Source organism: Cryptomeria japonica, chromosome 3 (genome assembly GCF_030272615.1).
Source record: "Cryptomeria japonica chromosome 3, Sugi_1.0, whole genome shotgun sequence".
Taxonomy (NCBI): Eukaryota; Viridiplantae; Streptophyta; class Pinopsida; order Cupressales; family Cupressaceae; genus Cryptomeria; species Cryptomeria japonica.
In genome coordinates, this window is record NC_081407.1 from 62,099,173 (window position 1) to 62,171,261 (window position 72,089).

Consider the following 72,089-nt stretch of genomic DNA (forward strand, 5'->3'; position numbering starts at 1 on the left):
CATGAGACAGCCTAGAGAGACATCAAGAATAAGCAAACCCTGAAGGAGTGAGCAACCTCTCTTCATCAATTTCTACTTTCAGTCATTTCAATTACATTATTTCAACTGCTTGGTTAATTCCAAAACCGGGGTTTGACCTGAAGGCAAACCCCTATTCCCAACACATTTTCCTTTCCTTATGTGTGTAGAAAGTAGGTGTGTAGCTATACTTCTAGATTTAAGCTTTGTTTGCAGAGACAGAAAAACCTTTTTCAACATGCGGGAAGTTCGGAGGACCGATAAGAGGGCGACATGGTCCAGACACACGGTCCCTATAACTTTTGGCAGATTTCACAGCTTTGAATCATCTCAAACTTCTCAGATCCAGGTGCACGATGAAATCCCAAATCTGTAGCTCACTGTTTTCTCATACTTCGTCCTCATTTCCAACACTTAGTCTTAATTAAACTAGTCAACTTACAAAAGAGGGTCAATTACATTCCAATCACAACCAATCTACTTAGTATTCAATCCTTGCACTATTTAGGATTGGATCTAGTGGATTCATCCCCCTCTTTTGAATGTAAAGTTTCCCCAAGTGAAAATTGAGCTTAGTGAATCCTCCCTTCGACATGGAGAATTTGTTAAGCTCCCAATTTTCCACTTTACAGTTACAAGGATCAAAAGAAGAGAGCATAAACTACAAAGATGCCATATGATGAGAAGCTCCTAGATCTCTAGAAGTTATCTTCCTGGTCCATGACTTGTAGAAGAACAAAGTTCTTGTCTTTTATTCTTACTTATCCCAAAAGTGTGACTCTTTTTCTTGTCAAATTCTATTTTTTTTAATTGGAAGAAGTTGAAGCAAACACTCTAGAAGGAAAACTATTCAATTTTTCTCAAAAAGATGTTTCAATTCATTGATATCCTTTTCATAACAATAATGTTCTTCATGCCATGTCTTATTGCAATATTCACAAGTAGGCTTCTCCTTTTTAGATGATTCCTCCTTGAGAAGAATTTTTATGTGATGTGGAATTAGATGTGAATTGTGTGTTTTTCTTAAACTTTTTCTTTTTCTTATATTTGCCACTAAAACAAATCTCGTCCTTAGGAATCAAGGCTTGGGATTTTGATGACTTCAAAACACCCATTTGAATAAGCTTACCTTGCTTCCTAGTAAGTTGGTATAGCAAAATCCTCAAAAGAAGGCATATCAAACTTACTCCCAAAAGCATCCATTGTAGCATATAAAGTAGATACAAACACCAATATTCATGTCTTAGCTTTGAAAGAACACTTAGCACCAATTATGTATCTAATTTTTCCATTTTACACTATTTCGATTGTGTTCTTAGTGACTTGAATTTGGTGATGAAATCTTTGTATATTGTCAAAATTGCATCGATTGAGACTTATTAATTCATTCTCCAACAAATGTTGAATTTCATCTATTTGCCCAACCAAATCTGACAATTTGTTCTACTTAGTCATAAGTGCATCCAAGCTCTCAATGTGAAACACTAACTTAGGAGAGATATACAAGCATAGATATCCAATTGCTTCTTCACAACTATTCAAACACTTATTCTTTTCAATTATGTCATGTTTTTATTCACCATCAAGCCCATGAACTATCCTACACAACCTTATAACTCTTAGTAATTTGTTTATTTCAAATTTCCATTTAAGACAGTTGTAAGGTGTTAGAAGTGGAATTGGAGATTGCTTCATGATGAAACAAGAACACAAATCAAACGGAATTCAACCACAACCACAAGAACACAACTCCAGTCCCCCTTCCCCCTTCCCCCTTCCCCCTTCCCCCTCTCCAAAAAAAATCACTCAATGAAAGATCGCCCCCAACAATATATTATCTTGGCACTTTATGATTTGTGCAATTATAAATGCTAGATGCCAAAAAAAGTAAACTTGAATTAATCTTAGTACATACAAATTGTCAAATTTGGCCACAAGCTCAAAATATGGTTTTTATGAGGAAGAAGACCAATTTGATCACACCACTACAAAGTAAAAAAAAATCATGCGCTTTCAAAAAAATAGCACCCAAAAATGTCGCCATAGGAGCAAGGACAAAGTTCTAAAAAAATCCCAAAAAGATAATGGTTTAGTAATGAAAATAAAATCTCTAGTTTCTAAAAATATCAATCACCAAAATCAAAATTTGATTGCACCACTACAAAGATGGCAAAATTTTACCCCAAATCAAAAAAAATTGCTTGAAGAAAAGAGCTTGGATGATTGAGGTATGTTTGTTTGAAGTTGAATTCCAAAATTTAAATTGTTGATGGAGCGGGGAACAAATTGAAACGACTTGTTCACCATCATTTGACTATCAAAATTAATAATGTCTTCTAACAATCATTTAGCCATCAAATTTAAAACATTGTCCCTCCAACGATCATTTGACCTTCAAATTTAAGATAATCACCTAAAAAATACTCTTAAAAATTTGTCACAAAATTATAAAATATTCTATATGAAAATAGAGGTTTTTGGGCCTTCTAAATTCAATGGAAGGGTCTATTTTGACCTAAAATGCTCAAAAAATGAACTTCCCATATAAAGCAACAAAGAAAAAACCCCAAATCTAGTATTTCTATCAAGTTTTTTTTATTCTCCAAGTTAGAATACGATGTAAGAGAAGAGTGTACTCAACATTTCAAGACCCACCAAAATTTGCACCCTAGCAATATCTCATGCTTGATAATTTATAGATTTGAAAAAGGGTTTGCAAATTTGAAGCTCTAATACGATGTTAGAGTTACTCAAGGACTCAAGCTCCTAAGATCACTTGCAAAAACCAAATAACCTTCTACAAGAGACAAAAACAAGAGCTTAAATTTGCAATAATGGATGCAAAATATATTAGATCAATATGATCAATAGTGTGCATATGCAATTGGAACGTACATATGAGACCTTGCTTGTATAGGCAAGGTTGAGAGATAGGAGTAGCTAGGATAATGACAAGTGTCTTAATCCTATGTCATGTGACAACTAGTGATAAGATAGGATTCTTTCACATTACACCTAAGACCTTCTAGAAAGATTTAGATATCACTAAGTAAACATGTTAACATGTGTAAGAAGATTCTAAGTAAGACCTAGTTAGATAATGTACCTTGTTCCCACTACAGAGGGGAAAATAGATAAAAAGCACCTCTATTCATACCAACCCTTCTAAGTTTAAATTACCATTGTAACAAGGAGTGTCCGATCTCAATTTCCTACTTATCTTTGGCATGGCACTTAAAATCATCATTCATTGCATCCTTTATTTCCCAATCTTATCTTCTACTTCCTCATCTTCACTAGCATCTAATCGAACTATTTTCCATTGTGCTACCTACATTGCATCCAACATCATTGTAATCCCTTTTAACAACTGTCATGTCAGCCACTCCTGGTGCTCTTTGTCTTCCTATGTGTGCCATGTCTCCTAATCTTTTTGCAATTGTAGGTCATTTTCCTCACTCACCCACAACAAATTGACCTAAAGATTTTGTTGATAGAACCCAACAACCTTGCTTCGTTACCACTTTATGCAAATCTAGGGTAGGGGGCCTAGTTTCAAACTGCCCAATTTAACATCTCTTAAAACAATTTGGAGGTTAAAAAAAAAATTGGAGGCAAAATTGAATTGATAACTTTTGTTCAAAGTTTTGTAGCTTCATCATATATTTAACAAAAAAACTTCAAGGAATACAAATTTGCCCCGATTGCAGCTTTTTCACATTTTCAATGCATTCAAAAAGATTAAAATTCAAGCAAATATATAACTTTCTTTTCTTATAATGATTCTCCAATTTCCTCTGGTAACTTCCCGCTTAAAGGTCGTCTTTCTCCTTATGAGAAGTCCCTGCAACCAACAGTCACGAACCACAAACATAAGGATAAGGGATCGAAATTGATAGAAGGAGAGGAGACTATCCACATCAAGGAAATTTAATTGGCCTTAGCTGGCTTGGAAACTAGAGTCTAAATTAAGGGAGCAGATAGAAGAGGCCAAATCCTGGTCTCAAGTTGTTAGCAGATCAGCAAACAAACAAAAGGGAATTATTGAGCAACAAATCAAAATACAAATAAAGGAAGAACAAGACAGGTGCAGCAAAGCAACAAACATCATTATCAAAGGGTTGAATGACTTTGGAGTAAAAGAGAGAACCGACATGCTAATAAGACACTTTCTTCATGATAAGTTGGAGTGGATAGGGGGTATTCAACAAGCTAATAGGATAGGAAAGGAGATAATTGGAGGACGAGATAGGCATATAAGAGTTACATTGAGAAGTATAGAGGATAAAAATATGATCCTTAAAAATAGAAGACTACTTAGAGGTTCACATTTCTATTTGGATGAGGATTTGACTTTTGCACAGCAAGATGAACAAAGAAAGGAGTGGGATAAAGTAAAGACAACGAGAAATGAGGGAAAGTGGGCATGGTTGCATAATGGGAGAACTCAAATTAGGGAGTGTTTCCCGAATAAGAAATAGGAAATAAGGGCCCCACAGTATTGCTTAAGTGTACTGAGTTGGAACTGCAGAGGCTATCCATGGAGAAGAGGTCCTGGGGTGGGGCACATAGCTGAGGGGAAAGATATTATCATTTTTGTCGAAACACATGAACGTGACAGCTGCAAGGTCCCAGATTTTGAAGGTTACAAGAAATTTTCAGTGTGGAACAAAGGGAACAGGACAGGTAAAGGACATGGCAGAGTCACAGTGCTTATATGGAATCGTAAAAGTTGAAAAAGAGGACCCAAACAAACAATACATTTGGCTGCCAATAACAGTGAATGAGAAAATTTTCAAGTTGGATGTGTGTTACTTCGCTCCTAAAAACTCCAAGTTTTACAAAAGGCAGAATTTAGACAATGAAGACCCATATACATCTCTAAAAAAAATCTCTCTTTATTCAACACCTTAGGAGACATAATGCTAATAGGAGACTTCAATGCAAAGAAAGCCAATAACCAATCTTTACATTTGAGCAACGGTGAGAAAGGAGAAAATAATCCTCCTTGGTTGGAAGAAGGGAGGCATAAATTTTGGGAAAGAGCTTCAAAGGATAATAATGGGGATGTCTCACACTTTGGGGCAAAATTATTGGGGATGTGCAGTTTGTTTGGTATGGTTATTTGCAACGGAATGAGAAGCTGGCCTACTTCAGGGGATATTACTTGCAAAACCTCTAATGGTTAGTGTGTTAGATTACGTTATTTGCTCTCAAAACCTTACATCTAGAGTGCTGGAGTTTGACATTGGAGAATGCCCCATAGAAATGAAATCCAATCATATGCCTCTTTTTTTTAAGTTAGACTTTGCACCAAGCAACCCACAAAATGAACATCTTCCTCACATGCAAAAGAAAATAGCTACTAAAGGCAAAATCCTCATAAATTAGGAAAACAAGGACATCTTTACTGTTGTTCTTAAGCAGCAATTTCGTGAAATAAATAATATTGTGACTAATGAAAGGGTCACTAAAGAGAGGGACCATGTCCATAGCAGTTTACTGATCCCTATAATCCACAAGGCTTTGAAAGCATGTAAAAGAACTTGCAATAAGAAGAGGGCCACAAATACTTTTCCAACAAATCCATGGTATGATGAAGAATGTAAAGCAGCCAAAGGATCTTTAAAGGGGCAAGATTTGAATAAAGAAAACAAGAAGAAGTATGCAAAATTGATTCAAGCAAAAAAAGAAGAATATGCAAACGTAAGGAGGAAAGAGTTAATCTATCTTGGTAAATACAATCCCAAAGATTTTTGGAAGGAGCTACAGCAAAAGAGAAAGCAAACTGAGAACAATATTACAGATGCACAATGGTTGGAATATGCTAAGCTTCTTTATGAGCGGTTACAAATTGTCAAATTGTGGATGTAGACAATTGGATACAAAAACACCTAATCATAAGCAATCTCAAAGTTAAAACGTCAGTTCCATATGAAATCCTTTTAACGGAAGCAAGTACTTTTCTGTTCGAAGCTTCAGCAATAACCAATTTAATAAGCTATCTAAAGAAGGTGGAAATCATGGATAACCAGCGGTGGCCCAAAATCACCATGGAAGAGGGACTTAACCGTAGGAAGAAAACTTGGATGAAACAAAACAAAAAGTGGTTGAACAAGTGGAGCATCAAGTTGCATGAATATCTGAATACTAGTGAGGAAATAAAAAAGTTGGTCATAGGAAAGTTTCAAATTGCCATGTGGAATAATTGTATTGGACGAAAAAAGACATACTCCATTAAAGAGTTTTGGGATCATGGAGAGAAAGCATACTTAGGGTCAGTTATTAAAGGAAAGGAAAGGCTATTAGTGGCTCAATTGAGGACAAGTTCACATCATCTCAAGTGTGAAACAGGTAGGTGGAAAAGGCCCAAAGAGACATGGGAAGAGAGAATTTGCTTGTTCTCAAGATGGGTGCAATTGATACCGAATGGCACTTTCTCATTGAGTGCACAGCTTATGATGATATTCATACTCAGTACCAGATCACCTTGAAGAGCAACAACATGCATCATTTATTTGGCGACGATAACATCAATCAGACTGCTAGTTTTCTGGTCAAGATTCATAGCAGGAGATCTGACGTGGAAAAGAATATGAAGTTATCTTAGGCTGTGATTTCCTGGTCCCATAGACTGATCGATCTCGTGGACGTTAGTAAAATCATTCACTTCTCTATTTTTCTCTTCAAGTTTTGCCCTCTACAATTAGCCTTCTCGTTCAATCCTACATTCATTCATTCTTTTCATTGTTGCCTCCTATTCATTTGTTCACTACTCTGCCTCCTCTCTCAAACTGTTTTTTCCTTCTCTCACTTTTCAACATACAACTATTCGCATACCATCTCCCCTTGTCATTTAAACCTCTAGGAATGTACCACGCCATTAGCAACAACCTAAAACCTTTTCTAGCTATGCCAAAACCAATCTTTTTCCAATGTGGCTACTAATTGATTTCAACGGCCAAAAAAATCAATAAATGACATCACCACCCAATGGTGTTGACCAAGAAACCGTTTTTCTGTTTATCAAGGTCAAAGAAAAAGCAATATGCATGCCACGAATGAAAAGAAAAACTGAAAAGTCGTGGTCAAGAAAAAGATAATTTGTTCAAAATAGAAAATCAGTATTTAGCAGGAAACAATTTAAGCAAACTGCAACCAGACAAGAAAACAAATTCATAGGTAGCGTTTCAATTGCCTTTAGAAATAGATAGTCGTGAGTTGGCCTGAATAGATTGGAAAACAAAAAATATGAGCTCCTTCAGAATTGAATTACAGTTGGCAAGATTTAAAGACTAAAAATCATATCCTTTTAACCTTCAAATTTTGTGATGTGATAACCCTATCATATTCCGGCCCAGCATATAGAAGATTGAAATGGCAAAAGGTATTACCTTCCCATCTCTGTTGATCAAAATGGAAGCTTTAGGCAGTGTTACAATTGACTAATATGTCAAAACAGTTCCTAAGTGCCTTCTGAAATATTTCAAATATGCATTTCTAAGCACAAGACATTAAGAGTCTTCCTGAAACACTTCACAAAAATGTTCCCAAGGCCACAAACAACCTACATCAAATTCATAAAACAGAACAAGAAAACTAAAAATAACTCATAAAATGTTTTTAGCTGTACAGGATTGCATTTGAGCCTGGATGGTCCTGCTTTATTTAACATGTGCTTTTGGATCCATTTACTGTTGTATTATAATAGAATATATTTCTCCAACATGGTGCTAAAAACCTATCGTCATGTTCCAAAGAAAACCAAAACTTACATAACCACTAGTCTGTAGTGTGCATCTTGCTGTTTATGGAAGACGCAAATCTCTGAAACTAATAAATGTACTCATAGTGCTGATTTCCAATAGAACTTTTTTCTACTTGTGCACAAGTAATTGTTGTGAATTATTCTAAAAAACAGTCAACAAACCTGAAAATCAAAAGATATTCAATCAGTTGTATATCATAAACTAATATATAATCTATAAGCAAAACTGTATACAATTTGATACATTGTAGCCACAGGTCTGGCAAAGATGATAAAAAAGGCAACATGATCCTCATTATGATTTCAGGTGTCGAATCATGAATGATATAATTGGACACTTGCAAATAATGTTTTTTATCATAACCAACAACATATAGTTTTTCCTTTTGGAGATAGACAACCGACACAGAAAGTCAAATCTCTGAAATGTATGTCAGTAAAGTCCATCTATCAATTGGATTTCTCACATAATCTTATTGCATGTACAATATGTAAAGGAAAAAATCATCCGGTCACTGCTGTTGATTTGTATTGCGTCTTTGAAGAACAAATGATCCAATGATGATTGCGATTCCTGTGATTGCCAATGTGAAAAGAAATTTGCGATTTGAGACATCTCGTGGTCTATCCCTAGGCACTCTTTGAGATAGATCTGATGAACTATGGCCATTTTCTCCATTCTGATCTCTGATACCACAATGAGTGCTCTCAATATTAGGAATCAAATAGTGCATCATTAAAGCTTGACATGCATTTTACAAACATTAATCAGATCACTTGCATCATTGAATTTCTAAACTGATACATGGAAAAGCTATTCCTGAATATTGTTTAATTTCAGTCAGATTGAAATCAATTAATTACGAATAATGCCACATTAATTTTGGTATTTTTCATATCATGTTGTTCTAAATAAACTCTTCAATCTAGTGAAAACTACTTTAATAAAATGTTGCCTGCAAACTAGAAATTTACTGTAAAAACACAACTAAATTTTCTTTTCTAAGGCATACGCAATGGAAATAATAGTTCAACTTCAAAAAGTGTTAGAATGTTTGTTGCGAGAACAGCATGAGACAAAATTTTAACAATACAACCTATGCAGGAAATCAGAATACAGAGGAAGCAACATAAAGTTCACCTGGATAACAAGATATTGGTGACTATGATCAATAATTTAAGTACCAAAAATACCACCAACCATTCATTTTTCTCTGATTTGACATACCACTCTTCTCAGGAAGGGTTCACCATATGAGATGGTTACACATTGAGAAATGTGTTAACACATCTGAAAAAACAGTTTCAATGTCATAATTTATAGCTATGAGCCAAAATATATGTCTGTGCTTTCATGTGTGCTTGATATGCAATTCAAATAGCTCTGTACATAAATAAATCCATAAAAAATTGTATAATATTTTAGCATCAAGATTATTTCTATGTTCGCTCAGGGCAAGAAGAAAGTAAAATGCTATATAGAATATATCACTACTCCAGAGATATCAAATCTAGGTTGTACATCAAGATTATAACATTTCATTTTTCCAGAGATGGATCTCTAAGATGTGACGACAGACTGTGACTTTGTATTAAGATTCATTTAAGATACGTAGTTTAAAAAACAATTAATCACCTTCCACAGTTGAGAAATCCAATGACATTCTAAGGACTTATACAGTAAACGTAAGTATGACTTTAACTAAATGAACAGGTTTCCATTTCTGTTTGGACAAGTATTTAATTTTAGTTCTAGCTATAAGAAAGCTATACTAGAAATGGGGCTGTTGGCATCCTTGTTTTAAGCAAAATTCTAAGCTGGCCCTTTCTGTACCATATTGCACTATCTAAATATAAAATTATACATTAGCTTTGGCGAGTGATGTAACACTCAATAGTTCTATATGAGCTTAAGACTTAGACGGGGGTACAATCTTTATAGCTACTATCTAAACATTGATCTGAATCATAGTAGCCGGAAACTCCTTTGTCCCTCCTTGGGCACGCATATCCCTGTATCCATTCCCATTTCCAAAACGGATACGTATCCAATACAGCCCGGATACACGTCGAATATTGTACCCACGCATGCCCAAAAACCCTTGATTTCCAACCATGCTAGATGCTATGTGATTTGAAATTTTTTTAAATTGACGTAAATCTTCCTAAATTTAATTTTAAAAAACTTCATTTGTTAATACATGATAGCCTCGGTAAGATAAATGATTGAATGAGAGATAAATGAAGTCTCTCATTCAATCATCTATCTCATCGATAGACTATGATAAGACTCCAGTTATCTTATATATACACATTAGATTATGATCATGATTCAGCTATTATATATTATGAACATGATACACGATCTAACTATAATCGTATCCTTCGATTCATATATATAATCTTGCATTAACAATCGGGTTCTTAACTAACACCGATTAACATCAGTTACTAAACATAGTGCACAGGACACCGATTGGTATCGGGTCTAACACACCGATTGGTATCATGCGTATTGTTAATGCTAAACACACTGATTGGTATCGGTCTTAATGTTAATGCTAAACACACCGATTGGTATCGGTCTTAATGTCAAATGCTCACACACCAATTGGTATCGGGTTTGACGGTAAATACTTACCCACCGATTAAGTATCGGGTTCAATGATTAAATCCATACACACCGATTATCAATTTGAAGAGGCACGATCAAGTAATATCTTGATCGGTCATGTCTAATAGACATGACCGGTCAAGGTATTGCTTGATCGCCTATGTTTGCATATATATATATATATCAATCGGTGAAATGAAGGAAGATCATCGAAATTGATAAATGTTCTTTCTCCATCTGCAACATACCAGACAATAATCAGATCCATTATATTAAGAAATAACACATATTTGAAAGAAAAGATAACCTTGAATATAACTTGCATCTTAAATTGAAAATTGAATAACATTTACATGGTATCAGAGCTATAGTTAAATCGAACTTGGGGTTATTCAATTTTGTGGAAAATTCAAGACAAGCATATATTCAACATCACATTTCTTCTAATGGCTAGCGCTATTAGATTCGAAGATAGACTCGGAGGAGGTGATGACTTCTCAGCATGGAAGTTCAGAATTCGGATGATTCTAAAAGAAAATAAAGTCGAATCATTTGTAAAAACTGAAACTGCAGAACCTGAGACTGAACCTGACAAAAGAACTTGGATAGAGGGAAATGAAAAGGCCATCAAAATCTTAATTGATGGGGTGAGAAATAATATTATGCCCATCGTAAGGAAACATGCAACGGCCTACAACATGTTCAAAGCACTTGAAGATGCATTTGAGATATCCAATGCTAGTAGAACCTTGGCTTTAAAGAGATAAATAAATCATATAGCTATGATCAAAGGGGAGTCAGTCAATGCCTACTTCATGCGGATATCAGCCCTAAGGGATGAACTAGCAACCCTTGGATATGAGATCCAAAGCAAAATATTAATACTCGTTGCTCTAGATGGGTTGCCTAGTATATGGGAAACATTCGTCCAAGGCATCAGTGCAAGGGATGAATTTCCTAAGTTTGATAGGCTAAAGGCAGATTGTCTCCAAGAAGAATCAAGGTTAAATAAGAAAGGGATCAAACAAAAGAATATAGATGAAGATCTTCAAGTCCGAAATACAAACTCCAACAAGAAAAGCAAGTAGAAACAATTTAGGAAGAGGAAAGGTCGTCATGGCAAGAACACCTTCAAGAAGGATCTTTCACAAATTCAATGTTATAGATGTGACAAATTCGGGCACTATGTTGCCAAATGTCCAGAAAGAGCCAAACAACAAGCACTTACAAACCAGGAAAAACTAAAAGGGAAGATGACTCCGAGAAGTATGTACTCTACTCAGCACTTACATACCAAGCATCAAACAAAGTTAACTCCTGGGTGATCAACAGTGACTCATCCAGACACATTACAGGGTTTAGAGAAGTGCTAGACTCCATGATAGAGGAGAATGATGAGGAAGTGACTATCAAAGATGATTCCACACATCCAGTCAAAGGAGTTGGAACATGCACCATCAAACTAAAGTCAGGCGTATCATTACAATTTAAAGGAGTACTATATGTCCCAGGCATCAAGAGAAACCTAGTCTCATATCAGCACTAGAGGATAATGGGTACAGAGTGACCTTCATGGACAACAAGGTGTTGGCTTGGCCAAAGAATTCATCTATCAAGAAAGCTAAAACCATTGGTCAAAGACAAGGCTACTTGTATGAGTTGTGCACAGAGCTCAACCTAGCCCTAATCCATGAAACTACAAATGCTAATGAAGTTTGGCATAGAAGACTAGGTCACTTGAACTTTAGAGCTTTATCATCAATGGGAAACCTTGTCACAGGCCTACCTAAGTTAAAGCAATATCATTCAAGAAATATCATTCAGGGGCATGCAAGGGATGTGCACTAGGTAAAAATGCTAAAGGTGCTTTTCAAAATAGCACTAGGAAAACGAGCAAAGTTCTAGAGTTGGTTCATTCTGATGTATGTGGACCTATGTCTGTACCTTCCTTAGGGGGATTTTTGTATCATGTAATATTTGTTGTCGACTACTCTAGGAAAACTTGGATCTACCTTCTGAAATGTAAAGAATCAGAAGAGATCCTTTAATAGGTTTAAGGAATTTAAATCACTAACAGAAAACTACTCAGGAAATTAAATCAAAACCTTTTGACAATGGGGGGGAATACACCTCAGATTTGTTTAAAGACTTTTGTAAAAATGTTGGGATTAAGAGGGAGCTTACTATACCCTATAACCCTCAACAAAATGGGGTAGCTAAGAGGAAAAATAGGACAATTGTAGAAGCTGCCAAAGCCATGATTTTTTATCAGAATCTAAATACCAATCTTTGGGCAGAAGCAACAAGCACTGCTGTATATATACAAAATAGATGTCCTCACTCCCATCTTGAAGCTAAAACCCTTGAGGAAGTCTTTACTAAAACAAAGCCAGATATCAGCCACCTTAGAATATTTGGGTGTCCTGTCTATATTCATGTACCTAAGGAGAAAAGAATAAAATTAGAGCCTTCTGGAAAAAAGGGGAATACTTGTAGGATATAGTAAAACCTCCAAGGCCTACAGAATCTATATACCTGGTCAGAGGAATATTGAACTAAGTAGGGATGTAATCTTTGAAGACGACTTAGCCTTCAAAAGAGCCCAAAGCTCAATAGAACCTGAAGTCTATATCCCCACCCCTAGAATAGAGGAAGACTCTGCTCCTAAGCTTCAGAGGGAGAGTCTTGAGGAAAATGTAGGTGAAACTCAAAACCCACCTAGAGAGAACCTCAAGAAAAGACCACTATGGGCCACCAAAACTGTAGAAGAAGTTCAGAAGTATGCTGCTCCTTCAAGAACCTTCATAGAAAGTAAAAGGCCTAACAAACTCGCCAACTACGTCGCTCTCATGAATGATCTCTCAAAAGAAGAACCTACTAATGTATCAGATGCACTTAAACATCAAGTATGGAAGAATGCCATGTCTGAGGAATACCAATCCATTATGAAAAATGATGTTTGGGAGATTGTCCCCAGGCCAGCCGGGAAATCTGTTGTCACCTCCAAATGGCTCTTCAAAATCAAACACGCTGCAGATGGCAGCATTGAGAAACACAAGGCTAGATTTGAAGGCAGAGAGTTCTCTCAAAAGGAAGGAATTGATTATGAGGAAACATTTGCACCTGTAGCCAGATACACCTCAGTAAGAGCGGTCTTAGCCATTGCAGCATCAAAGGGATGGAAAGTTCATCAGATGGATGTTAAGACAGCATTCCTTAATGGTGAGATCTCAGAATAAGTATACCTAGAGCAACCTGAAGGGTTTGAGATTCATGATACAGGGTTTCATGTGTGTAAACTCAAGAAATCTCTCTATGGGCTTAAACAGGCTCCCAGGGCTTGGTATGAAAGAATTGATACTTATCTCTCAAAACTAGGCTTCTCCAAGAATGATGCAGATCCTAACCTCTACTATAAGCAAAACAAAGGTGATATGCTAATATTGATTTTATATGTTGATGATTTGTTAATCATAGGAAAAGACCACCTCATAGATCAGTGTAAGAAAGACCTTGCTAAAGAATTTGATATGAAGGACTTGGGACTCCTTCATTACTTCCTAGGTTTGGAAGTATGGCAGAATTTTGATGGCATTATACTAAACCAAGGTAAATATACCTTGGACATTTTGAAGAGATTTGGAATGCTAAACTGCATACCCATGACCTCTCCAATGGAAACAAACCTTCATAAACTTAAGGAAGCAGCAGCAGAATCACAACCCTCAGATCCTACTCTATATAGGCAAATGATTGGATCCCTGATGTATCTTGTAAATACTAGACCAGATATTTGTTATGCAGTTAATGCCTTGAGTCAGTTTATGTGTGAACCAAAGGAAATACACCTGGTAGCAGTAAAACATATCATGAGATATCTACAAGGTACCCTAAAACTTGGTCTCAAATATGAGAGAGTTGAACTAGACCTACACGGACTCACAAATTCAGATTGGGCTGGAAGTGTGACTGACAGGAAAAGCACCTCAGGGTATTGTTTCAGTTTAGGTTCAGCCATGATATCCTAGATCAACAGAAAACAGTCATCAGTAGCACAGAGTTCCACTGAGGCCGAATACATTGCAGCCTCCATGGCTGCTCGAGAGGCAGTATGGCTTAGGAAGTTGCTTGTGGGGTTATTCGGTGAACCAATGAAGCCTACAGTTATTCATTGCGACAACCAAAGTTGTATAAAACTTTCAGTGAATCCAATGTTTCATGACAGATCCAAACATATTGAGATTCCATATCATTATGTAAGAGACATGGTAGATAGGAATGTGATCCAGTTGGAATACATTTGTACAGGAGATCAGACAGCGGATATTCTTACCAAACCACTTTCAAGGGTGAAAGTTGAGCACTTCAGAAAAGGTCTTGGTATGATTGAAATGTAATTTGCTTTGTACTCCTATGCTTATTAAGATGTTTTATGTGTAAACTTCTTTGTCATGTTAGGACTTTTATGGGTTTAAACCCCATGTGTTCATGTCTAAGAGGTGACGATCTCTCAGATAATGAACACTTGTATGTAGACATTATAAGGTGACCATCTTATGATGTTCAAACCAGTTATCATGTTGGATATCTGGTATGCCATGGATGTGCCATGATTGTGTTGTGGTAAAACATTTTAAATAAAATGTTAGTGCACATACTGCAACTTGAATAAGTAGAGAATTTAACTATTTTCTTATACTCTTTCTAAAAGTATTGCGTGTTTAGGCAATACTGATATCACGTGCTTAGGTGATATCTTGTCATCACAAGTTGATGTGATGAACGTTTGTATCACATGTTTAGGTGATACTTCATGTCATGTGCTTAGGTGATGTGATTTCCTATATCAGATGATTAATGATACTTCATGTCACATGTTCAAGTGATATGATCTTCTAGAGAGTCAGATTACGTAAGGAATATTGATCATCATTAGAAATGTGATATTAGATATGTTGTCTTCCATTTATCTTCCCTAGCTAAGAGGGAGTGTTAATACATGATAGCCTCGGTAAGATAAATGATTGAATGAGAGATAAATGAAGTCTCTCATTCAATCATCTATCTCATCGATAGACTATGATAAGAATCCAGTTATCTTATATATACACATTAGATTATGATCATGATTCAGCTATTATATATTATGAACATGATACACGATCTAACTATAATCGTATCCTTCGATTCATATATATAATCTTGCATTAACAATCGGGTTCTTAACTAACACCGATTAACATCAGTTACTAAACATAGTGCACAGGACACCGATTGGTATCTGGTCTAACACACCGATTGGTATCGTGTGTATTGTTAATGCTAAACACACCGATTGGTTTCGGTCTTAATGTTAATGCTAAACACACCGATTGGTATCGGTCTTAATGTCAAATGCTCACACACCGATTGGTATCGGGTTTGACAGTAAATACTTACCCACCGATTAAGTATCGGGTTCAATGATTAAATGCATACACATCGATTATCAGTTTGAAGAGGCACGATCAAGTAATATCTTGATTGGTCATGTCTAATAGACATGACCGGTCAAGGTATTGCTTGATCGCCTATGTTTGCATATATATATATATATATATATATATATATATATATATATATATATATATATATATATATATATATATATATATATATATATATATATATATATCGGTGAAATGAAGGAAGATCATCGAAATTGATAAATGTTCTTTCTCCATCTGCAACATACCAGACAATAATCAGATTCATTATATTAAGAAATAACACATATTTGAAAGAAAAGATAACCTTGAATATAACTTGCATCTTAAATTGAAAATTGAATAACATTTACGTCATTCATGCATTTTTTTTTTAAATGGTATTAACAAAACCAACACCAAATAAGAAAGACAAATTAAATGTTTTTCTATTTCAGTGACCCATTTTTTGGGTTATCTTCCAAAGCAACTCTACTATTTTTGCATATTGTAAAATGTTATATCAACTTATCATTATTTATGTAGCAATTATGTCTCTATATTGCTTTTGAAGTAATGAAAATCTCCTCGAATAACTTAGAAAATTGTGTTAAATATATGTGTATGTGTTTTTTATGAATGACGTATCCAGCCGTATCCATATTGGGGGTCTTAAAAAATGGCCGTATCCGTGTCCATGCAACTTTCATCTAAATATATGAGTGCACACGTTTTATATTGGAGCACAATTAGTCCTGGACATGTGAAAGATATATCCCATGCCACTGTCATTTGCAATGCCAACGTGGTCTTCATATGTGATTTCCCTTGCTAGTTGACATCTCTCAATTGGGTAGATTAGCCTATCACTAACCCTCATAGGCTGATGAGATTGGTTAGAGGGTCTTCTGTGTTAGATTTTAGTAATCAGATTTGCAATTACTTAACATATAGGTGCAGAAGTAGATAATGTACAGTAACAGAAATAAAGCACATAAATAGAAATGCACACAACATAAGACTACCCTGGGAAAACCTCCCCCTTGGAGGAAAAACCCAGCAACAACAGATCTTCAAATCTGATTATAATAGACAGAAATTATAGTTACAAGTCTGACCCAGCTAAGGCACAATAGCAGCAGATGACACTAGATAGAAACCAACTTATCTCAGTCCTTCGGATGCAAGGAAATCACAAGACAATGAATTCGCTTTCCTTCGATGATGGTTCACTATGCTTCTATGATGATATGCTGCGCTGCCCATCAATGATGTTCACTGTCTTCATACAATAGATGCACAGCAGATGGATTTCACCCAGAAGATGTAATTCGCACCATACAATGACAATTCGCTGTCCTCCTAACTGAGTTTGCAGACCTTCAAGGATAATTTGCACAGCTAGAGATTTCGCACCTAGAGCAGATCTGAATCGCACTTTTGGAGCATAGGTATTTTGTGAACTTGCTTGAATTGTTTCCTTCCAAAATGAATCTGTATTTATACAAGGTAGAGGGAATGCATATAGGGTCGGCCCAATACATTTTGGGACCTAAACTCACTTTAATTCATACGCCACATAATGAGGATGGGTCCACACGTTAGCCCACACGTGTGGTAAATAGGTCCATGCGTTTTGAACATTATATGTTAGGAATATAAGGGAAGTAGGGCCTAGCCCTATAATGATCCGAACAACATTGGAATAGGGCCCAGTGCTATTTGTTTTACATATTAGATTGAGATAGGGCCCAACCCTATTTAATCCTAATGGATTCGAATGTTGCCTTTGGCAATTCGAATCCATTATAAATATTTTCCAAACTAGTTACAAAACAACATTTTGGAGATTAATTCTTCATCTTCAGAGTGAGCATTACAGGACTGGCTTTCATTTGAGGTCTCCAGGACTCCGTTTGAGATACTTTCTATTTTTAGCAGTCTTGCTATTTTTAGCTAGTTGGGTTGGGCAGTGGCAGAGTATGGTTTGGTAGTCTCCAGTTCTGACGGCAGGCAATTCTGATGGATACTTAGCGAGATATCAATATTTAATTACTTTAATTAAATATTAAGTGGCAAACTTTAATGTTTTAATATTATTAAGTCACTTTAAGTTATAACTTAAGTGAGGGTCTATTTCTCATCGGATGGGGCCACTTTTTATATTAGACTGGAGATGATTTATTTTTGACGCCTCAATAGTCAAAAAGAAATATTAAAATTTTAAACATCTTTTAAATGATAAAATCGTGCAACTTGGGAAGCTGCGCCAATTAGGGCTGCAGCCCTAATTCATCTTTTGGAAAGTTTATAAGGTTGCCTTGGGTTTTGAAAAGGAGAGGATTGAAGATATTCTGATTTTTGCTTTGAGAAGAGACTTGGCCAAGGGTTTTCAGCAGAAGATTATTCTACAGGTGATCGGAGGTATCGATGCAAGGAAACGTTGGATTCTTGTGCAACAACATTAGAGTCTATGAAATATCAGATGATTTTGTTACTGTTGGTTTCATTCAGAGACCAAGTTTGAGCAAATTGGATAAAGAGGCATTGTTCTTTGAAGAGGGTTTGATAACTACAGCTAGAGAAGAAATAAAGAAATTCTGAAGTGATTGGTTGCTGATTTGACCTACTTTGGAAGTCGTACCCTAGGTAGCTGGAGGACTACGATTTTGGCAAGGGGGCTTTTAAAAATCATGGAATAATTACTAAAGGTGGCACCTAGTCTGTTAGGATTGATGATAGTCCCAAAGATACTGAGAGGGGGGGGGGTGAATCAGTATCTAACCGGTTTACAAAATATTTGACCTTATTAAGTATTTTGCATTCCAAAACAGTGTACCGGTAAACAAGAATTAATGCAATAAATATGAACAGTAAAGACAACATAGAAAGCACACCATAACACAAGATGTTTAATGAGGAAACCCGGTGTGGGAAAAACCTCGATGGGATTTGTGACCCACAATATTCACTCACTAGCCAATGAATGGATATTACTTACACGAGGGGCTTGCACATGCAGGAAGGCCAACTACCTAGAGCTCACTGCTCAAATACAAAAGGAAGTCTCACTGACTTACAAAATGGATTATGAATATCCAATATAGTGTACTGCTACAAAAAGCATCTGCTATGCCAGGTTCAGTATCGGTTTAAGCTCATACAATAACCATAAACCCTTCTACAAAATCTACCTTAATATTTGCTTATCACTTCTACCATCATGCTACCTTATTCCTCATCTATATCAAAATGATTTACAAGAACTCATACATATATGAGTCTAGTACAATATGCCATGTCGGCTTACAAAAGATATTACGATTAAATACAATAAACAAAACTTTATTCCTGTCAGCTGGGATGTCCGTGAACATTGTTGTCGCTGCCGGTGAAGTGTCTGTCGGTGCCTATAGATATCCACAAGGTTGCCGGTAAGTTGCCATCAATGACAACACCTTCAATCACCTTCAATTCTCATTGGAGTGTGCAATGCCAACAATCTCCCCCTTTGGCATTGATGGCAACACTCATGAGAAAAATCCAAAAACTGTATCCAAAGATGAAGTCCAAAATTTTACCAAAAATGTGTGCTCCAAAATGTGTGCTCCCCCTAAGCAGATGATCTCCTCTGATAATCATTTTTCTCTGTCCACTACTCCCCCTTTGACATCAATGACAAAGGTTGTCAAAATTGTCAAATGAGTGCAGTCTTCAATTTGAACCTTGTAACCGGTTGGTTACAATCTGGAATAAGTCTGCTAAAACCAAATTCAAGCTCTGAGCAAACCTGTTACTGTCCTTCAAAGTTGCCTCTATTCTCTGAATTGTACCGGTGAGATGATGCATTTGCTCTTCCGATGTCTTATGTCCTTGAATTAGTGCCTCAGAGATCTTTCCTTAGAGAGATGAGGTTATCTAACTTTGGACTGAGTCTACATTTTAGCTCTTTAGCTTTTCCCTTTAACCTTTCCTTCTCTTTCTCTAACTTCTTCAGTTTTTCCTCAAATCCAGCAATTTTCTATTCAATAACTGATATAGGTTCAAATGAACCAATGATATTATCAGCTATGTCATTAATCTCCTTTTGAACTTTGCTGATTTCCTTGTCAATATCCACTGTCAAAAGATTTGTCTTACAAGTGTCTCTGTACAATTCCTTGAACTTCGTAATTGTTTTAATCAGTGTCGGTAAAAGAGTGTCAATGTGTTCCATGCAGAGTTCCGTGACTCGCAACGAGTCACGCGAGTCACGCGAGTCAGCGGGCCGAGTGACCCCTGCCGAGTCACAGTGACCCTGACTCGGGCTCGGATGGGTCAAAGGGCGTGACTCGCCTGACTCGCCGAGTCAGGCGAGTCATTCCCTGACTCGCCGAGTCCGAGGGTCGTGACCCGGCTGGAGTCACTTAATAAAGTGCAGTAAAAAAAAAAAAAAAAACATAACATTTTTTAATGACTTTTTTCGCCATTTCCCTTTCTTATAACACCCGACGCCTTTAGAAAATAATAAAAGTATTTTTGGCCTCGCGGGGCGCTGCCCCTCGACCCCGCCCTGTATCGCGACAGGGAACGCGCAAGGGGCGCTGCCCCTTGACCCCAAGTTGGGGGCGCTGCGCCCAAACCCCCGTTGAAAAATATAGGGGGAAACCGCACCGATAGAAGTAGGGAAAATCTAACCTCTGACTCTGATTAGGCTCCATATAACAACACAACTTAGAAATCTTGGTAATTGGTATTTAGATTTAGTATTTCAAATTTCCTATAGTCTCATTTGAAAATGTAATTCTTATACTGTAATACTGTCATACATCTTTTCAAAACTAGTTTTTCAAGTACTATATGTATATGTATAACTATATCAGCACCACCACCCCGCCACCCCCCCGTCGCCGTCCCCCTGCCGTCCCCAAACTTAGGCCCTTGGTCCCCCCGTCCCGGAAACACGTCCCCTCGTCCCCAACACCTATGGCTACTCAGACTGGCACATCACAGGCAAAGACTATGGCTACTCAGTGATCTAGGACCTACCTTAGACGCCTTTCTAGGAGGCAGATAGATGAGGCTGAGCCAGAGCCTGAGCCATAGACTTGTTTTTGTTTACACTTTACAGTTACATATATGTTTGGGAACATTTGAAGTCATGGATTTTATATACATTGGACAACATTTATAACTCTATATATCTATGTTTTCTAATTCCTTCAGCTACAATTTACATTTCTATGCATATGATGAATGCATGTTTATGTATGTGATCAAATTAGCTTCTATTTGATGATGTTATAGTGTCTTTAAGCTTAATTCAATAATGGGTGTATGAAACAAGTTTTAAATCGTTAAAAATCTCTAAATTTCAAGGGTTTTCTTATTTTGCCGAGTCGTTGCCGAGTCATTGCCGAGTCCGAGCCGAGTCACGAGTCGAGTCAGCCTTGCCGAGTCAGAGCCGAGTCCGAGTCTGGGAACTTTGGTTCCGTGCACTTCTTTATTGTTTCTTCAAAGAATTTCTCTTTCCTTCTCCATTTTCTCCTTAAATGTTTCTTCATTTATTTGATCTACAGTCAGTATATTGCCAGTAATATATTTAGGCAATGTGTCTGACTCAAAGAATCCTTTACCTGATCTAAATTGCATTTGGGTGCAATTAACTTAAGAATAGGAATTGTATCATCTATTGACTTATAGGCCAATGCATTACAATCTGTAATTTTCTTTATGGAATCCAAGAGTACTTCAGTCACATTGGTGGGTCTAAATTTTGTCATTGAAGTACTGGATGTCTAGCCAATTACCTTCACAATCTTTGTGCTACCGGTGGGAGTAACCAATTTGCCTAAATCGACCTCTGGTGGGCCAGTTTGTGTCTAAATTTCCACTAGCAAAGGTTTTGACTTTTCAGTGGTTGTCAGTGGCACTGTCTTAGTGTGTACCTGTGAATCAACCTATTTCTCTGCTTGTGTCTCTGCTTGTTTTACAGTGTTATCTGCCGGTATCTTAGTTGTTGTCTCTGTTGGTTTCTCAATGCTTGCATCAGTGTTATCAGTAACCATGCCACTAACCAAGGGATCAACTGAATGTTCAGTTTGCTCTGACCTCTCTGTTTGAGTCTCAATCCCAATCTCAATGTTTTCAGCCGGTTGCTCAGTAGCAACATCATTTTTCTTTTCCTCAGTGCTTTCTTTATCAACTACAATGTTAACCTCCCGAGTGTCAATGTTCATCGTGTACAAAATTTCAGACTCAGGGTTTGTGTCCTCATGTGGTGTTTCCACATTCTCAGTATCAGTCTGTACCGGTGGAGTAACTGAAGGTGGTGGTAGGTTATCAATCACTTTTATATTGGGTATTCCACCTATCTTGCCTTTTCTCTTGTCCTTTTGATATACCTTGAAAGTTTTAGGTCTGTTCAGTTCTTCTTGTTTTTCTTTCTCAACAAAGAAAATATCCCATTTGTCAGCTGTCTCTTCTGAAATTTCATTAACTCTCCGACCATTAGGCTCACATGCCGGTGACCGCTTGAAAAGACTATTCTGTTTGCTTCACTGATTAGTTCATCAATTTCTTCAACAGATTTTACCGGATGTACAACTAGCAGTTTCTCAATTTTAATTTTCTTGTCAAGCTCCATAATTGCTAACCTCTTAGCATCTAACCGCCTATACAATTCACTAGGCAAATCATCTACAACTTCTATTAACACTTTCTTATATATGTCAAGATGTAGAATGATGTTATTCTCTATACCTTCTTTTTCCTCATTTGTGAATGTATCATACAATTTGCTTACATTGGATAAATTACCATCATCTGTTATTTCATTCAGCAAGTTGTCCAGTGGTGGTATGACCTGTTTTTGCTTTCTCCTTTTAGGTGTCATTTTCTTAGCCAGTGGCCTCACTACCTGTTGCTTCTGCCTTGGTGTTCTAGTTTTCTTGGGAGGAGGAGAGGGTACCGGTGAGGGTTTTCTCTTCCTATCTACTCTTTTGAATTCAGCAGGAATTTCACTGTCAAAGGATGTACCAACCGGTGAGAGATGAGCCTCCGGTTGTAATCCTTCTAAGTCACTTTCCTTTATACCAGTGATATTCATGACATTTTCTTTAATTTCCTTTACTTGTTTAGATGCACTCCTTATGTATTTTTCTCTTCTCTTCCTTTGTTTCAATGTATGTACATCACTTTCTATTGATTGTGCATTTCCAAAAACCTTTTCTTTCGGTTCTCTAGGGGCTGCTAATAGGGCTTTGGCATGTGTTTCAATTAAGTTTACATCAGCCTCATATCCCATCTCTGTCACCCAAACAGTTCTAGGAAGAACTGCCTCCATCCAGATCTCATCCTTCTTAATTACAAAACATATTTCCTTCTCATATTTATCTACAATGCTTTGTGGTAATCTTTCTCTTGTTTTCATTTTTGCTTTAAATGCTTGGAAATACTCAGTAATGTTGTTATCCTTATCTGTCCCCATACCGGTGAAGATATCTAACAGTTGTTTGCCTACCGGTATATCAAAACCAAAGTCTTTCTTGCCAATACCGGGAACCTCTTTTGTAAGATACAGCATTAAACATACAAGAAGATTGTCAAAACGGAAAGTACCTTTCTTGTCTCCTTTTATCTTCTTTAGATTATCAATCAACTAATCTTTTAACCACTCACATATATCTACCTTTGCATCACTGTTGACCATATCATATGCACTTTTAATACAAAGACTGGAAACAGAGTTGAGACGGTTTGCATGGGTGGCCTTATAACTTAAAATCATACTTATGAATCTAACATTCACATCTTTTACATCATTCACTCTCAGGGATCTGCTGTCATAGGTTGCACCTATTAAAGTCATCATTGTGTTATTAGAAACCTTTTTAGTTTATCTGACCTGCTACCGGTGGAGGGTAAGCCAGTCATTGCCCTAACTGCTTCCTTAGTGATTTTGTGAATGGAGTCTAGCCAAAAGAATTCACCATGAACTCTGCCAAGCACAATCCTTACTACTTCCTTAGGAAATTCCAGGATGTCAAGTATTTCCACAAAACCTAAACTTTCAATAACCTTATGTTCGGGTTTCACAATTCCACTTTCATCATAGATAACATTTTTATACATTTTCAATATTTCTTCTGAACCTAATTCCTCAATGTGGCAATGAATATATATTCTAGGGTCTTCTGCATATGCAACTCCTTTAGGGATTTTTGAAAAAGCTCCTAGGGTATCATCATGTTTCGCTATCTCGGGGATAATCTTGAAAACGGGCCTAGAGCATTTAACTACTTCCACAACAGTAGGGTTTGCAATATGTTCCGGAGCAGAGGAGGAAGCCATTGATAAATACCTTAATCTGCCTGATAGGTTTGAATGCTTGAAAGAACTTGCTTCACTTCTCGCTTTGGATGCCTTCGCTCGGATTTTCGCGCTCTTAGGAAGTTTGAATGCTTGGTGAATGAAAAAGAGGGAAAATCACTGATTTATAATGTCTTTTCCTCCAACAACCGCAATAAATGTTCGTCGGTTAAGTTAAACTTAACACATCTGCTGGTAGAGAAGAAGTCCATCTTCTCACCATCAACTGAGGGTAAACTTGCATGATTTTCAATGTGTTGCAATACCCCCAAGGATTACTTTTCAATTGGATGAAGAGTCTCCTGCCGGTGGAGTAATACTCTGTTCTACCGGTGAAGGAATAGTCTCATCACATTCTGATCTATCTTTCTAATCCATTGTCTTGAAAATTCTTGCTTGACCTCATCATCCTTCTCTTTGCCTTTCAAACTGGATCCTTTATTATTTGTCGGTGAAGTCTTGCTTTTACAAAATTTTGCAATATGTCAAATCTTGTTACAAGCATAACAAGTCACATTGTTTTCCTGAATAGCCTTTCCATATCCTATGCCAGTTTGTGTTCCACATTGATTAGATAAGTGCCCAAATCTTCCACAAACATAACATCTTACATTCATTCTGCAGTTTTCTGAATTGTGACCAATTTTGTTGCATTTGGAACATTGACCGGTGGGTGCATTAATGTTCTGATTGTTTCTAGATCTACATTGATTTGCTCTATGACCATACTTGTTACAGTTAAAGCATTTCCCATTAAATTTGTAGGCATTGGATTGTCTTATCGGTTTACTGTGATCATGATTGTTTGCAGTATCAGAGCTTTCACCAATTTCAAATCCAAGTCCATTAGTGTCTCTGTTAGGTTTCTGACTTTTTCAGCATACCATCAAGTTCTTTTGAACTTTTCTTGAATTTCTCTTTATGTTGATTTGCAGTAGTCAACTCATTTTCCTAAAATTCCTTTTGTCTCATAAGTTCAGTTTTATCATGTTCCATGTGAATCAGATCTGTCTTTAACATATCATTTTCATGACTGAGTCTTAGATTTTCATTTCCAGCATCATTGAGTCTCCTAGTCAACTCATCTTCATTCTTCTTTCTGTCTTCAATGTCTTTACAAATTCTCATAGGCATGTCTTGCATTTCATTCCTCAAGGTCATGTTTTCTTGCCTCGTCTTGCTTACAAGCTCATTAAAAGTTTCATTTTCATCATCATTACTCTGCATCTTCTCATGAAGTTATTTTCTCTTATTTCTAGCAATAGTGAGATTCTCCTGAAGTCCTTGAATGAATTCTTGTGCAGTCCTCAGATCATCTTCAAGTTTGATATTCTTCAACTTCTCTGCATCATAGTCCACAAGAGCTCCTTCTAATTGCTTTCTTAAATTCTCCATCTGTACCGGTGTCAAAATCTTCCTCAAGCTGTTAGACTTTTGAAAATAGAGGACCAGACTCTGATACCAATTGTTAGGATTGATGATAGTCCCAAAGATACTGAGAGGGAGGGGGTAAATCAGTATCTAACCGGTTTACAAAATATTTGACCTTATTAAGTATTTTGCATTCCAAAACAATGTACCGGTTAACAAGAATTAATGCAGTAACTATGAACAGTAAAGACAACATAGAAAGCACACCATAACACAAGATGTTTAACGAGGAAACCCGGTGTGGGAAAAACCTCGGTGGGATTTGTGACCCACAATATTCACTCACTGGCCAATGAATGGATATTACTTACAAGAGGGGCCTACACATGCAGGAAGGCCAACTGCCTAGAGCTCACTGCTCAAATACAAAAGGAAGTCTCACTGACTTACAAAATGGATTATGAAAATCCAATATAGTGTACTGCTACAAAACAGCATCTGCTATGCCAGGTTCAGTACCGGTTTAAGCTCATACAATAACCATAAACCCTTATACAAAATCTGTCTTAATATTCGCTTATCGCTTCTACCATCATGCTACCTTATTCCTCATCTATATCAAAATGATTTACAAGACCTCATACATATATGAGTCTATTACAATATGCCATGTCGGCTTACAAAAAAATATTACAATTAAATACAATAAACAAAACTTTATTCCTGTCGGCTGGGATGCCGGAGAACATTGTTTTCGCTGCCGGTGAAGTGCTTGCCAGTGCCGGTGCCTGTAGATATCCACAAGGTTGCTGGTAAGTTGCCATTCTCATTGGAGTGTGCAATGCCAACATAGTCTTCCTTGACACTTTGAGCTATTGCATGGACGATTCCAGTTAGTATTGAATAAACAATAAGCTGCTGTCATAAATTTGCTTGCATGAACAGCAAGGGTTTGATGAATTTCCAATCGAAAAATCAGTAATTTATTTATGAAATTATTCAATTAGCATTCCATGGAATATTAGTGCTGTTTGAATGTTATAAGAGACCTCAGGCTGAAATTAATAAATTTCCAGATTATAGCACTGTTGCTTTTTCCTTCATATCTTGTCAAAACTTGTTTTATCTGTCAAAAACAATTGCTATTGCAACACAAACACACCAGGTTCAACTAAACGGACAGAGACAATAAACACAGCCTGTGAAAGGTTCTTACATCATAGTGGAGATAACTGCTATTGACATTGAGAATCACTACTAAGTTCTCAGTGACTCTTTTTATGTGAAATTAGATCTTATATGTACAAAGAGTGATCTTGAAAACAGGCCTTGGCTATGTTTCATCACAGTGAATGACTACATAAATGTAAAGGGACAAGACCCTTTTGTCCAATGGTTTCAGGGCTCTATCTGGAGCAAAACAACGATAAAGTGTTGGATATTAGAGTTGCTGGAATGTGTTGTTGTCATTGCTGTCAACATATTCCTGTGTGTTGCAGAGAGTTGGTTTGGTTGCAAATGTGTTGATGCGGATTAATGGGTTTTGAGATGCTTATCTCTAGTTGATTCAGTATGAGTTTCAATGTTCTGGAAAATGATTTGATTGAGTTATGTGATCCGGTGTGATGATTAGTTTTTCTGTTGGTTTTGTATTGTAACGTTGTGATTTCTGGTCTGTATTGCTCTGGAATTGATTCTTTATGTTGCGCGGATTTTTGGAGAATGTTTGGGACGTTCATGTGTGTCCTCAGTTCAGGTGGTTCATGATTTGGAACTTCACAAGCATATCTTTCAGTTTGTTGTTGGTGTTCTTGAGCTCCGGAAGGGAAAGGATGATGAATTTAGTTATCCGAGTTGTTGCGGAGGAATTAACATTGCTTGTTGATGTTCTTCGATCGTGTTCTATGCGTTTTGGTGGTCCGCATTGATTGTGGTGCGCGTTATTGAAGATTTTATTGGTCTGGTGGTATTCTTCGTGTTATACGACTTTCTGGCCGACCCGATGGTTCTTGCGTGTTGCGAATGATTTTGGCGAGATATTCAGTGGCGTTGTATGTTCGAAGTTTTGATTTGAGTCCATGCTATGTCCTTGCCGACATTGTATTGGTCTGCATATTGATTTATGTATCGTATGATGTAATTTTGTAATTAAGTCTTATGTTTTGAGCAGACCTTGAAATATAGGTTGATGAATTGTATAAATACATGTAATATTCATTTGAGAGATGTATCTGCGTGTGCGAATATTGTTTTAATCCTTCAGTAGCAGAGGAGAAAAGTGAAGAAGTGTGAAAGAGTGTGCAGAAGTGTGAAGAGCAGAGTTTGAGTATATGTACTTAACCGGAACTGTGATCAGGCATTTGGAGATGCTATTTTTTCAATTCATGTAATCTGGATTGTTATCTGATCTTTGTAAGGCACTAAGCCTTCCTAGGGTTGTAGCCCTTTGTTGTTTTTGAGCAATGAGCTCTAGGCAGTGTTCCTGAATGCATGTGCATTCCCCATTGTAATATTTACACATACTACTGCAAAGTACCATCCTATTGTGGGTAGGTTCCCACCGTGGTTTTTCCCTTAACCGGGTTTTCCACGTCAAAAATTTGTGTTATGTGTATTGTTGATGTAGTGTTTATCTTTGCTATTGCTGTTCTTGATCAGATTTGAAGTTGAGGTAAATTTGTTTAAGTTTGGTGAAAACTGATTCACCTCCCCCGCCTTCCACCCCACTCTCAGTTTTCCTGCATTGTTGTTGCCAACATAAAGGTCATTTAGTGCCTAAACACCCTCTCTCAAATTCTTGGTCCAACTGGAGGGAGTGAGGAACAACAATGGTTTCAAAGGTGATTTTGGGAACAATAGTAAAAGCCCTAATATTGGCAAAGGGGCATGCATTTGTATTACGTTTACAAACATATAACATAAATCCAAATATGTGTGGACTTTCTTGATTCATCAACTCTGGCTGGTCTCAATATGTTGATACATGTATCATTCATATCTCTCTGGAACTTTGCCGACAAATGATGAAATTCTATTCTACCGAGTTAGTTTCTAGACATTGATCCATCATTCTTAAACTCCTAATTGGTAAAATTGCCTAATCTTCCCCATCACTTCAAGAAGGATAACACACCATACCTTAAATCAAATTCCCTGGCAAAATTTGTCTTATCTCAGACAAAATTAAACATAACAAAATGCACATATACTTAGATACATGTCGAGGATATAAACAAGGGTATCCCAAATGGATAAATTTTTGAAAAAGAAATCACCTGGCATTTACAATAGGAAAATTTAAATGTGGGATGCAGGAGAAGAGAATGCAGATCTTACAGATGTACTGCTGTTCTTAGAAAACAAAAGATACAAGGAGCAAATATTGATGAGGGAATCTCTGATTCAAAGAAGAAAGATACTTCCCATGAAGCCAGCTTTCAAAACAAAAATCGATCAGAACAGAATGTGAAAATCCATGAAGAAACAATCTACAGAAAGAAGAGGATAAAAGCTTTGTCAGAAGATATTTCAGATTCTGGTTCTATTGGCAAAAAACAAAGGAAATAATTCCAGTGAATATGGAAACAGAAATTCAGCTATTATTTTAGCTTAAGATACTGTGGCATATTCACTACAGGCTCAAGATGCTTCTGTTGAACCCACCATTCAGGAAGTTGCCCACACTTTCCAAAAACTGTGCTCACAAAGAGCCCACCATGTTTTAATCTTTGTCAGGTCTGGTTGTGGGACTGGGTTCCATCCCCAAGTAAATTCAATGGAATGGGATCTCTCCATTGCAAGCTCAAAGCTAAACACGTAGATAATGTGCATTTAACTATATTCAATCAAAAATGAAACTGCCAGGAAAAAAAATTTAAAAGGACATTTTGCTCAGATTCGGGGAAAAATCTGGATAAGCCTTTGGTTTTAAACTACCTTTACTATATAAGCAGCTTGCTTAGCCTGCGATATTTTACCCTAAACCTGGAAATTGATTCCACAGATGATTGGATATTTTAATAATTTTACTTTCTAAATATTTCCATTAAAATAAAAGGAAAGAATCAAAGCACCAGAAATATCATAAACTTGATTTACCTTGATGAAACCCCACTGGCTTCAGAATTTTCTTCATGAAATTGTAGATCATGGGCAAGCTTTTCACATAATCTGACATATTTGCCACAAGGATGACACAACTCTGTCCTATTCCCACATATTTCCTGTAATAAACAAAGGAGGAGTGCTGAGTTCATTGAGCCCTTATAGGTAATTGAAACACATTTTCCTAAGTCAAACGTGATATATTTGTATCAGTTCAATGGATCTTACCAGATGTGTATTCAACTCTACTGCTGGCAGGGGGAAATCGCAATACCCACATACAACAATCCGCTGAAGACACTTATCACGTTCATGAATGAGCAATAATTCACGTTCTATGGAATCACCACACTTTGAACAAGCTACCTACAAATATTGATCATGAAGATTACGTCAACGACACCACTGGAAATTATAACATAGGGTGCATCAAAATGCTATTGGTAGAGCCAGTAAAGTGTTTCACCATTCTCATTAAAAATAAATCAACTCTAAATGAAGTCTACAAGATATGTTTCTATGAAAAATCGTAATTGTAAACATCAGCATCTTTCAAGTATCAAATAATGAGCTATTGCTTCTTAAGAGGAAAATCATCATGTGACAACATAATCTGACAAATACACCTACTGCTTCTTAGGAACAAGAAACACAATAATGTTTCTATCACTGCAAAGTAATAAATACTCATTAATACACCATAGCAAACCATATGAGGAGCTCTACCTATCACTTTTCCAAGATGTTTTGCCTAAATTTCTCTTTCCAAATCAAGAGAATAATCACAATTTGCAAGAACTATACCAATTTTGAGTTCTTTCCTGTTTCCTATAAACAGGCATCACAAATTAATGCCCTGTGAGATCTAGCTTATCCCAAGTATTTCTCTTGCATAATCAACCATTTGTTAATGTATGGCCAAGTATGCAGTAAAAATCTCAGAAACAATAGAACCCATAAGCTTCTAGAGGTTAGAATCATTTAAGAAGATAGTTTGGGGAAGGACCAAATATATCCATAGTCACACTTTCCTCTCTAGATGGTTACAAACTGACAAATTGAAATAAATACTGCATATTTATTATTAATACTTTTGTTCTCAAAAAACCTGTGCATTACCAAAGTGTTACTTCTATTGTAAGAGATAAAGCATGATACAGAAGCCACTTGTGTATTGTGTTGTTAATTGTGAAAGACATGTTTAAAAAGCTTGTTATCACAAGCGAAGAGAATAGTGGGTCAACGAAGATTGTAAGCTTCAAATGGGCAGCAGTTCTCGTGCATGGCATCTCCTGTGGATTGTGTTAGAGCCTTCTTTCACATGCCTTAAATGCAAAAATCCTAAATCCAAATACACTTTCATGCAGGTGCCTTATGTTACCCACCATTTATAACCAATCGAGAGTCAGTGGGTTTTCCCTCTGTCAAAATTGCTCAATTGTGTCCTTTGTCATCCCTTGTGTGCTTATCAGTGTGTTGGAGGTTGCAAAATCTCAAAAAGTTTAAGTGTAGGGGGTTGTGTTATTCAAATTCTTAAGTTTGTGCAAAGTTGTCAGACTTCCGAACTTTCAGGGTTTCTCTTAATAGAGTACCATTTCATCTCTGATCTCCAGAACCCCAATCATTTACCTTAAGTTACTTCTAGCACCAGCGTTTCAGAGATTTCCTTCCCTTGGTACCTGGTATGCCTTCCTTCCAATCCTCGAAACCCCAACTATTTTTCCTTCAGACATTTGCTTGCCGAAGTACCATTTTCATGATTTCCCCAATCTCTAAAATCCTAACCCTTTGCAGTATTTCCTTGTCATGTTGAGTTTCAAGATTACCCATACTTGAGTAGCATTACCATGTTTCTCCCAAACTCCGAAGTCCAACATTTTTCCAGGTCAGATTTATCAAAGTTTCACAGCTTACATTATCAGAGTTGATCCCCAACTTCTGACTTAATAAAGTAGATTGTGGAACTCTGATAAGCTAAATTACTTTATCAGAGTTGATCTTTGAACTTCTGACTTAGGCCTAACTTAATAGTTTCACAATTTACTTTATCAGAGTTGATCTTTCAACCTTGCTTCTACCCGGGTACTTGTTCCTTGTCATCCTTGAAGCCCGAACTTCATCATTTCCCTCATATACCTTTTCAGAATTGGTCTTTTGCTCATCCCCTTATGCAAATACTTCCTCCTTAGCATCTCTAACACTGGACACCCAATAACTCTCTACATGTATCCATCAAAGTTGGAGGTGTGGGTATCTCTTTCACACGGTACCAAGTATGCAATACTCTTAAACCTTGATCCCCAACAGGGATCATTCATGAAGTATACTCGGTCCCAATCCTTGAAACTCCACAACTCACACTTTTTAGGGATTGTTTTCACTGACTTCCTACCTATCTCAAAATGCATTTAATGACCCAATTTGAACCTATACCTGCTAGAATAGATTTTTTCGTCTAAAAGCAGCTATTCAATCTAAAGGCAAAAATTTTCTTACACTATCAACAATGAAGAAGAAGATGACCCATGCCTTCATTAATGTAGCAGTTGAGTTTCCAAGTTACTGATGACTCTTAGGCAACCTCCTAGCAGCTGTTCTAACCAAATTCCCAAGAATTACACAATAAGATCTAGTGGCTATCAGCACGAGAAGACAAATCTGATGCAGTCTAACTAAAAGTTGTAATAGCTTGAACAGATTTGTGATTTCCTAACAAGGGTTCACATGCCCAAGTCCAAGTAGTTTGTCTAGTAATTCATCTTGTCTTCTTGAATTGACACATGTCACCCATTCCAAGGGACTACCCCTGTGCATCTTTTCCATATCTTTCTAGAAAGCAAGTGGAATTCACAATAATAGAAAACTCAAACTTAATATTTGGATTACATTAGTATGTTCATATTATTGTAAGGCAATAATAGTCACCGTAAGACAATGCTTTATTTTGATCCACTAGAAGAGTTGTTGTCAAGACAAATTGGTGGAAGTATTTGATGACTCTGTTTCCCTAAATAGGCACCAATCAGTTAGAGAAATTCCTCCAAGCCCACTCAAATGTAATTTATTCTATTCATACCTGGACATTAAAGGTACAAGGAATATTAACTGCTAGGAAATATCCAATAAATCTTTGCCTAATTTGTACAAATATCATATCTACAGTGCACCGTGATAAGCTAACTTTAATACATTTGATTTATGCTAGCCGACTTTAATACATTTGATTTATGCTAGCTGACTTGAAGAATTAAAGGTCAAGTCGCCTATAAGTACAAAGTACTTATCATTGTTCATATCATCTTCAGTGAGCTATCTCTGCAATACAACAGCGAACATCTGTAGATGCACAGAAAACACCATTGTAAGCATAGCGAACACCCTTGAAGGTCAGCGAACTGTCATTGAAGGCTGTGGACATCATCAATTTCCTTCATTGATCAGCATCCATGATCAGCAAATCTGGAGCTACACTTTAGGGCAGTGAATGCTTTGTCTACTAGGCTGGGCGAAGATCTTCTGGGCTGCCAAATTTGCCTTAGGTCTGCTGGAGCGTGTCAAGGCTGCCCAAAGGTTGTCTAAGTTTGACAGCGATCTGCACATCTCCCTGACTTCCAGATTAAGATAAGTTTTGCTATAGTTGATTTATGCCCTAGAAGGGTAAACTTGTAATCTGCTTAATCAAATCAGATCTGAGATTATTGTTGTTGGGTTTTTCCGCCAAGAGGGAGGTTTTCCCTGGGTATCACTGTGTTATGTGTGCATTTGTGTTTTCTTGTTCTTTTCTGTCAGTCTAATTGCTAAGTTTAACATAAAACTAGCATGGTATCAGAGAGGGTTCCTTCTATAAAGCCTAACAGCTTGAAGGTAGATCCAGTATCCTTTTTGCAGACTGAGAGATCAGAGCAGTGTCCAAACTTCAAACTAAATTAACACTCTTGTGGCGAGGGTATTTATGAAGTTCTTATAGATGAGAATGGATTCTGAGTAATGGCGAGAGTCGAAGGCCACGCAACCATCATCAGATGATTCAGTGTGATCTAAGTGGATGGTTATGTTGAAAACTAACTTATAAGAGAGAAGTATTTTTTGAATTTTTCATGCTGTTATCAATTCATTGGATAGTGAATCATGTATGATAGTCTTGAACTATTAGTAGCCTCTCTTAAATGCTTTCAGGACGGACTGAGGAGCATAAAGATGATGATTGGATTCAAGAGAGGAAGGTTTTGAGACATCCTGTGAGGAAGCATCACAAGCTGAAGACTAAGAGACATAGCTTAGTTGGTGATACTTCGATCAGGTTCAGCTTCAGAGGGAGCTTGTTTGTTTTTTCAGCTTCAGAGGAAGCCATATCCTTGGTTAAGGAAATCTTCCAGGAGAAGATTGAGGTGAAATCCCTCAGTTAAGGCAATCTTCTAGGAGAAGATTGAGGTGAAAGCCCTCAGTTAAGGCAATCTTCCAGGAGAAGTTGAGGCGAAAGCCCTCGTTCCACCCTCTGCAAGTAGGCATGGTGGTATTGCACTCTTCTCTGGGAGAAGTCTGAGGTTAGAGCCCTCGTTCCACCCTCTGCGGAGTGCAAGGTGGTAGTTTCTTTGAGGTGTAAGACCTCTTCCACCCTCTGCGAGCAATGCAAGGTGGATCCATCCTTTGCGGTTGTGCATGATGGGTATCATGGAAAGAGTCCATGATGTACTTAGGATTCATCCTCTGCGGGTATGCATGATGAATATCATGGAAGGAGTCCATGATGTATATTGAATTCATCCTCTATGAGAATGCATGATGGATATCATGGAAAGAGCCCATGACGCATGATCACGGTGTAACTTGATTATTCAAGGGATCCTCCCTAGCTAAGAGGGAGTGTTGAAATATCGCTAGGTCGTATCCCTTGATTGGGCCAACCTAGCTTGGTAAATGTTTGATGGGCCTTCTTATGTGATTATATTATGTAGCTTGTGAAGGTTAAAGGGCAGGCCCTATTTGGGCGCTCAACTTGTAACTTGTAATTGGGTCTAGCCCTCAATGGGCATTGTAACTTGTGATTCATGCTGGGCCCTAAATGGGTGATACAATGTAACTTGTTGATATGATAGGGCTGACCCTATAATATGTAACTTGTAATTATTATGTGTCAGACCCTATTTTGGGCGCCAACTTTAATACATTTGATTTATGCTAGCCGACTTGAAGAATTAAAGGTCAAGTCGCCTATAAGTACAAAGTACTTATCATTGTTCATATCATCTTCAGTGAGCTATCTCTACAATACAACAGCGAACATCTGTAGATGCACAGAAAACACCATTGGAAGCATAGCGAACACCCTTGAAGGTCAGCGAATTGTCATTGAAGGCTATGGACATCATCAATTTCCTTCATCGATCAGCATCCATGATCAGCAAATCTGGAGCTGCACTTTAGGGCAGTGAATGCTTTGTCTACTAGGCTGGGCAAAGATCTTCTGGGTTGCCGAATTTGCCTTAGGTCTGCTGGAGCGTGTCAAGGCTGCCCAAAGGTTGTCTAAGTTTGACAGCGATCTGCACATCTCCCTGACTTCCAGATTAAGATAAGTTTTGCTATAGTTGATTTATGCCCTAGAAGGGTAAACTTGTAATCTGCTTAATCAAATCAGATCTGAGATTATTGTTGCTGGGTTTTTCCTCCAAGAGGGAGGTTTTCCCAGGGTATCACTGTGTTATGTGTGCAGTTGTGTTTTCTTGTTCTTTTCTGTCAATCTGATTGCTAAGTTTAACATAAAACTAACACTATCCATATAGAATCCAGCATGTTAATAGGCCTACCCATGTAGGTTTTACAAAGACTAAAGTGCAAAGGGGAATTGTTTATTCTCTTGTTCACTGGTTATCCTCCCAACAAAGTTTGAGCATAGAAATTTGCAACTTCTTAGAAATTACTGGTATCAGGTTGGCGAGCCAACAAGTTGTACATATTAATTTCATTTCATAATAAATAAATCTATTATTGGCATCATGTAACATGTTTGTAAGCAAGTTATGATTGGGTTGTTTATGTTTGCCTTCAAGCACACTACCACTACTAACCTATGCATATAGAGAAATTCATAGTGGGAAGAGAGTGCTCCGAAAAAAATCAAAAGATCAATCACATGATAAAAAAACAAGTGCAATCTGAAAAAATCCACCAAAACATCAATTTTCCAGCTCAAACTGCGAAATTGTCAATGCTACTTTGCAAAGTCATGGTTATGCTTGTGATACTGGTGTTTTTTTATTGCTAACAATTACACTTGTATTAATGGTAGTTATGCTTGAGTCAATGCAGTTTTGTCCTACAAATTGGGAGCTTTCCCTGATGATGATATAAGAAATAGACAAAAAAAAGTTCTCTTTAGCTTCTTGACATTTGGGAATACATGGGCATAGGAAGGGACATCTTCAGCATTATATATATATATATATATATATATTATAGAAAGAGGCAAAGGGTGTAGACCGACTGATAAAAATTTAGGGGTACATCTGAAAAATAATTAAATGATAATTGGATGAATTAATTACGAATATACAACGTATATAAGAGAATTACAAGACAATGTTCTACAAAGAACGAGCCATTAAACTAAAGCTTCAACATGAAGCTAAAAAGCAAACTATGCGTTCTAATAAAAAAGCAATAGTTCAACTTAAAACACTAAACGAACTAAAAAGCTACCTAAGTTGACAACAAAGATGACCATTAAAGAATAGATATAATTATTATTTTAATAATATCGGTATATGATTGAGTGATGGGTAGAAGAGAGTTAAGATATGTAATCGGTGGTATAGATTTGATTAATACTCTTTGTAAGATGCCATTGTGACCTAATCACAAATCACCCCATCCCAGATAGGGACCCCCTAGCTTTTTAGGCCCTTCCGGTCTTTTGGCTTTGTTTTTGAAGTCTTTTGCGGCAGTATCGTCAATCTCTCCACTGTGCGGATGTTCGGGGGTCAGTTAGAGTTGATCTGCTTCTCTGTCGAGCGAATTCTATGAAGTCTAGGGCTTGTTTTGTCCCTTTTTAGGGTTTCTGCCTTTTGTCCTAGATTTTAGGAGTTCCTGTTAGGGTTTTGGGAAAACTGAACATACAACTGGAATCAGGACCCTCCAAGGGACCTCCCAGTAAAATTTGAGCCCAAACGGAGCAACTTTCTATTTTTAGAAAGTCCCTATTTTTTAGGGATTTTTCCGAGCCCCGGAATGTCGTCATTTTGCCAAAAATCAAACTTATTATTTTTGGTAATTTCTATTTTTAGTAAGTTTCTATTTATAGTAAATCATTCCTGCACCCTGTCTAGGGATCTAACGCTAACACCTTGAAGGTTTCTATTTTTGGAAAGTCAGTACTGGCAGGGTCAGTCAGACAAGGCGACAAGGATCAGACGTTCGCAGACATTTCTAATTCCGGTAAGTCAGACAACAGACAGAGAAAGCCAGAAATTGATCGAGTACTGGAGGCCTACGCCTAAGATAAAAAAATCCATGAATCCATGGCATAAGCAAAATTCCGCCCAAGTATGCAGTTGGGCGCCAAAATGGGCCAGGGAAGGGCAGATGGAAAAATCCATGAATCCATGGCATAAGCAAAATTCCGCCCAAGTATGCAGTTGGGCGCCAAAATGGGCCAGGCAAGGACAGATGGAAAATTCCATGAATCCATGGCATAAGAAAAATTCCGCCCAAGTATGCAGTTGGGCGCCAAACTGAGGCAGGCAAGGACAGACGGAAAATCCATGAATCCTTGGCTAAGTGTGATTTGCGCCAAGACATGAGGAAGGGCACCAAAATGGTATACCCATGGAAGACAAGACAAATGGTGAATTCCTTGACCAAGTGTAAAATGCGCCCAGGTATGGACTTGAGTGCCAAAATGGGGGTCTCAGGGATTCACAACAAATTCCGTGAACCCTTGGCCAGAGCAAAATGCCGCCCAAGCGCTGAAGAGGGCGCCAAAATGGGATTCCCATGCATAGAAGGAAAATTCCATGAATCCTTGGCCAGATGAAAAATCCGCCCAAATGTGGACTTAGGCGCCAAACTGGACATTCCATGTAAGGCGTGGAAAATAAAAAAATTCCAAGGCACAGTGAATTCAACGCCCAAGTTAATAAGTTGAAATTTTTGCCTAAGGCATGGAATCCAAGGAGTCAAGGAGAACTAAAAAAAGCAAAATTCCCCTCGAGCAAATTTTTGAATTTGCTATTTTTAGACACCGAATCTCGACGGAGTGTGGAAAATCTTATAGATTCAGAATCGAGGTAAAATTCTCCATCAAATAAACCTGACTCCTAAATTTTAGGAGGATCCCTAAAAAATAGGGATGTTGAAAAGAGACATGGAAATTCCTTCAAAAGCAGGAGGCGACAAGATTAAAGTAGAATCAAGCAAATCCTCAGAGAATCCTTCGAATTCCCTCCAAATTTGGAAAGAGTGTAAATCAATGAGTTGGCGGAAAGAATCTTCCAAGTATGGCGCATGACTTGGAGAATTTAAGGAAAATTCTAAATTTGAATTCATTCGCATGGGAAGTTGCCTTTGCATGGCATAGTGATTGGGGAAAGTATGACGCGTCATGAATGCAATTACTAATTAAATGCCTCCTAATTTAGCAAGGCATTTTGAAGAATTCTATATAAGTTTGGAAAGGCATTTCAGTTCTCACGTGCGAGATTCAGGGAAGACAAAGTGGAGAAGTGAAAAGTGGTCATACTTAGTCTCTGTTTTCATCATTTTCAAGGTGCTTCTAGGATGGCGGAATCAAACAAGGCAGCTACTATCTCCAGGCAGGCATTGATCAAGGCAGAAATGAAAAGTTTTCTTCCTCATTCTCGGTTGAATTCAAGATGGGATGAAATCAGCGATACTAACCTAGGCACATTCAACTTGGCTGCATTCAAGATCCGAATGTTCGGAACAGCAGGGCACAATCCATCCCCGACAGCTGTCAAAATTGTGAGAAGTGGAATAGTTGCGGCAACTGGTTTTCCTCCTGCTATTCAATGCCTAGACCTGGTCTTGGAATGTGCAACACATTATAATCTGGAGCGAAAAACAATCTCAACGCCAGATGGAAAGTTACTGGCAACATTGACTCTGGAGTCAATTGGTGAAGCTTTCGGAATCCCTTCACATTATTCCATGACGTACAGGACCAGCAACGGAGCTCAGGCAGTATATGAAACAGGCCCTGCCAAGTGCGCTGATTTGATCAATAAGCAGTGGTTGCTGAAGCCTAGAGTGCACGCTTCCAAGATGCCCAAAACTCTCACAATCTTCGAGTTCAAGCAGGAGTATGTAGACTTGATAAAAATGCTAAGCAGAGTGATGGGATGCCCACATTCGGTGAACTTTGAGGCCTGGATGTTCTTCTACATAGGTGAGATCATGAATTCAAATACGCTGATCGACTGGGCTAGATTGATCAGTCACTACTTGCATGAACAATTGAAGAACCTAAAAGAGAAAAGGTCCCAATCCTTTTTTATGAGCTCCTACCTGTTCTATATGCTTGCACGAAGGGGAGGATTCGATGGGCTGCCAACAAGAGGAATCATGGGCTGCGGACCAGCTCAGTTGAAAGTACATGAGTGTTATCCCCAGCTGCATCTCCACAATGTCAGTTCTTACAGGTTGGCGAATGACACCTTCACCATGTACTTGACACGGCTTATGCAGAATAAGTTGCACGTAAGATTGTCGCCACAAGCAAGTGCCTTGGTCCAAAAGTATGGAGCTGCGTTCTTGCAATTTACTAAATTCACCTACATTAGGACGCAAGGCTTCTCCTTCCAGTCATACAAATTGCCCAGATATGCGTCAAACAAGCTTGTATTACTTGAGCTCATGAGGCAGTTAACTGCCTATGATCAGCTGCAGAAGAAGAAGAGGAAACAATCAATTGAATTTCCAATTGTCTTGGGTGACTTCATGGAGATATGCCCAGGTTTGGAAGCCGCTAAAAGTGCAGCAGGGGAATTGGCGTTCTATCGCCTGCCATTTTATACATCTAGGACCCAATATGATCCTTACAGCCAAATTAGGAAGGTTGCCGGCGTCAAATTCATACACAAGTTTCACTTGGAGGATTACTGGGCAAGTGTCGAGGATGACCTTGAGGTCCGAACGAGAATGCATTCCAGATTGCCCCTCGACACCATCAGAATAAGTGAAATTTATCAAGTGCCAAATCAGGTGAAGGAAGATGCAGATTTGACACAACCTGAATTCGAGAGGGTAAAGGATCAACCTATTAAGTTGCCAAATTGGTCAGAGCCCGAGATGGAGGATTTGAATATCTTAGCTAGACCAATGCTGAAATTCACTAAGCACTGGATTGACAGGCAGATAAGAAAGTTGGTGGAAGAAAATGTCCATCTAACATACCAGCTAATGGGAAGTCAGGATTCCCACAGTGAGGCAACTGAAAGCTCTTCACAGGTTCAGGCAGGAAGGGAAGCCCGGATGGATAAAGGGAAAAATGCCCCAAAGAGACCAAGGACAACAAAGAAGAAGGATATCCAGCAGGAAATCCCACAGGAGGTTCAACAAGGAGCCCAACAAGAGGAACCTCCACAAAAGAGAACAAGGACAGAAAGGGAGCATTCACCAGTTAGTTCCTCGAGCGTGCGAGAAGTGGAGATGTTTCCACAATCCACAGGTCCACTTCCAGGGAGCGTTCCAGCACCCGATATACTCAACATCAATGCTTCACAAGGCCACCGTCGACTAAGAAGTCAAAGGCAAGAAAGTCCCCCACACCAGGAAGAAGCTCGCTAGGATAGCTTCGTGGAGACTATCCTTGGTGAAATAGAGGAAGAATCTAAGGAACAGGAGCATGTAGAAGATCATAGCCATTCCATCCCCGCTCCAGACTGGTTGATAGGCAGGCTGGGGAATGAAGCAGAAGGAGGAACCAATCCTGCTCAGGAGTTAGAAGAATTATTGAATAGGATGGATTGGCCAACGGAAAGAAAGGCTCCCCGGAAGTTTTCCAAGGTGGTCAGTCTGGATCCCGAACCTTGCACATTGTTGAACCTGCAGTGGATAAAGATAGGAGTGAGATTAGGCAGGAGGATTACGTCATCAGGCAAGTTGATCTTGGCCATGCTTCCACAGGTCAAGTAGTGGGAGACTTTGAAGAATCTTACTTAGCCATAAAGGAGAAGTTGCTGAAATCAAAGGCAAAATGTAAGCGGCTGAGGGAAGAAAATAGAGTCCTATGCGAATACGTCAAGAGTTTCAAAAGACCCCTCAGGGAGGCAGGACCTTCATTCACTCCTCCTCCCTCCCTTCCCAAGGAAGTGGTTGATGATGCAGAGCTTATTAGAGCAATGGCACAAAATTCCAAGGAATGGGTAGAGTATGTTTATGCTAAGGCAAGAAAATTCATTGAGAATCTAGCTCAGCTTCATTCGAAGTTCGTGGCCCTCCTAAACAGATTAGAGACAGTAGAAGGACTATGGGAGGATGTAGACGTTTACCAAGACTTAACCATTTCCCGACTCAGGGCCCTGACAAAGACTCCAAGGCAAACTCTGGTGGACAGGAAAGTGATCCAAGAAAATGAAGCTTATGACTTTCCCCGATGGTTCTACGCCATCTACTCAGGAAAGAACACCTTTGACAAATTCAGCATTGACTCTGTCACCTTGAAGGAGTCTATCAAAGGGGTATAGGAAGAAATCCTTAGTGCAATGGAAGCTTTGTTTGCGAGGAAACTCAGTGACGGAGGAATAACGATGAACTCCCTGAAATCCCAGTTGCATGATTTCTTCTTCGTAGGTTCATTCCCTAAGGAACATTTTGCAAATGTTTCTTCATTCTCCGGTATAATGAAGAAAACGCAAGAAGTCATGATAGAGTGGGAAAACTTCTTTTCCAAGAGCGAGGAAGAAATTGCCTTGATGGAGTTTAACATTGAAAATGTGCCAAGTGTCTCCATCGGAGAACTGGAAGCTGTCGTCAACAGATTCATTGCATACGCCATAAATGAACGAGATAATGGTTGTCCATTTTTTGGAAGAAAGTCTTTTGGTTGAATAGTAGTGGCGTACTTATTGTGAAGGAAGGTTGACTCGGCGTGGGTCTAGTCAATGCATGTCATCATCAGATAAGGAATCTTCTTGCATGTCGCCTTCTCATTATGGTTTTATGACAGATTCTCCGTGCATGTCGCTGTCACTAGGAGAATGATGGGCATTTATAGTGGTGTCGGTTATATTATGAGCATAATCAACATCATGGGGCACATTTAATGTGCTAGTGGGCGCTATTTTAGGCTCTTTAAATTAATTGTACATGGGCATAATGGGTTATTAATTGCCGATTCCCACCTTGTTGCACCTTGAGTGGGGAATCTTTAGGGCAAACCCTAATTAGGGTTTTGCATGTAATCATGGCTTGAGGCTTATATAAGGGGGTGACCCCCTCATTTGTAAAAGGATGAGAGACTCTCGTCAGAGATTGTTGCTAAGATTTTTTTGAAGCAAACACTTAATACATCGTTCCATTGTTGGTGTGTTCTTGTGTTGTTTTGGAGCTCACATGGTCTCATTCTCTTCATAGATTAGATTTGCTTTCATGTTGTTAGACGAACTGGATTTGATAGGATCGCTTGTTGCAAAATTCGTGCTCATACTTTTGGTGTGCAGCTGATTGTTGCATACTGTTCAAAGTTAGCCTGAGCCTCCGTTATATGTATATGTTTAACTTTGATTATCAGAAGAGATTGTTCGATTTGATGGTTTCTCTTGATGATTTGAAAATCTTTAACACACCCTCTGAAGATTGCACCGCCTTCATGTAGTTGTGCATTGCTGGCAAAGCGAAGCGTGGTTGGATTTTGCGCAAGTTATCCCGTCTCCTCGTTCATAGGATTAGATTACTTTTAGTCTAGTTTTTCTCTACCCTACTCTTATTTACTTTCCACATAATTCAAAATCCAAAAGATCCAAAACTAGAGCTTTCATTGCAAACCATCCGTACAAAAATCCTTGAGCTTGCATAAGTTTTCTTCAACACACGTAAGGCCCCTTGGGTTATCAGCAAACCCATCAAACATCTGAGTCACGTCCACACACTGAAGGAACCTTGGAATTAGCCATTTGAACTTTAGGAAATCCTAGCATACAGACTAATCTTGATCAAGAGAGGATAAGGTGACAGTTGGTGACTTTATTCTATGTTAGACGCTGTCATAAAAAACACATCAACACCATTGAGCAGCACAAAGAGGAGAAAGAGGTAGCAGAGAGTTGGGAGATTAATGTTCCACAGATCTCTTTATAATTCATGTTGTTAGAGTAAAGAGTTTATGATCATTTAATACTAGTGAGCTGGTTTTCTGCACACTGAGGTATCCAAGGAAAGATTCTTTGACTTACATGAAGCTTGCTTATTTTATTTCAGCTGTTCATGGTTCATATTTACTGCTAAATCAGTAATCCACATTCTACTACCCTAAATTCACTCCAATTTACTGCCATTTAAAATATGATTCTAGTAGTATTGGTAGCTTTCAGTTACAAATCTGCATTCAATTTCCAACAAATAAAATGTAGAAGAAATTGCAGATCAATGGGGCATGTGTGGCATTGTCAAAATAGACTTTAGACTTCTAAAAAGTTTTGTTGATTTTGCCAAGCAATGACTAACAGAAACATAAATCTTCCTCTCAACAACTATAAAAAATCATCCATTATATTCGAACTTTTAGAGGCTCCCACCCAAAATTCTCCAATAAAATTAAATTCAAGCTTCGACTAGAAAAGGGGTAGAGGAACCATGCATTCAAGGATCTGTGACTAGTGGCTCAATCACAAACACCACCATAGATGAATACCTTCAATCCACATGAGGACTACAAAACATCAAAAACCAAATAAAAAGCAATTGTAACTGTCTTTAAAAGCTGTATACAAAAGAAAGCAGCCAGAACCTCAGCTGTCATTTAAACTATATTTGCTTAAACATGATATGGGCTAGGACATCAACCATTTTGTGTGATAAAATTTTTCTTTTTGATTCTCTCGGGCCTTTATTTATCCGATCTAGTCCATTTCAAGCAATTACCACAAATGTATCTGCAAACTATGACCTTAATGGCAATCTTCTTTTTATTCTACTAGTACCTGGACATCTCTGACATTGTTTTTCAAAACAAGTCTCTTATTTTTTAAAAGCTTATTTTCAATAACCCAAATCCACACTATATTTCTTTTTATTTTACATTGAGAATTCTCCTCCCTTTGTAACAGTGCCAATGTTGCAAGAGCTTTAGGAGTTGATCAAGTCTTCCCTTAAAACTCGTGTAATGCATTGTTGTACCACCATGCAAATGGCAGAATAAAATAACCATCTTCTGTATACCATTTCAAAGTTTATTGGTCAAAGGAAGTCGAAATGTTGATATAGACAGTTACCATTACTAACTAGATCCCAACATATACATATACATAAGGCTGTTGGTGAGCATGTGACATATGTATATGTATATGTTGGGGTCTATTTATATGGCTGTCTTGATTGTATATGTCACATGCTCACCAACAGCTTAGATCCCAAAATTCTGCTAACTAGAAAACTTTGATTAGGGGACAACTTGAGCCTCACCCAAGATAGCCTTATAAATAGACATATGGATAGCTTGGCTATGCTAATGTTCTTCTGAAAGACCAATTTCCTCACCAGTAAGGGGTATCACCCTTATAATCTCCAAAAGAAAATTCTCAAGCATCTTTGTGCTATTTATCCCATAGCTATTGTTTTGTCTTGATTACCTTCAAAGGTTAACAATATGCAAGAAATGGACTGACTATATGAAAGATGATTATGTACCCCTGAAACTACTAAACTGTCTTGTGCTACAGATAATATGCAATTAATTGCATGTCATCTCTAAGCTTTGGCCACCTTTTCTGTACAAGCTGAAGCCTTTTTAGTATTTTACCAGTTTGCCACTAGTAACATTTGTATATTCATATCCCATATGACAGATTTCAGTTTATGTGATTACGAAAAAATTTACTAATAGCCAGTGCTTTATCAATATGCAGCTAATTGCAAACAAATCTGATTGCAATTGGGGCTTCAAATATATTAATTTCTTGAGAAACAAAACCCAAGTTGATCCATTGTTGTGTTTGACTTGACTCTCCAAAATTCCTAGTCATCCTTGTTATTCTCTATAATCGGTGGAATATTTTTTTGTTATTAAACTGTGTATGAACAAAATGGAGCATTAATATCGAATGGGATAAGCTCAAGTAGAAAAGCATCATAATTTTAATGAAAGCACCCCAGGTTGAAATCCCAAGAGATGATAAAGTATTTTAATTGAATAAAAATGTCCTATTGTTTAAATTGAGTAATAAACTGCACATCCAACTTGTTAGATGCAGAATAACCCAACTACAAGATCATGTGTGAGATCTGGGGAAATCTGACAGAAAATATACACCTTGGTTGAGGCAACTAGGCTTAAGGTTACCTCCAAGGAAGGAGAATTTATCAAATCCAAAAACATACAAATTGGGTCGTACAAGTCTATAGGCATAACACACCATGAAGCTGAGTGCAGTATAAACAAGTTAAATGATGAAATTCAATCTTGCAGAAAGAAAAGGTTAATATTCACAAGCAGTGCCAACAGTCAATACAAATTTATGCAGCTAAACTATAATGACATAATCAAATTTAGACATACACATGATCACCTATCCTCCCAAGATTACATTTCTTTGTTGGATTTTCCCTCTTAGATTGTGAACTCCCTCAAATGTAGCTAGAATTCTTTCCCATGACCAGTAAAAATCAGTAAGATTTCAGTATCCTGATTACTGTCAAATATAAGAACAATGTGAGGTTTCCTACCATAGTTTACAATGAAATGGCTAGGATTCTACTAGTATTTCTTCATTATCTTACTGCTATTTTAAATTGTTTTCTCCTAGATTTGAACTGTGTGCACTGCAAAAACTGCTAAGATGAAAGATATGTGCACTTCTAGAATGTTCTAACAAATGCTTCGAAGATAAGAAAATGGAATATGGAATCTCACCTCCTTAGAATTGTAGTTCCTCTTTCTCAACATCAAGAAAAAATATAACCTCATAAAACATGTGAAATTTCATAATTGTACAGAAAATTACAAGTATATTCAAACTTAAAAGGAAAATAGCTAACATACATCCACATCTCAAACAATCCAATTAATACCAAAGTAACTTTCAAATTAAATCCAGTGGAGTTTATGAGAAAACAAATGCTACTTAATACTTTTGAAAAGAGGAAGGGGACATACTGGAGCATGAGTATCCTGGTAATGTTCCTTTGCACGTGATTTTGGAATCATGTCTCCACAAACAGTGCAGCGCTCCAAATTTCGTATACAGTGAGCATGGTGTAGGTCAAAATTTGAAGCCGGCACATTCCTTTCACTGCATTGAGATTTACAATGTCAAAAGATGTGATACTTCTAACTTTGATATCTTCTAACTTTGATAAGATGCCAGAAAATCAATTTATAATATTATTTGTCTCAATAATATTGCAGATTTCCAATGCCTATGGTCAACAACCTATAAATCTATATACTTGGTCAAACTATTGTTTTATTCAGCACTTCAGAATTCAATGCACAATTCTCTTAATAGATCTTTTTATCATAAAATTCAATGCTGTTGTACACTTAAATCAATTGGAGATTTGATGTTAAGACACTGAACTTCATATGGTTTAACATGTGAAAGTCCACATCATTGGTTGGCATCTTTAAGGTTCTTGCCTTGTAGATCTTCTAATCACGTAACATTTGATACTATGATATGCAATAGAAAATTCAAGTTTCCTGCAAACTCCTCATTTATTTGACAACTCACCATTAAAGCCACTATCGAAATTAACCAGGTCAACATGTATGTAAACATATAACTAAGAGGCATCCTTTCTCCAAGGTTAATATTAGCAATTGCATATTGAGAAACACCTTAAAAATTATATTGCTTACTCGATTAATAGAGATTAAGTCCCCTTGCTGATTGGCATTTGATTCCATTCTATATATTTTGCACTTTCAAATAAAGTAAATAATTTTTTGCGCTTTAATTATGAGCTTCTATTGGATGAAGGCAAGCAACATTGACGTTTGTCGTTTACTCATACAACATCAAGTTCTAATCTATTTTAGCCAACGACACTACCAGTCTGAATCAACCAGATCACACCATTTGTAAACATTAACACCCAATTGGATGCTCTCACACAAACTACTCTACTATGCTTAAATCACATGAAGCATCACTAATATCCAATAGAGACAACTATATTCAGCTTTCATCATGCTACCATGAAAAGATACAAGCTTCTACAAACAACAAATAACACGAGTTCTTGCCCAGATGCTACCATTCATTTGACATTGTAGAGGATACTTGAATTTGTAGCTATCTACTTATTCACCAAAGGGCACTCTCAAGAGGTAGGAAAATAAAGCTCTAAGAAAATAGCCATGTATCTTCATGATCCTAAGTGTCAGCTTCTCTATACATACAACACAAAAGTAATTAAGCATTGATTTGTTCAATACTCTAGAACAATAGTCAGGTCTTAATGGCTATAAAATGAATCTGAGATACAATTAGTAATTAATATAATAGTTGTAAGATAAACTTAACTGTAATATTAATCATATCATTATAGTAAATCGCAATTGAAGTGATTGAATGACCAAGCTAATATGACTCAACCAAAGACAAATTCTCATAAAAAATCAATATCTGTTTCTCTTTGCATCTATTCTACAATGTGGTATTTGATTGCTGCAATATCCAAAGGAAGTTCTGTCTTCCAGATTCCAGCCAATACAAGAATAAACATCTAAACTGACATCTAAGCAACAAAACAAAAATTTCTCACAAGAAGAGTACAGATCTGGAAGTTGAAAATTGATCTGACCAATTTCATAGAGAAAGCACAAGCTTCTACAGACATCAGTGACAGCATGTATTTAAGGTCAAATCTAAATCATTCACACAGTTCAGAAATTCACAAGCTACAGTTTTCCATCACTAAATGAGCTTCATTTCTTTGCGGGAAGAAAATAAACTCCTTAAATACGTTTCAAGTGAACCTGAACTGTAACAAAAATTGGTACGGAAAATAAACCCATATCAATCACTCTCCATATTGACAAAATTGTTACAATATAATCATGAAAAAGAAACTGTTGATTAAGCCATCCAAATGGAAAAAGTAAATCAATTAATCTTTAACAAGTCGCACTTATTCATAAAAATGATTGTTGCATAAATCAAGCATGGCCACATAAGAGATCCAATATCTGAACATGGAAATTGAAAAAGACTAATAAATCCTTGTTCCAAATCCCAAATTGACCAGAAAAAGTGCTCAAGTGGCATTTATCTAAGGAGTTTGCCACAGAGCATGTAAACAGACAGGAATGTCGAACATTCTCAAGGAATCATAAGATGGTAGAGGTAGAACAGCTACAATACCTTTAAAGAACATTTACAGCCCTTTGATCTTCACTGCAACATAAATATCTTAGAAGTTTTCATAGAACTGATTAAATAAGAACCCTTAGAGCTCCACGGCAAAATAACAAGTGACTCCACTGTAATTGTAAAATATTCTTCACTGACAATTTTAATATATTAGAACATCTGTATCCCTCCCCCAAGGAAACAAACTTTAAAGGGGATAATAAGATTGTCGTTTCATTTGCCCACTCACGAAGCACGAGCAAATTGCTTTATAACAACGAGAGGCCAAATGGATTCTATTTGAAGGTAATTTTGGGAGGCTGTAATGTCCTGAGACAAATATTAATGGTAATATTCCTTAAATCGCCTGCAACTATATACTTTGAGTGATATGCTTCGATACCACAGTGATATGCCATTTAAAATATTAAAGAAAATATTATTTAAAACACTTTTGCAAATATTGTGTGGATTTAAATACTTTAACCCGCATCTAACACAAATCCAAAAATTTCCCCTTCAATACATTGCTACAAAAGCTAATCTTATAACAACCTAGATTACATATCGTGTTCAAAAAGATATAAAATAAATAGCAGAGCCTTCCTTACATTAACAGGACTGGAATACCTTACAATGAAGCCAACAAAGGTAAATAAAATCCCAAGCTTTCCTTATTACCATGGAGATCTAAAATGCATTACAAAATGCTTTAATAACAGCAGAACGGGAAACACACTCAAAAGATGCTGCAAGATAGCAGATACAATGGCATTAAACTATTATGCTTGACCCCACAACAGACAACAGATTACAGAATCCCAATGTAGCTGGAATCATAAGGCGGGTCAGAAATATAATCCAAAATGCTGCTACAGTAGCTATTACCATCTAACAATATAGTCCTTGCTCCCACAACAATAAGAATATCGTGTAAATTGGCACAACTAAAGATCTGCAACCTTGAAGCTTATGATCGCGCCCCTTAGTGAGATCATCCTACCAAAAAGGGTTTTCATCCTCAGGCTTGTAAACTGGCAAGTTTTTGTCCTTTGGTTCTCTGCATATCTGAAGGTTTTCGCCCTCAGGTCTAAAATTCTGAACAATGTGTGATCTGAGCAGTATTTTGCTAGGGTTTAATGTAGGACAACAAAATTAATCTTCAGCCACTCATCCAAGTAGAAATATCATGAAGATCCACGACTGATAAAAAATTCCACCAAAACAACTGCTAAGATCTATGCCAAGACCATGGGCAGCTGTGGACGTAACCATTGCATTAATGACACTCGAGGCACAAGTGGCTGGTCGAGGCATGCAAGCAAATGGGTCCCTTTTTCCTACTCAAAATTTGAATTCACTTTCATCTTTTGCTTAAATTTGTGTGTGAATATGCACCTTGAGATTTGATAATTGTTTCTAGGCAAGAAAATCCCTCTTGGAGAAGTTGTGCAATCAATTATGGCATTAATGGCACTTTGGGTCGTGCAAGGAGGAAGGTGAAGTAAACAATGCAAAAACGGTGGGAATATCAAAAATCAGAGGCCAAATATCTCGCATGACTCATGCATTGGTTAAGAGTCGGGGTTAGCAAAAGGTACGCAAGGATGGTAGGTCTGATACGTCAACAACTTGCACATGCTTAGGAGATTGGACATGCCTTTTACGACCTTTGGGACCATAGATAAGCATACGAGGGATGAAGAATGGGAGAATTTATGTAATTTTTGACCAAGGGAGACACCGAAATTATGCCTATGGTCCCCAAATGCAAATTAATTGAAAAGGGGACATTACAAAGGCTGAGATTTGATAGGGTATCCAAAGATAATGTAACCCTGGTGTAGCAGAAGCAGGTTGGGTAATTTGCAATGCTAAGGTACAGCTTCTTGGCATTATGCCGAAGTTATACCTAGCAACAAATTGACCATCCCAATGTAGCAGGAGCAAGTAGGGTGATCTGAGATGCAAGGAGGCAACTTCTTTGGGATTATAACCTAGTTACATCTAAAGCAACAAATAGAATAGCTGAGGCAGAAGTTAAAGTAAAAGGTTGGTTCTAGCTCTTAGCAATATTAACTCACATTTTATTGGAGGGCAATTCTTTAATTGCTAGTGAAGCATTATAAACTACGAAGGTTTGCTATTCACTTTTAAAGGCTTTACTGAAAGAGGCCTTTATTCTCATGAATAATTTCCATAATATCTTCTTTATGCATTGCTATTGTGAACCAAATAAAATTGCAGATTATCTTGCTAAAAAAGAGATATATTAGCCCTTAGAAGTCTAAGTGAGATCATCAAGGATCATACATATGAATGGGGCTTGTAAAAATTTTAATTTTCAATGATATCCCTAAGGGCCTCATCTGTCCCAGTCAAGGTATCATCATTTATTAGTGATTATCAAAGATTCGGATTTTTGGTCAAACTCTAAAGATGTTGTCTATATCTTCACCCTATTGTAATGCAAATTGCAACCTATGGATGGCCCACAACAGGAAACTTTATTTTGCAAGCTGGAATTGGATTCACTTTGCTGTGAACAGTTGATATTGTGAAGAAGCCAAATACATTGTAATGTCCCCTTCCGGATTTACCCTAGAATTTGCCCTAGAATCACAATCGCAATAGAGTGAAAGATGAGTTAGGGTTAGGGTTATATCTTTACCAAGTAAAATATGTTTTTTAAACAAGATGAGACTTGGTTTAAATCCTGCAATCATAACCAAGGATACATAGTCATACATATATACTTTCAATTATTAGGGTTAGATAACATGTAATAATCTTTAAACAATATAATAGACAATATCTATATTACTCTCTAGTCCCTACTATTCAAACACCTTAGGGTTTGGAGGAAGAAGCATGATAGGTCCGCCCGAAGCCATTCCCGCACTAAGCCCAAGAGCAGGCACTCACCCTCTTGGCCCCAATGGCAGGCACATTGGACATCCACTCGGGGTGGTCTATCTAGTGGGGTGCTTGTATCTGCTTTCCCTATCCATGTCTCATCCCTTTAGGTCAACAATCAATCAATGTAGAGTCGGAAGAGGAGTTCTTATAGGGGGCCTCTTAATCATCCCATCTAAGCCCAAGAGCGGATCTTTGCCCTCTTGGCCCTAGTGGCAGGCATACATGGACATCCACTCAGGGTGGCCTACTTCGATGGCGATCTTATAATAACCCCTCTTCCTTACACCTCCTTCCTTCCCTACATGATTGGGGTTTACAAACAGACTCGTGATCAGACATATGTAATTCACATTCATCATATATATAAGAGATTGTATCATTAATTTTGTCTAATAGTGCATAGGCTAAACATATACCACAAGAGTAATTAATGGCTATTAGATGTTTGGTATAACAGACCTGTATTGGATCAGTTAGAGGTCTGATCTTGATTGTGTATCTGCTGCTCACACACGTCTTTTCCTAATCTGGATATTATCTTCTTTTAACTGATTGCTGTAAGTATTTCAAGTTGCTGATGATGCCATCCTTGGAGGTCGATATTGACATTTATACCTTTCCATGGGATGAAGAGGCATGTCTCTTCCCACAGAGATCTGTTTGCAAATGAGATGCCTTTTATCTCCATGTCTCTTGACTCTTAACTAACCTCATGTTGATCACACCTCTTTGAAGATTAACCCATCTAAACTTCACCCAATCTTAATTATTTCTAATCCACTCGATTATTGGTTAGATTCACTGCTTCCATGCTGTTGTAGATCACTATCTTACACCCACATTTCTGGGAAAATCGTGAAGTCTTAAGTTAAGACGATTTTCCCAAGAGTGCATCTTCTGATTTAGGGTGGGTCGTGACATACCTTGGGGGCAGAGTACATAGATATCCAGCTCATTGTTTGCCATACTCAGAATAAATAGGATTTGTTGGAAGGTAAATGCAAGCACGGATTTGAAATTTTGGCTCCTATTTATACGAGCCTTTGATTGCAATTTTCAGTTACAATTGTGAAGGATGCATCAATGCATGGAACAAGATGTAGATGCATGAAAGCCATTTGAAAAGGAGCATAGCCATCCACAATGCTTCCATGCAATACTAAACAGATCTGCAAACGATGGGGCAAAGATGCATTTGAATTTTTAATTTAACGATAATTATTCTGCCAGGATCATTTGAAGTGCGATTTTGTATGATTAGAACATTGTGAAACCGCCTCTAGGGTTTAAAAACAACTCTAATCCTGTTTTCTGTATATGGATTTGGAAACACATCAACAAAAGAAAAGAGATAAGCGATTAGACAGAAAAGCACAAGCCTTCACTTTGAGACAAAATCATAATGCCAGTCCTGAGAACACATGAACACACCAAAAACAGCTGTATTCATATCAGGTATATTGCAGCTAAAAATAATGCTTTTGGTTCAGGGCAGGATTTTGCACATTGGAGGCTTTTATGACTCGGCGAGGCAAAGTCCAGAAACTCGAAGTCAACTTTGATGGGAGTATGGTATGAAGCAACCGGCACCTATTTTTCACTGTAGCCAATTGACGCATTGCTTGAACTGCATTGGCAATTCCTTTGATGATATAAGACTAGACGAGTTGGATTAGAAGGGGATATGATTTCTAATTGGTCTTTGATACCTATGAACTTCCTTTTTCAAGCAGCAATAAGCTAGTAAATTCATGCTGTTGTTTTAGAATTTTGAATTGATAATTATTAAATGAAAAGTAAAGTGAATTCTTTTTGCCCTGCAAAACATTATCCAGGTACAGCTTGACTAGCATGGATAGCAGTGTAGGAAAAATAGAATTAAAGATCAGTGTTGTCTCAGACAATAGAGATAAAAGTGCCAATTTAAAAACTTTCCAGATCTTAACTTTTTGATTTATAGCACTGGGTTGTAATACCAAATCTTTTAAAGCTTATAAGAAGGGACATCAATTGAACCCCATTGAATTGCACAATACGAAAAGATTATTGTCTCTTTATCCCTCAGAATATGGTTTGGCAATAAGCTAAAGCACTTACTATAACGATGACCCTGACAGGTGTGTCCCTATCGTTAAAGTGGTCTATCTATTGATGCGTTTTGAAGGAAGAAGCAGAGGCATTGGCTTTGGATGAATTGTAGACCCCAGAGCAGTCTCACAAATATGGCTGAGTCCTCAGCTAAAGTGGAACACTGTGCTCTGATAGCTATACTAATAACTCAATCTCCTAGATGAGAAAAAAAAGCATTGGTGTTTCATTTATGTAAGCCATAAGATAAATGGAAAGAAATTCCATGAGGAAGGTATCATATGCCACATTGACGTTGGACACGGCCAGTGCATAAAAGGACTTTACTTCTCAGTGGTGGCATTTTTGACATTTCACCATAATCTTGGGGTTAGGTTTGGCCACCAACTCCAACAGAAAAATGTGTTTGGCATTGAATTTCTAATTGCTTGAATTCTCCTTCCTTCTTCTTGCAGCAATTACTCTGTAGAGATCACAATTTTGACTAATCATGGCACTCCCGTAGCAAACAAAAGTCATCGTGGAAAAATTATTCCATTTAAAACCCAAAATTTTCTTGTCAAATTAATTCCTATATCTGTATAACCTCAATAACATCCCTGACTGCCAAAAGGGCTGTGCTGAGATTGTAAATGGGGCAAGCTCATATGCAAAAAAAACAATTTCAAATCCCACATCACATTAAGATAGCCTCCTCTCCAGAGTACACCAAATAAGGGATGTTAATATATCAAACTCCACCATAGTACACTGTGTCAAGACAAAGCATCAATGTTAACACATTCAGTCGGGTGAACAACCAAGAGTCGATAATTGGGCTATTTTTAACGTGCACCCAGTTTGATCAAATGCATTTTTTTTTCTTTTTAAAACAAGGGAGCTATTTACCACTTTTAAGTAAAGATGAGATGGTAGGAAGATTGGTAGAGCTGTCTTCTTTAGAGTAGGTGGTTCCAGGTTCAGATCTCATTTTATCACTCTCCAAATTGCCATGAACGTTAGACCATTGAATTGCATGCATATTAAGTAGAACACAGTAAATGTCATCAATGTTAATGAGGGATCAGGCTGAGGATTTGGAGCATCCATATATGTCCCAACTGGTCTATGCTCTATTGTGTGCCTACTACCAGTACACAATTCTTTTACTTTTTTAAAATTAAATTAAATTAAGAATAAAAAGCTTAAATCGCCTAGGCTTTCGTCATAGAGCTCCAAGTTCAAATTCGGAGCAGCCATGTTAAGTATTAAAATGGGAAAAAATACAGCTTCCACCTCGATCACAACAAGGACATTTCTCCAATTTAAATCATATAAAAACAAAATATGCTATAAAATTGCAGACCAGGGTCTCCACCTCTATTAGAGAAACATTAAATTGGATTTCAATACATGAACATGAAAGGCCCTTATACTCTATTTATAAGGTCACAGAGACTCAAAACAGAAAATTTTAGAAGTAAGATCAAATTGTACCAGACAACTACAATATCAACAATAATTGGAACAATAAGAGGAAGTTACCAGTGATTACAGAGTGTGGTTGAGCTGGTACCACTCGAGGGCAGCGCCATTGCAGCTAAAAACCAAACACGAGAATTTTAAAAAGGAACAAAACGAAGCCTCGCTAGGAAGTGATTTGAGCGATGATATGTATGAATAAAGGCCAGATACTGTACAGATATGGCGGAGTAGAACTGCTTTTCAATGGGTAAAGCGTGGACTTTAAAGTGTGGAAGGTGAATTAAATATAGTCTGGTGAGAACCTTGGAAGGCCTAATTTTATGCCATCTTCGAAGCCAAGTTATTCTAGTTTTTGTGAAAGCAAAAACATGAGTCAACCTACCTACTTCGTAATGGGGGATTCCCCTAAGTTGGGTTTAAATCCTTATGAATTTTAAATATCTAAAAATTGTATGTTTATGTTTTTTCATGTTTTGAGTTTATTTAGATTATATCTTTTTCTCTAATTTTAAGTATGAGAATGTGAATCATAGACTTTTAAATTTTAATTTTCAAATTTATATCTAATCGACTCTCGTCATTAGTTGTTGTTGAGTCAATTTAGAGCATTTTTGTATCGATTATGTGTGATGTTGTAGTGTTTAAGGACATTTATTTTATCTATTTGAAGTCATGTTAAAATGTCACATACCTTAATCTATGTGTGCATCATCATAATGGCATTCATTATAAAAAGTGTAATTGTATTATTAAAACATATATTGGCATACACCATCCTAGGTATGTTAGATGCTTGCCTAATTTCTTTGAGAATTATTTCAAGCTAATGAATTGATCATCTTAGAGGGCTTGATTGAGGAGAACATGACCCTTTCCTCAAAAGTTCTCAAACAATGTTTATAGAAATTGCCCCTACTCAAACACAAGTACAGTGGATTTAGATGAATTTATTATATTCGCTAATTCCTTGCCAATTCACTTTCGTGTGTCTAGGCTCAATTTCACATGCTGGATCACTTATATGGATGTAGGAATCTATCGTGCTCTGTGAAGTGTACATGTACCTGCAACCACAATGCACTCAATAAATCATTATAAGCAATGGTTAGTAAATTGAAACAATGAAAGACAAATCTATAGCTAATCGACTTATTGCCTCCTAGTAAATGCGAGTATGGAAAATGCTCTCAGATCTGATTATGCAAATTCCAGTGACTTGACTACACTTAGATGGAGGATTTGAATGCTGAAAATGCATGATCTAGCAAGAATAGCATGATTAAGCTAGATGAATGCATGATTATTCTAGAAAATGAACTAAGATTAAGATGCAATTAAGCTAAAATTAAGCATGATAACATTGCTAAGAACGATAAACTAGAAGCTAGATGCCTATAGTAACAATGCATAAGATGAAAATGAGATGGAATGCAATCATGATATGAAATTGGGATCCATATTGCTCAAAATGAGGTCTATTTATAGGATTTTCCAAGGCTAGGGGTGATGTGGCAAGAATAAACAGTCAAGATTGATCTGAAGATATCAATGGTTAAATTGGAGGAGGATGGCAAAGGGAGTTGGATTAAAGGGAACACTTGTCATCTCTATGGTGACAAGTGTCAAGAGGCTTCTAGAAGGAGTAGGATGGAAGGGAACACTTAGTGACAAGTGTCACAAAGGTTCTAGAAGATGTTGGATGAAAGGGGACATGGTGGGTAGGTAGAATGGGTTAGGTTTAGGAATGGTTGGGTTTAGGAGTGGTAGAAGTTAGGAGAATTTGAATTTAAAAATTCAAATAATATGAAAAGGATAATTAATCTCAACAACTCGTGATTGATTTGTTTTAATTAATTAGGATTAGAAGAAATGATTTTGGATGAGGGGAATTAATTAATTTGAATTAATTAATCAAGGAGGTGAAATGAACCTATTAAATAAATCCTTAGATTTATTAACAAGCAGATGAATGAGAGATTTAATCAAATTGCTTAGTGAATTCAATTAAATTGGGGAGGATGATTAATTAAATAATTTCTTATTTAATTAATTATCTTCAGACCATTTTTAGGTGTATACAGAATCAATTTTGCAAGTGTGAATCTAAGCCAAAATAAAGCATAGTTATTTTTCATATTCTAGTGAATACATTGAGAAGGTCCTAAAATTTTAATACACCAACAAATCAATTCTTGATATCTTCGACAACATATTCCACTACTTAGAATTCAACCTAACTACCACATTTTTCTTGTTTATTTATTTGATTAATAAATGTGTTTGTGTCTATTAAAATATAAATATGCACATATTCACAAGAAAAAAGATGGGTGGACACAAGGTCACACCCTAGAGTTCACATAGGCAGTGCCCGAAAAGCAACTAAACTAACAATAAATAGTCGCTAAGCGGCGAGAGCAATACCAGTGGGAGGCAGAGGGGGGTCTTGGTTATCTGGTTTATCCCATACATCAGTGAGGTAAGGTGACATTTGTTTTGGCATGATAGTTTGAAAGAAAGATATGGGAAGGCAGTTGGATGTTCATGATATGTCTCTATATGGTCCACATGACAATTATTAACTCTTTTGGTGTCTCATTGTGTCTTGAGTTGGTCTTTTGGGCAATTTGTGGTTGGCTGATAGGGTCTATTTTCTTGCTTATGTTATCCATTTGGGGGTCTACGCTTGCATTGAAGATTGTAATGAGACATCCTTGGGCCTTGCTATATCTTGATGTGTTATGCATTGTGTTATTCATTTGGAAGTTGTGTTTTTGGGCTGACTAGTAAAAGTGCTACATGTTTCATCTATATGTTACCATGTTTCTAACTTTGGATAATGTGTGTCGGTGCAGTTGATGTTTGGGGCTACATAAAAAGATGTAATAAGTTGTTTTAGGTCCACTCTATCTCCTAGTTTGGATCGCTTTCACTGCAAAGATGTTTTTGAGGCCAACTTAGTGGAATCATTGCTTGTCCCCTATTTTGGCTGACCTAGTTTGATGTTTCCTTACTTGTGGAGGATATATATTGAAGACCAGATCATTTGCAAGAGTGTGGATTGTGAAAGATGCAAATTTGAGGCAAAAAAAGCATGTGGTGGGAGTTTTGGAGCTGAATCGCTTAATGGTTGCTTGAGGCAGCTTGTCAAGAGCACCAACATTCTAAGGAGACTATTGGAAGTTGTTTGTTGAAGGCTAATTCATTGTAATTCATATATTCATATATCATGCTTCAAGATAGTGAATCTCTTTAGTAGGTCCTTTGTATCTTGCTCTGAGATAGTAAGTAGCAATTCCTTCCAAGAGCAATGTGCTTCCTTAGGTAGTGAGCCTTAAAACAAATTGTAATACTTATTAATATGTTGTGATCTTTTTCATTGTGTTTTTTCCCTTCTTAGGGTTTTCCACGTTAATATGGTGTTCTCATGTGCATTAGTGTTCATTTTTTTATCTCTCATTATCGTTAATCAATTTAAGGGATTTGAGATTGAATTAAAGGGCTAAGGTTTTGATAGAGACTAATTCACCCCCTCTAGTCTTTAGATGTATTCAACAAATCCATCACTTATTTTTTCTTTCTTAATATATTTTAATATCTAGTTAATTCAATGTCAATCTAATATGGCTCAGTCCACCTCATATTTAACATATGTCCCACTTACCTTGATAATCATTGATCACGAGTCATCTCTATCATTTATAGTGATTGGAAAGGAATTATTGTCCATTGAATTCATGGGATTTCCATTCTCAGATGTAAAGGTCGCATCTACCACATGCCACCCCTCATCCATTGATCTATCATTAGCCAAAGATTACCCTATAAATGTTGTGACCCTATCAACATTTATCCCTTCTCTTTATTTCCTATTATTTATTTCTTGAAATATTTTTGGGCTCATCTAGTTATAATTGCACGAGGATTATCTTCATTATCTAAATAAGAGTTTTACCCTCTTTGATATTTTAATATAGAATTAATATTTGGCTTTATATCCTAGAAGTTTGATTAGTCATGATTTGTTAATATGTATGATATGTGATTTTTTTTAACATTATATAATTCTCCACTACTTTTCTTCAAGGTGTCTCCTTGGTTTAGTATAATGAATGTGTGGTTTTTTCTTATGCTCCTCAAACCAGAGTGAATTACTTGTGTTTGTTAGATATCCATTAGTTTCAGATGTCAATTAATATTGTTCTATCATAGATGAAACTATAAAGAGTAAGTCAAGAAAACTTTTCCATAGATGCTTGCTTGTTTACAAAGGATGATCACTTGCATTCTATAAAGAAGGTTAGCAAGTTGGCCTTCTTTGGTACCTCTTTACCCACCCTTCTTCATTTATCTATTTTAACCTTATCTCCCTTGAACTCTTATACTACTTTTATATATTTTCCTTAAACTAGTTAATATAGGGTAAGTTGAAGTCACATCCATTGAAATTTGTCTAAGTTTTATCGTGGAAATTCATAATGAGGAAGAGGCAAGTACTCTTTCTCTCCTTTATATTTTTTGTATTGAGATTAAAAATGAGAAATCATTTGTATGGAGTAAAGAGCCAATCAGTGCATTATTGCACTTAAGATGAAAAAAGTGTCAAGATTCTTATCTTAGCAACAAATATGATGAACCAAACTACTCAAGTAAAATTGAAGTAGAGAGACAATACGAAGATTGTGGTTTTTCTCTTGAAATGTCTCATGATGTTGACTCATACTAATGATGATAATAAAGAGGTGGATCAAATCTTTAATCTAGGCATATAATGCATCAACATGTATGATAGTAATGTGTGCTAGCTACTTATTATCCTAGAGCTTGATATTGTTGATTATGATATATTCCTTTCTAATTAAGGTCGTGCATCTAATTTTGTAAATGAAACTTTTCTTGACCTTGACTTCTTTACATCGGTATTGTTGTGCATCGCACTCATGCCCCACTTAGGCACTTGGCAAAATGGGAACCCCCTCTATTTTCTTGGTTTTCTCCTAAGGGTTTTGCCCCTTAGTGACTTTTTATATTTCCCTCCTTGTATTTTTTTTGTTGTCAATGATCGAGCTTTGATCTTTCTATGTTGCCTAGTCTTACCAAAGAAACTCCACCCCTAACCCTTGATCCTCACCTTGTTCCTTTGTTTTAGTTTCCTCTTGGTCATAAGTTGGGCTTCGAGCTTTAGTAGTTCACTGGTTCCATCTTGGCCTAGGACCACCGACTCTTGCCATTCTCTTCCCTTTTGAGGATTGGATGTCAAAGGTCCAACATTTATCTAGAAACCAGTGTTCACTCAACCCCTAACCCACAAGTCTTTTCTTATGGTCCTTCCTCCTTTAATCTCTTACCCCCACCTGCAATAAATGTAGTAGGTTGCCTCTTGCATCGATCAATTACTTATAAATAGAGGGCTTCACCAATTCATTTATCACCTTCATGTATGTGATTTTGAGCCATAGAGTTTTCTCTTGTGATTCGATTGCACTTGGGTCATCCTTGTGAGTCAAATATTTGGTGGTTGGGTGTTTTTGTGCCCTCCATTAGCCATTGGGGTTCACATGCTTATGGTTTGAGGTAGGGTTTTTCCTTCTTTTTTGTCTCTCCCCTTGCATTTTTGTTGGTTTATTTGTGTTTGGGAGGAATTTCTAGGGCTTTGGCATGTGTCCCTTGTTGGCAATATGCTGGATTTGGTTAAGTGTTGTCATTGATGTCAACATTGTATCTCGGTTGGATATGGTTCTACTATCTCGGTTGGACCTATCTCGGTTAGACTTAGTGTTTATCTTGGTTTTGGCTGCGATTCTGATCCGGTATGATCAAATCCCTAGTTTCGGTTTTTGGATGCTTATTCAGTATGGTTATATGCTTTCCATATTTTGTTGGTTCATTATTTGGTGCTCCGGTAGCTATCGCTTATGTTCCCGATTGGTATTTCCTAGTACCGGTTAGCGATATTTGATGATTTGGTTAGATGATTTTGGTCTGGCTTATGGAAACAATTTCAACTGTGCTGAAGGTGCTTCTTGATCATGTTCTAATTGTTTGGTGGCTTTGCATTAGCTGGTGTGCTGTTATGGTTGTCCTATTTGGATCCAGTTAGACTTTTTGTGTTATTGCACTGAGGGTTTCTACCGATTGGTGAAACGTGTTGGTGATTGGTCTTAGTGTGATTTCCAGTGGATATAATTGTTTGGGAATTTGTTTTAGGTTCATGACTATGTCATGTAAATCATAATATTGGTCCCGTGATATCGTGTGATGTAATTTTTGTAATTATGGGTTTAGGGTTTATCCGACCTTATCAATAAGGTTGATGATCTGTATTTATAGGTGACTTATTCATGTAATTGGATATGGTTTTTGGGATCGACGGTTATGTCTGCATTATCAAAGGAAGGTTTATGTGCAAACATTGTTATGTCATTCAGCGAAAGGTTTTGGTGTTGTAGGGCAAACATATGTGCTTAACCATAACTGTATCAAGCATTAGGAGATGCAACTTTCACAGTTCATTCTTTCTGGATTGTAGTCTGATGCTTTTGTAAGTCAGTGAGACTTCTCTTTTGTGATGAGCAGTGAGCTCTAGGCTGTTGGCCTGATTACAAGTGCAATTCCCATTGTAATTATTTAACATACTGCTACAGAAGTATTATCTGATTATGGGTAGGGTTTCCCACTGTGGTTTTTTCCTTTACCGGGTTTTCCACGTCAAAATATTGGTGTTGTGTGTACTGTGCTTTCATGTTTTATCTTTCATTGTGTTGGTTTCTTGAGCTCCGGTTTAAAAGTTTTAATCTGCAATCGTTCTGATTACTGATAGTAAACTAATTCACCCCCCTCTCAGTTTACTCCCGATATCAAATCTATCTAACAATTGGTATCAGAGCAAGGTCCTCTATGTAGAAACTTAACCGCTTGAGGAGATTTGATGGCATCTGCATCTAGTTCCACATTTCATCCCTACCGGAAGGAGAGTCCTAGATTTGATGGCACAAATTACAAGATATGGAAGGAGAGAATGAAGATTCATTTGAGATGTCTTGGAGTTGAAGTTTGGGAGATAGTGGAGAAAGGGTATATACCTCATGAACCTAATTCTAGAACACCAGCACCTACTAATGAACAAAAGAGAGATGAAAATGGTATTAAAGTGAAAGAAGCATTGTTGATTGCCCTATTTGATGAAAATATATTGAATATCATAGAGTTGGAGAATGCAAAGAAGATTTGGATAAAGCTTGAAACTCTTTATGAAGGCGACCAAGCAGTAAAGATTGCAAAACTTAAAGGCTTTCGGGTAAGATATGAAACTTTGAAGATGGAAGAAGATGAGAAGATTAGTTCTTTCATGGATAGAGTGAATGAAATTGTCATGGGAATCAAATGTTGTGATGGATCAGTTAGTGAGGATGAGGTCGTGTCAAAGATTTTGAGAGTTCTACCTCCGGAATACAAGATGAAGGCTACTACAATTAATGAACTTCAGACAATGTCAAGTACCCCTGTTACTAGAGACACATTACTTGGGAAATTGACTATTTTTTATCTTGAGGAACTTGGAGATCAGAGTGCTACTAAAATAGAGACTGCATTTAAAGCATCTGCCTCTGGTAAGAAGAAGATAGATTGGAAGGAATTGTATGCTAAAGATTTGGAAGATATTGAGAGAGAAGACAGAGAACTTGAAGAGTTGGAAGCTCTAATTGCTAGAAGAATCCCTAAAGGACCGACTGGAAGTAAGTATGAAGGAAAAGTCCCTTTTAAATTTTTTTCATGCAATAAGATTGGTCATTTTGCTTCTAGATGTCTTGAGAGAGCTTCTAGGAATCAAGAAAGATTTATGAGGAGTTATAAGCCTAATCCGGAATATCAGAGCAAACCTAGATTTAGAAGGAATAAGAATAAATCATGTTATTATGATGGTGATGATGATATTGGTATTACTGATGATGATGATGATGAACCTGCAAGTGGATTTGGTAATGGAAGCTCCAGTAAAGATTGGGTCTTTATTGCTATCAAGGATGATTCTCTGGAATCTGTCATTGAAGCTACTCATACTGAGGAGAAGGCTTTAGCTGCTAAAATTGAAGAAAAGGATGAATGGGTTATAGACTGGATGCTCACATCACATGACTGGTGACAAGAGGAAGTTCTTAACTCTACGAGAATTTGATGGTGGACTAGTCAGATTTGGAGACAACCAGGCATGTAGGATCAAGGCAAAGGAACAATATCCTTGGATGGTAAGACTAATACTCATAATGTTTATTATGTTGAAGGATTAAAGCATAATATGTTAAGTGTAGGTCAAATGGTGGATAGAGGATTTCATTTGCAATTTAAGGATGGTAAATGCAAGATTATCAATAGATCTAGATTGGAGATTGCATCTGAAACTCAGACCAAAGGAAACATGTTTCATATGAACTCTAGTGAGAAGGCTTGCTTGATACCTCAAGTTGATGAAAGTTGGTTATGGCATAAGAGGATGTGTCATGTAAATTTTGATTGCATGGTCAAGATCAGTTCAACACAAGTTGTCAGAGATTTGCCCAGGATTGTTAAACCTCATAATCTGGTATGTAGAGAATATCAAATGGGTAAGCAAGTTAGAACTTCTTTCAGAAGCATACATGATAAATCTAGTGAAATTGTTGATCTTATTCATACTGATCTGTATTGACCGGCAAGGACTAAAAGTTTACAAGGTGATAGATATTTTATGTTACTTATTGATGATTATTCTAGAATGATGTGGGTTGCATTTTTTAAAGAAAATTTTGAAGCTCTTGAGAAATTCAAAATTTTCAAAGCTATGGTTGAGACAAAAATAGGATTGATGAGAAAATTCTTAAGATCAGATCAAGGCGGAGAGTTTACATTCGGTGAGTTCAACGACTTTTTTGAGAAGCATGAAATCAAAAGACAACTTTCTGCACCTAGAACCCCACAACAAAATGGGTTAGTGGAAAGAAAGAATAGAACCATATTGGATGTTGCAAGGACAATGATGACTGAAGCTAAATTGCCTAATATCTATTGGAGAGAAGTTGTCAATACCACTGTATACTCTTTCAATAGAGTACACATAAAAGGTGATACTGGTAAGACTCCTTATGAATTCTGGTTTGGTCATACTCCTACAATCAAATATTTCAAAAAAATTGGAAGTAAATGCTATATCAAAAGAGATGATGCATTAGGAAAATCTGATCCTAGAAGTGATGAAGGAATATTTTTGGGTTATTCTACTATGAGAAAAGCATATAGATGTTATAACAAAAGATTGAATAGGACAATGGAGAGCATAAATACTAAGGTGGATGAGCAAGGCAATAATCAGATCAGGTCATATGACTATGGACTGGAAGATGAATTTGTCAGACCAGAACTAGTAGTGCAAGAACCTATTCAGAGCATTGAACTAGTGACTCCGACAAAATCAGAAAATTGAACAGTGACTTTTGAACAACAGAAAGAGTCAGTAAATCAAGAAAATTCAAAGACTCCTAGGTATGTGAAACTAAATCATTCTGAAGATCAGATCATTGGAGATAAAAGGAAAGGTGTGATGACTAGAAGAAGGTTAGCTACTGAAGAGGTATGTTTGATTTCTCAAATTGAACCATCTTTTATTGAAGCAAGTAAAGATGAAAATTGGACGAAAGCAATGGAAGAGAATTATATCAGATAGAAAAGAATGAGACATGGGAATTAGTTCCTAGACCTAAAGATAAGAATATTATTAGAACTAAATGGGTTTTTAGAAATAAATTAAATGAGGAAGGTCAGGTTGTGAGAAATAAAGCTAGATTTGTTTGAAAAGGTTATTCACATGAAGAAGGAGTTGATTATGATGAGACTTGTGCTCTGGTTGCAAGAATTGAAGTGGTAAGACTATTTCTTGCCTATGTTGCACATAAGAACTAAAAGGTATATCAGATGGATGTCAAATGTGCATTTCTAAATGGAGATCTTGTAGAGGAAGTCTACATTGAGCAACCTGGTGGATTTTCTTTATCAGAGGACAATGACATGGTTTGTATATTGAAGAAAGATTTTAATGGTTTGAAACAAGCCCCTAGACCATGGTATGCTAGATTAGATAAACATCTTTCAAAGCTCAGTTTTAGTAAAGGTAATATTGATAGTAATCTATATTATAAGATTGAACATGATGACATACTAATCATTGAAGTCTTTGTGGATGATATCATTTTTGGTGGAGAAGAAATTTTATGCATGAAATTTGTTGATAATATGAAGAATGAATTTGAAATGTCTATGATTGGTGAGATGAAATTTTTCTTAGGTTTGCAGATCACTCAGACTAATAAAGGTATTTTCATTTGTCAAATTAAGTATGTGAAGGAATTGCTTAAGAAATTTGGACTTGAAAATTCTAAACCTGTTGATATCCCTATGATATCCGGCTGCAAATTATCTAAGGATGACGAATCTCCTACAATTAATCCAAGCAGATACAAATCAATGATTGGTGGATTGCTATACTTAACTTGGACTAGACCTGATATAATGAATGATGTTTGTATTGCTTCTAGATTTCAGTCAGATCCTAGAGAAACTCATGATATTGCTATCAAGAGGATATTCAGATATCTGGCAAGTACAATAGACTATGGGTTATGGTATCCAAAAGATGATGATTTCAGACTATGTGCATATACAGACTCAGATTGGGCAGGAGATGTGGATGACCAAAAGAGCACTATTGGGGGTGCATTCTTTCTTGGAAAGAAGTTGGTTTCATGGCTTAGCAAGAAACAATCATGTACTTCATTATCTACTACTGAAGCAGAATATGTAGTTGTTGCAACTAACTGTACTCAGATATTATGGATGAAACAAATGTTGAAAGATATAAGGGTAAGTTATGATGAGACTATTGTTATTCACTATGATACTACTGTTGCTATTGATATGTCAAAAAATCTGGTATTTCATTCCAAATAAAAACATATTTCTATAAGGTATAATTTCTTGAAAGAAAAGGTTGAAGCAAAGGAAGTCGGATTGGTTTATGTGCCTACTAAGGAACAGATTATAGATGTTCTAATAAAACCATTGCCTAAAGATATTTTTGAATATCTCAAAGATCAGTTGGGGGTTACCACCCCTCCAGAAGAGACTTAGAGATGCACGAATGCATCAATCAGGTGAGCCTATTAAACATACTTTTTTATCTGGGTTGATGAGATGATGTTGCTACTCAAGGGGAGTAGTCAGCCATTTGGTTCAGTTTTTCTTTTTGGTTCGGTATTCATCCTTTATCATTGATTTCAAAGGGGGAGATGGTGCTTATGTGAAAAACAACTAATCTTTGAGGAGATGGTATTCATGTTTATCTTAGGGGGAGATATACTTTAGATCAATCTTCTTTGGGAGACTGTTGGCATTCCTTGGCACTTGGATGTTTTTCACATTTAATGTTGCCATCAATGTCGAAGGGGGAGATTGTTGGCAATATACTAGATTTGGTTAAGTGTTGTCATTGATGTCAACAATGTATCCCAGTTGGATATGGTTCTACTATCTTGGTTGGACCTATCCCTGTTAGACTTGGTGTTTATCTTGGTTTTGGTTGCGATTGTGATCCAGTATGATCAGATCCCTAGTTTTGGTTCTTGGATGCTTATTCAGGATGGTTATATGCTTTCCATATTCTGTTGGTTCATTATTTGTTGCTCTAGTAGCTATCGCTTATGTTCCCGGTTGGTATTTCCTGGTACCGGTTAGCTTTATCAGTTAGCGATATTTGATGATTCGGTTAGATGATTTTGGTCTGGCTTATGGAAATAGTTTCGACTGTGCTGAAGGTGCTTCTTGATCATGTTTTAATTATTTGGTGGCTTTGCATTGGATGGCGTGTTGTTATGGCGGTCCTATTTGGATCCGATTAGACTTTTTATGTTGTTGCACTGAGGGTTTCTACCGGTTGGTGAAACGTGTTGGTGATTGGTCTTAGCGTGATTTCTAGTAGATATAATTGTTTGGGAATTTGTTTTAGGTCCATGATTATGTAATGTAAATCATAATATTGGTCTCGTGATATCATGTGATGTAATTTTTGTAATTATGGGTTTAGGGTTTAGCCGACCTTATCAATAAGGTTGATGATCTATATTTATAGGTGACTTATTCATGTAATTGGATATGGTTTTTGGGATCAATGGTTATGTCTACATTATCAGAGGAAGGTTTATGTTCAAACATTATAATGTCATTCAGCGAAAGGTTTTGGTATTGCAGAGCAGACATATGTGCTTAACCAGAATTGTATTAAGCATTAGGAGATGCTACTTTCATAGTTCATTCTTTCCGGATTGTAGTCCGATGCTTTTGCAAGTCAGTGAGACTTCTCTTTTGTGATGAGCAGTGAGTTCTAGGTTGTTGGCCTGATTACAAGTGTAATCCCCATTGTAATTATTTTGTATACTGCTACAGAAGTATTATCTGATTGTGGGTAGGGTTTCCCACTATGGTTTTTCCCTTTACCGAGTTTTCCACATCAAAATATTGGTGTTGTGTGTACTATGCTTTCATGTTTTATATTTCATTGTGTTGGTTTCTTGAGCTCCAGTTTAAAAGTTTTAATCTGCAATAGTTTTGATTACTGATAGTAAACTAATTCACCCCCCCCTCTCAGTTTACTCCCGATATCAGATCTATCTAACATCCCTTCCTTTTATTATTCTCTTTGTTGTCTTTTCTTTGCACCTCCCTTCTAGTTTTCTCATTGTCCTTCCTCGAGTGTCAGGAATGGGTTGTTTGTGTTTTTCCCTAATCTACCTTGACCCTTGTGCATGCCACCAAGTTCCTCACAAGGTGAGCTTAGGGCTTGTTTAGTAAGCCCTCTAAAACTTGCAAGAATCCAACCTAGGGCGAAGCGTTTTGATTCTAAACTAGAACTAGAGTGTAAACTTGAAAATCCAAAAAATCTACCCTGTGAAACATTCAGAAGAGTGAGTTAAGACTTATAGACTTTAGGATCAAGCCACATGTCTTGACTATGTAAATTCAATATTTCATATAAAATATAATTGAGGATCCCCAATCCATGCCAAACTAAGTGAACATTGGGTTTTGGTGTTGAAGGAGAATGAAAAATTGTCATTATCGGAAGTTTGAACCTCGTTTCTTTTTAATGAGAATAAACATAAGTATATTAGGTCTCAGAGATCGAAGGTACAACGCTTGTATTTTTACCAAGGATAAGAAATAATACCCTAATCCTCGATACCTAATGTCAATTTTCCCTCTTGTCAATCATATGTCGGACACCCAAGATGAAGGGTGACTTTTACATTTGTGAGTTTTCTAACCTCAACCCCTGATCCCCATTGTTATATTGCTTTAATATTTTAAAAAGATTAGATTTCAAGGGTTTCTAAGTCTAAATATTTAAGTATTATGGTCAAGTTTGAATCCAAAATCGTGCTCAATATGCTATCAAACATTGGGCTTCAAGGGTTCATGTTTCTAATTTCTAAAGGACCTTCCTATAGAAATTTCAAGCCCAATCCCCAATTTAGGCCATAAAATTAATTATTTTTGTTTTTTATTTGTAAATTTTGATTTTTTCTTAGTATTAAGGTAGTCCATGATGTATTTAGTTAGTAATACTAATGATATTAATATATTTAATTTGGCTTATATCATAAATTTTCCTGACTTTGTCTATTTGTTTGCAAAAGAAGTCATGTATGAAGAAAGGGTGGCTCAAATGAAGTACAAGGTTCTTGGTTGTTTCCCTCCATCCAAGCTAGTATCTTCTGATAGGAAAACAATAGATATAGATCTAGGCCATACTAACCAAAATGAGTTCATGAAGAGAATGGAAAATCAAAGCAACAAGAACTATTGGAAAACACCTTTGGTGAAGTCTAAACTAGTACAAGCAACAATTTTCTCGATTTCTCTCCAATCCCTACACCTAATGTTGGAATCTAGAAAACACTATATTGTAGCTAAAAGAAAAGTATACAGGCCTTTGGGAGAATTAGTATTGGATATGACCCCAGATTTAATTAAAAGGGTATTTGGTATTCCTCCACATGATGATTATACCAAAATTAATGTAGCTTATAGAGATTAATATTGTAAGAATTGTACAAATCCTATGGGTTACATTAATAACCACTTATTGGAAAGATCAAGAAAAGGGAAAGATAAGGCATTAAGGACAATTCATAGAAGCATGCTACATATGGCTGCAAGAGATCGAGTCATCATCTCAAGAGTTGTGGGGCTACCTAATGCTAAGTAATTCCATACATGGATGCTCATGTTCATCAAAATAATTGTTTCTTGAAAAGAATACATATACTAGGAAAGATTATAAGTGATTGCATTCATGAGTAGATATCCATAATACAAAATGACCTTAAGTCTTATATGAGTTCCTACTTGGTTTATTTTCTTTTAACATAGGCCATTTTCCTAGGTCTAAAGAGAAAAGGATCATTGAATGATCTGTTACAAGCTAGAGTTGTCATTGCACCAAAAGATTGACCTGTCAATGCCCGATACAACCACTAGACTTATAGAATCCACAAGAGGCTGTTAAACCATGTCACAAATCCCCATGAGGGACACTGGCCCACTGCCAACAATCCCCCTCCCAACATCACTCATCACGGCCTGCGTGATTTGAACCTGTGACCAAGCTCTGATACCACTTGTTACAAGCTAGGGTTGTCGTTGCACCAAAAGATCGACCTGTTAATGACCGATACAACCAATAGACTTATAGAATCCACAGGAGGTTGTTAAACCATGTCACGAATCCCCGCGAGGGACATTGACCCACTGCCAACATGATCCAAGAATGAGAGTGTACAATCATTATCCTTAGCTAACTCTTGAGAAGAGTAGGACATACCACAAGGTTGTTAATGATGGATTTATTTTATGCATAATTAGAGCACTGGAGAGTGAATTTTCAAAAATATTGTCACTTGATGCAAGAGTTAATATTCAAATATTTGGGAGTTATTTTATTTATTTTAAAATTTTCACATAGATCATAGTGGTAGGTTGCACTTAAGCTCCAAACAAGTTAGCAAGTAGGTGATGTACATAATTTTTTTGTCACTAAGCATAAGCCTTGATTCACCTTTCCAATTAGAGTAGGGGCACATGCATGCCTTGACATGAAATTTTTTAAGGGTGTGGAGCGAGAGCTTTCAAACTACTCATTTAAGCCTTTATTAGTGATAAAGAATAGGTTTGGTGCTTGTAATGGTATAAAATTAGGGTTAGGGTTAAATTAGATAATAAAACCACTAAATGACCTAATTCACCATTACATTAGGGAGGAGAGGAATCTAATAGATCTACCTTTGAAATTATGAGATTATGATCAGATTCCTAGCTCTTTTGATAGCTCTATCCTCCTTATATTGAATTGGATTGGATTGTTGAAGATTAGGGCAAAATAGGTGATTACTGAAGTGATCGGGCACAAACAATGAGCTACAATCATCATATGGAGACACCAACCTCGATCTGGGCAAAATAATATGTCACGAATCTATTCCTAGAAATTCAGCTAGATTTTCCAAGACCAAGTAGTATCAATTCACTATAGTCCTCTGCATTTCTCGCTTTTGAAAGGTGTACATGTTCGTCTTTGTGAATTATGTTGATCCTACTGAACGCAACTCTGTACCTATTTCATGCACACAGAAAGAATGGGGAAATTATTGGGAATAGGGGTTTTCCTAAATCAAACTCTAGTTTAGGAATTAACCTTGAATGAAATAATGCAAACATTGAAGTAAATATTGGATAGATATACCCCAAATCTACAATTGTTGATGATGATGCTTTTCTCTTTGAATGCAATAACAAATGTTGTATGAAATAACATGACAAACAAAAAACCCTAATCACACACACATGCTTGCATAATATTGATGCAATTTTATTCCACAATGGTTAAATGATGAATATGCAGCCTTGAAGATCTCTGAAAAATGCTTGATGATGAATGCTTCACAGATGCACAAGTATTAGGATATGCCAACTTATGATGCTTAGATGAAATTAAGTTGATAAGGTGCCTTTATATAGGGGGTTCTAAGTAAATTATTGATCAAGCCGACCTCCAATGGTCATACAGAGCCATGAGGATCAAATGTTACTGATGAGACATAGCCCCCACTCTATTTCAAATTGGGGATAGATTGAGCAGGACCATGGCATTTCGGGGTGCCATGGTCTAGACCAGGGTGCTCCACACTCTAGTTCCACCATAATCAAGACCAAAATAATGTTTAAAGAGGGTGGATATCCCATGGTAGGATGCACAAAAAGGTTGTTCGTGACCTCAACGCTAGATAATAGGCACAAATGAAACTAGAAAGGGGACGAGGATAGGACACAATAAAGTAGGGGCACAAACATGAGGTTTAAATTGCTCTAGTGATAATTTAAGATGCTACATTTAGCCTCCACTTTAATGAGAGTATGAGTCTATGCAAATACTCGCACGATAAAGTAGATGACAAATGAAAGAGATGAGCAATTAGGAGTAAAATCACAGGGTGTATAATAAATCACTAATTTTGAGGAACCAAGCCCCAAATCTTAGGATCTTAACTCACACAATCGCATGGAAGGGAACACAAAACAAGACAAAGACAAAAAGACAAACAAAGAAAAAAAAAAGAGAGACAAAAGACACACAATGCAAAAGCTAAAAACCAAAAACAAGACCTCAAGTCAACTAGTTGAAGAGACCTCGATAATCAAAATGTCTCAACCACTAATATCATTCTTGAAATGCCATCACAAGGACACAAATGATCCCATAAAAAGAGTAAGAGCACACATTAAATCATGAACCACAAATAGAAAAGCTATGAGCTCATGATTAGAATAAATGGGAGACATGGATATCACACTCTAGCTGTGTTTTTCTTGGTGATCCATGAGAAGAAAAGTGAGAGAAGACATGGATATCACATTCTAGTTGTGCTTTACTAGGTGATCCATGTTCAGAAGGAGAGTAGGAATAGTCTAGTTGTGTTTTGCTAGTTCCACTCATCCTATTGTGTATGCAACTATCTAGTTTCAGGTGTTAAGCATCTTGTATAAGAGTTTATTTTCTTTTTCTTTGAGCATGCAACAACCTATGTAATACATGAAATACAAATACAAATGTGTGTCTGGTATCGGGAACATCTCATGTAAGAGTTTGTTTTCTCTAGTTTTGAGAATATATAACCCTGTGTAGGACAAATATATGTTTGGTTTCAAGGACATCCCATGTAAGGTTTTGTTTGCTCTAGTTTCAAGAATGTGCACCCTGTATAAGACATATATAAATTCTATGTTTGGTTTATAGCATGAAGCATCTTGTGTAAGATTTTGTTTGC

At 36.9% G+C, this 72,089-nt stretch overlaps 1 protein-coding gene across 2 annotated transcripts; it reads right to left on the minus strand.

Annotated features, from left to right (window-relative positions):
- Positions 1–7,963: 7,963 nt before the first annotated feature.
- Positions 7,964–55,059, minus strand: LOC131032764 (uncharacterized). Of its 2 annotated transcripts, XM_057963817.2 has the most exons (6): positions 54,745–55,059; positions 46,014–46,149; positions 29,918–30,055; positions 29,684–29,808; positions 28,922–29,073; positions 8,263–8,473 (listed from the first exon to the last, which is right to left on the minus strand). In XM_057963817.2, exons 1-5 carry the CDS (start codon positions 54,792–54,794, stop codon positions 28,938–28,940), a joined length of 585 nt encoding a protein of 194 aa, XP_057819800.2. In that variant the 5' UTR covers positions 54,795–55,059; the 3' UTR covers positions 8,263–8,473; positions 28,922–28,937. The 2 variants fall into 2 exon arrangements, with proteins under 2 accessions (XP_057819805.1, XP_057819800.2); XM_057963822.2 differs by lacking the exon at positions 28,922–29,073 and having other exon boundaries at positions 7,964–8,473; positions 54,745–55,050.
- Positions 55,060–72,089: the final 17,030 nt, after the last annotated feature.

Excerpts from the sequence above, each read along its gene's own strand:
- LOC131032764 (XM_057963822.2), bottom strand. The coding sequence starts at position 54,794 with ATGGCGCTGCCCTCGAGTGGTACCAGCTCAACCACACTCTGTAATCAC. Across the intron at positions 30,056-46,013 it reads ACCAGGATACTCATGCTCCA|GTAGCTTGTTCAAAGTGTGG; the intron begins GTATGTCCCCTT and ends CAATATTTGTAG. Across the intron at positions 29,809-29,917 it reads TAGAGTTGAATACACATCTG|GAAATATGTGGGAATAGGAC; the intron begins GTAAGATCCATT and ends TGTTTATTACAG.